General features: G+C 52.7%; 3 protein-coding genes across 6 annotated transcripts in view; 1 reads left to right on the top strand and 2 right to left on the bottom strand.

The window, feature by feature from the left end:
• The first annotated feature begins 24,993 nt into the window (after positions 1–24,993).
• Positions 24,994–41,027, top strand: csnk2a1 (casein kinase 2, alpha 1 polypeptide). 4 transcript variants are annotated; one of them, XM_031894828.1, is made up of 13 exons: positions 24,994–25,116; positions 31,489–31,667; positions 33,555–33,666; positions 34,977–35,078; positions 35,163–35,213; positions 36,207–36,263; positions 36,346–36,429; positions 36,509–36,619; positions 36,732–36,833; positions 37,502–37,602; positions 37,690–37,838; positions 38,561–38,680; positions 39,885–41,027. In XM_031894828.1, the coding sequence occupies exons 2-13, from the start codon at positions 31,567–31,569 to the stop codon at positions 39,998–40,000; spliced, it is 1,206 nt and encodes a 401-aa protein (XP_031750688.1). In that variant the 5' UTR covers positions 24,994–25,116; positions 31,489–31,566; the 3' UTR covers positions 40,001–41,027. The 4 variants fall into 4 exon arrangements, with proteins under 4 accessions (XP_031750688.1, XP_031750689.1, XP_031750686.1 ...); XM_031894829.1 differs by having other exon boundaries at positions 24,995–25,116; positions 36,204–36,263; positions 38,561–38,647; XM_031894826.1 differs by having other exon boundaries at positions 24,995–25,116; positions 36,204–36,263.
• On the bottom strand, positions 40,460–53,458 carry ccm2l (CCM2 like scaffold protein). The gene is made up of 9 exons (XM_031894825.1): positions 53,121–53,458; positions 52,925–53,008; positions 52,092–52,275; positions 47,901–48,499; positions 45,372–45,504; positions 44,891–44,954; positions 43,251–43,398; positions 42,966–43,104; positions 40,460–41,633 (listed from the first exon to the last, which is right to left on the bottom strand). Exons 1-9 carry the CDS (start codon positions 53,316–53,318, stop codon positions 41,377–41,379), a joined length of 1,806 nt encoding a protein of 601 aa, XP_031750685.1. The 5' UTR covers positions 53,319–53,458; the 3' UTR covers positions 40,460–41,376.
• A 7,286-nt stretch (positions 53,459–60,744) lies between these two features.
• Positions 60,745–69,585, bottom strand: part of LOC116408026 (XK related 7) — a 9,004-nt gene continuing 163 nt past the window's right edge. Inside the window, exons 1-3 of the mRNA XM_031894745.1 lie at positions 69,288–69,585; positions 63,187–63,380; positions 60,745–61,819 (exon numbers count right to left, since the gene is read on the bottom strand). The exon at positions 69,288–69,585 is cut by the window's right edge and continues 163 nt beyond it. Coding sequence (XP_031750605.1) covers positions 60,864–61,819; positions 63,187–63,380; positions 69,288–69,585 — 1,448 coding nt within the window. The 3' untranslated portion in view covers positions 60,745–60,863. The remainder of the gene's footprint in view (positions 61,820–63,186; positions 63,381–69,287) is intronic.

The raw sequence follows: 69,585 nt of genomic DNA, 5'->3' as shown, positions 1-69,585 counted from the left end.
CTGTATAATACTAGAGAGTATCTATATCCTGCTACTCCCCACTCCGTATAACACTGAGTATCTATATCCTGCTACTCCCTGCTCTGTATAATACTAGAGAGTATCTATACCCTGCTACTCCCTGCTCTGTATAATACTAGAGAGTATCTATATCCTGCTACTCCCCGCTCCGTATAACACTGAGTATCTATACCCTGCTACTCCCTGCTCTGTATAATACTAGAGAGTATCTATATCCTGCTACTCCCCACTCCGTATAACACTGAGTATCTATACCCTGCTACTCCCTGCTCTGTATAATACTAGAGAGTATCTATATCCTGCTATTCCCCACTCCGTATAACACTGAGTATCTATATCCTGCTACTCCCTGCTCTGTATAATACTAGAGAGTATCTATATCCTGCTACTCCCTGCTCTGTATAATACTAGAGAGTATCTATATCCTGCTACTCCCCGCTCCGTATAACACTGAGTATCTATACCCTGCTACTCCCTGCTCTGTATAATACTAGAGAGTATCTATACCCTGCTACTCCCTGCTCTGTATAATACTAGAGAGTATCTATATCCTGCTACTCCCCGCTCCGTATAACACTGAGTATCTATATCCTGCTACTCCCTGCTCTGTATAATACTAGAGAGTATCTATATCCTGCTACTCCCCGCTCCGTATAACACTGAGTATCTATATCCTGCTACTCCCCACTCCGTATAACACTGAGTATCTATATCCTGCTACTCCCCACTCCGTATAACACTGAGTATCTATATCCTGCTACTCCCCACTCCGTATAACACTGAGTATCTATATCCTGCTACTCCCCACTCCGTATAACACTGAGTATCTATATCCTGCTACTCCCTGCTCTGTATAATACTAGAGAGTATCTATACCCTGCTACTCCCTGCTCTGTATAATACTAGAGAGTATCTATATCCTGCTACTCCCCACTCCGTATAACACTGAGTATCTATACCCTGCTACTCCCTGCTCTGTATAATACTAGAGAGTATCTATATCCTGCTACTCCCCGCTCCGTATAACACTGAGTATCTATATCCTGCTACTCCCTGCTCTGTATAATACTAGAGAGTAACTATATCCTGCTACTCCCCACTCCGTATAACATTACAGAGTATCTATATCCCGTTTGCCAACTCCCCACTCTGTATAAGTGACCTATCAAGGGGTAAGTAGGAAAGGGGAGCAGCGCCTCCCTGTGGGAAGCTGGGGGAGTGCACTTGACACGGTGGTTGCCACACTGATTCTCAGTAGTCCGTACAGAGCAGTGCAGGTGGATACTACAGGTTCTATTATTGTGTACAGGCCGGGGGTACAGAGAGCACCCCCATACAGAGTGGCAGGCCTGCAATACCCCCTGGCTGAGATGGGGCAGAAGGAGCAGGGGTACCTTCATTGCGGTCACATTTACACAATATTTCGGTATATGAGGGTCATGTTGTGAGTCTCATTGGGATTGGGGCAGTGGGACCACACTCCTGGGGTAACAGAGGTACAAATTAGGGGTGGATTCTCAGCACCCTAATGTACATAGATCTGCACCGAATCCTCCAAAACTGTTCCACTGGGGCAAGTACTGGGGGGTGATATAATCTCTGTACATGTCGGTGTTATATACTCTATATACAACACTGAAAATGGAAGCCCCCCAAAGCCCCCTCTGGGCCTGGGTGCCGGGTTGTTGCTTCCTGAATACAAAAAGCACCAATAACTCGGCACCCACAGGGCTTCATGGAAAAACTCAATTGCATTTGATAAATGGTGCTCACCTTCTGATGTTGGCAGTATGGCAGCACCGACCGTGCGAGTTCCCCCCCCCCGGCACACCCAGGGGCCCACCCTGTAACCCAGGTAGGGAAAGACTTGGGGAGAATTCCTGTTGGCTCATGTGGACACTCTTGGAATGTTAATATTTATCAGGTGAGATTAGGGTTAAAAACATATGTTCTGCCCCAGACTAGGGCTAAAACAACTTACCCCTTAGCCCACGGGCCACTTGGATACTTTGCACTTAATTACCTTTCTCCAGACGTGCCCTGCGGTTGCCACCGTGATGATAGAAATGCTGCCGACATTAATAGGGAACAAACACAAAATATACGTATTTTTTTCTAGAACAGTTGGCCAAGTTGAACCCTATTGGCCCAGCTGAACCCTATTTCTACTGGCCCAGCTGAACCCTATTTCTATTGGCCCAGCTGAACCCTATATCTACTGGCCCAGCTGAACCCTATTTTATTGGCCCAGTTGAACCCTATTGGCCCAGCTGAACCCTATTTCTACTGGCCCAGCTGAACCCTATTTCTACTGGCCCAGCTGAACCCTATTGGCCCAGCTGAACCCTATTTCTATTGGCCCAGTTGAACCCTATTGGCCCAGCTGAACCCTATTTCTATTGGCCCAGTTGAACCCTATTGGCCCAGCTGAACCCTATTTCTACTGCCCCAGCTGAACCCTATTGGCCCAGCTGAACCCTATTTCTATTGGCCCAGTTGAACCCTATTGGCCCAGCTGAACCCTATTTCTATTGGCCCAGTTGAACCCTATTGGCCCAGTTGAACCCTAATTCTACTGGCCCAGCTGAACCCTATTGGCCCAGCTGAACCCTATTTCTATTGGCCCAGTTGAACCCTATTGGCCCAGCTGAACCCTATTTCTACTGGTCCAGCTGAACCCTATTGGCCCTGTTGAACCCTATTTCTATTGGCCCAGCTGAACCCTATTGGCCCTGTTGAACCCTATTTCTATTGGCCCAGCTGAACCCTATTGGCCCAGCTGAACCCTATTTCTACTGGCCCAGCTGAACCCTATTTCTATTGGCCCAGCTGAACCCTATATCTACTGGCCCAGCTGAACCCTATTTTATTGGCCCAGTTGAACCCTATTGGCCCAGCTGAACCCTATTTCTACTGGCCCAGCTGAACCCTATTTCTACTGGCCCAGCTGAACCCTATTGGCCCAGCTGAACCCTATTTCTATTGGCCCAGTTGAACCCTATTGGCCCAGCTGAACCCTATTTCTATTGGCCCAGTTGAACCCTATTGGCCCAGCTGAACCCTATTTCTACTGCCCCAGCTGAACCCTATTGGCCCAGCTGAACCCTATTTCTATTGGCCCAGTTGAACCCTATTGGCCCAGCTGAACCCTATTTCTATTGGCCCAGTTGAACCCTATTGGCCCAGTTGAACCCTAATTCTACTGGCCCAGCTGAACCCTATTGGCCCAGCTGAACCCTATTTCTATTGGCCCAGTTGAACCCTATTGGCCCAGCTGAACCCTATTTCTACTGGTCCAGCTGAACCCTATTGGCCCTGTTGAACCCTATTTCTATTGGCCCAGCTGAACCCTATTGGCCCTGTTGAACCCTATTTCTATTGGCCCAGCTGAACCCTATTGGCCCATCTGAACCCTATTTCTATTGGCCCAGTTGAACCCTATTTCTATTGGCCCAGTTAAACCCTATTTCTACTGGCCCAGCTGAACCCTATTGGCCCATCTGAACCCTATTTCTATTGGCCCAGTTGAACCCTATTGGCCCAGTTGACCCCTATTTCTATTGGCCCAGTTGACCCCTATTTCTATTGGCCCAGTTGACCCCTATTTCTATTGGCCCAGTTGAACCCTATTTCTATTGGCCCAGTTGAACCCTATTTCTACTGGCCCAGCTGAACCCTATTTCTATTGGCCCAGCTGAACCCTATTTCTACTGGCCCAGCTGAACCCTATTGGCCCATCTGAACCCTATTTCTATTGGCCCAGTTGACCCCTATTTCTATTGGCCCAGTTGAACCCTATTTCTATTGGCCCAGCTGAACCCTATTTCTATTGGCCCAGTTGAACCCTATTGGCCCATCTGAACCCTATTTCTATTGGCCCAGTTGACCCCTATTTCTATTGGCCCAGTTGAACCCTATTTCTATTGGCCCAGTTGAACCCTATTTCTATTGGCCCAGCTGAACCCTATTTCTACTGGCCCAGGTGAACCCTATTGGCCCATCTGAACCCTATTTCTATTGGCCCAGTTGAACCCTATTGGCCCAGTTGAACCCTATTTCTATTGGCCCAGTTGAACCCTATTTCTATTGGCCCAGCTGAACCCTATTTCTACTGGCCCAGCTGAACCCTATTTCTATTGGCCCAGTTGAACCCTATTGGCCCAGCTGAACCCTATTTCTACTGGCCCAGCTGAACCCTATTGGCCCAGCTGAACCCTATTTCTATTGGCCCAGTTGAACCCTATTGGCCCAGCTGAACCCTATTTCTATTGGCCCAGTTGAACCCTATTTCTATTGGCCCAGTTGAACCCTATTGGCCCAGCTGAACCCTAATTCTACTGGCCCAGCTGAATCCTATTGGCCCATCTGTATAATACTAGAGAGTATCTATACCCTGCTACTCCCTGCTCTGTATAATACTAGAGAGTATCTATATCCTGCTACTCCCCGCTCCGTATAACACTGAGTATCTATACCCTGCTACTCCCTGCTCTGTATAATACTAGAGAGTATCTATATCCTGCTACTCCCCACTCCGTATAACATTACAGAGTATCTATATCCTGCTACTCCCCGCTCCGTATAACACTGAGTATCTATACCCTGCTACTCCCTGCTCTGTATAATACTAGAGAGTAACTATATCCTGCTACTCCCCACTCCGTATAACATTACAGAGTATCTATATCCCGTTTGCCAACTCCCCACTCTGTATAAGTGACCTATCAAGGGGTAAGTAGGAAAGGGGAGCAGCGCCTCCCTGTGGGAAGCTGGGGGAGTGCACTTGACACGGTGGTTGCCACACTGATTCTCAGTAGTCCGTACAGAGCAGTGCAGGTGGATACTACAGGTTCTATTATTGTGTACAGGCCGGGGGTACAGAGAGCACCCCCATACAGAGTGGCAGGCCTGCAATACCCCCTGGCTGAGATGGGGCAGAAGGAGCAGGGGTACCTTCATTGCGGTCACATTTACACAATATTTCGGTATATGAGGGTCATGTTGTGAGTCTCATTGGGATTGGGGCAGTGGGACCACACTCCTGGGGTAACAGAGGTACAAATTAGGGGTGGATTCTCAGCACCCTAATATACATAGATCTGCACCGAATCCTCCAAAACTGTTCCACTGGGGCAAGTACTGGGGGGTGATATAATCTCTGTACATGTCGGTGTTATATACTCTATATACAACACTGAAAATGGAAGCCCCCCCAAAGCCCCCTCTGGGCCTGGGTGCCGGGTTGTTGCTTCCTGAATACAAAAAGCACCAATAACTCGGCACCCACAGGGCTTCATGGAAAAACTCAATTGCATTTGATAAATGGTGCTCACCTTCTGATGTTGGCAGTATGGCAGCACCGACCGTGCGAGTTCCCCCCCCCCGGCACACCCAGGGGCCCACCCTGTAACCCAGGTAGGGAAAGACTTGGGGAGAATTCCTGTTGGCTCATGTGGACACTCTTGGAATGTTAATATTTATCAGGTGAGATTAGGGTTAAAAACATATGTTCTGCCCCAGACTAGGGCTAAAACAACTTACCCCTTAGCCCACGGGCCACTTGGATACTTTGCACTTAATTACCTTTCTCCAGACGTGCCCTGCGGTTGCCACCGTGATGATAGAAATGCTGCCGACATTAATAGGGAACAAACACAAAATATACGTATTTTTTTCTAGAACAGTTGGCCAAGTTGAACCCTATTGGCCCAGCTGAACCCTATTTCTACTGGCCCAGCTGAACCCTATTTCTATTGGCCCAGCTGAACCCTATATCTACTGGCCCAGCTGAACCCTATTTTATTGGCCCAGTTGAACCCTATTGGCCCAGCTGAACCCTATTTCTACTGGCCCAGCTGAACCCTATTTCTACTGGCCCAGCTGAACCCTATTGGCCCAGCTGAACCCTATTTCTATTGGCCCAGTTGAACCCTATTGGCCCAGCTGAACCCTATTTCTATTGGCCCAGTTGAACCCTATTGGCCCAGCTGAACCCTATTTCTACTGCCCCAGCTGAACCCTATTGGCCCAGCTGAACCCTATTTCTATTGGCCCAGTTGAACCCTATTGGCCCAGCTGAACCCTATTTCTATTGGCCCAGTTGAACCCTATTGGCCCAGTTGAACCCTAATTCTACTGGCCCAGCTGAACCCTATTGGCCCAGCTGAACCCTATTTCTATTGGCCCAGTTGAACCCTATTGGCCAGCTGAACCCTATTTCTACTGGTCCAGCTGAACCCTATTGGCCCTGTTGAACCCTATTTCTATTGGCCCAGCTGAACCCTATTGGCCCTGTTGAACCCTATTTCTATTGGCCCAGCTGAACCCTATTGGCCCATCTGAACCCTATTTCTATTGGCCCAGTTGAACCCTATTTCTATTGGCCCAGTTAAACCCTATTTCTACTGGCCCAGCTGAACCCTATTGGCCCATCTGAACCCTATTTCTATTGGCCCAGTTGAACCCTATTGGCCCAGTTGACCCCTATTTCTATTGGCCCAGTTGACCCCTATTTCTATTGGCCCAGTTGACCCCTATTTCTATTGGCCCAGTTGAACCCTATTTCTATTGGCCCAGTTGAACCCTATTTCTACTGGCCCAGCTGAACCCTATTTCTATTGGCCCAGCTGAACCCTATTTCTACTGGCCCAGCTGAACCCTATTGGCCCATCTGAACCCTATTTCTATTGGCCCAGTTGACCCCTATTTCTATTGGCCCAGTTGAACCCTATTTCTATTGGCCCAGCTGAACCCTATTTCTATTGGCCCAGTTGAACCCTATTGGCCCATCTGAACCCTATTTCTATTGGCCCAGTTGACCCCTATTTCTATTGGCCCAGTTGAACCCTATTTCTATTGGCCCAGTTGAACCCTATTTCTATTGGCCCAGCTGAACCCTATTTCTACTGGCCCAGGTGAACCCTATTGGCCCATCTGAACCCTATTTCTATTGGCCCAGTTGAACCCTATTGGCCCAGTTGAACCCTATTTCTATTGGCCCAGTTGAACCCTATTTCTATTGGCCCAGCTGAACCCTATTTCTACTGGCCCAGCTGAACCCTATTTCTATTGGCCCAGTTGAACCCTATTGGCCCAGCTGAACCCTATTTCTACTGGCCCAGCTGAACCCTATTGGCCCAGCTGAACCCTATTTCTATTGGCCCAGTTGAACCCTATTGGCCCAGCTGAACCCTATTTCTATTGGCCCAGTTGAACCCTATTTCTATTGGCCCAGTTGAACCCTATTGGCCCAGCTGAACCCTAATTCTACTGGCCCAGCTGAATCCTATTGGCCCATCTGAACCCTATTTCTATTGGCCCAGTTGAACCCTATTGGCCCAGCTGAACCCTATTTCTACTGGCCCAGCTGAACCCTATTGGCCCTGTTGAACCCTATTTCTATTGGCCCAGCTGAACCCTATTGGCCCTGTTGAACCCTATTTCTATTGGCCCAGCTGAACCCTATTGGCCCATCTGAACCCTATTTCTACTGGCCCAGCTGAACCCTATTGGCCCATCTGAACCCTATTTCTATTGGCCCAGTTGAACCCTATTTCTATTGGCCCAGTTAAACCCTATTTCTACTGGCCCAGCTGAACCCTATTGGCCCATCTGAACCCTATTTCTATTGGCCCAGTTGAACCCTATTGGCCCAGTTGACCCCTATTTCTATTGGCCCAGTTGAACCCTATTTCTATTGGCCCAGTTGCACCCTATTTCTATTGGCCCAGTTGAACCCTATTGGCCCATCTGAACCCTATTTCTATTGGCCCAGTTGAACCCTATTGGCCCATCTGAACCCTATTTCTATTGGCCGAGTTGACCCCTATTTCTATTGGCCCAGTTGAACCCTATTTCTATTGGCCCAGTTGAACCCTATTTCTATTGGCCCAGCTGAACCCTATTTCTACTGGCCCAGATGAACCCTATTGGCCCATCTGAACCCTATTTCTATTGGCCCAGTTGAACCCTATTGGCCCAGTTGAACCCTATTTCTATTAGCCCAGTTGAACCCTATTTCTATTGGCCCAGCTGAACGCTATTTCTACTGGCCCAGCTGAACCCTATTTCTATTGGCCCAGTTGAACCCTATTGGCCCAGCTGAACCCTATTTCTATTGGCCCAGCTGAACCCTATTGGCCCAGTTGAACCCTATTTCTATTGGCCCAACTGAACCCTATTTCTACTGGCCCAGTTGAACCCTATTGGCCCAGCTGAACCCTATTTCTACTGGCCCAGCTGAACCCTATTTCTACTGGCCCAGCTGAACCCTATTGGCCCAGCTGAACCCTATTTCTATTGGCCCAGTTGAACCCTATTGGCCCAGCTGAACCCTATTTCTACTGCCCCAGCTGAACCCTATTGGCCCAGCTGAACCCTATTTCTATTGGCCCAGTTGAACCCTATTGGCCCAGATGAACCCTATTTCTATTGGCCCAGTTGAACCCTATTGGCCCAGCTGAACCCTAATTCTACTGGCCCAGCTGAATCCTATTGGCCCATCTGAACCCTATTTCTATTGGCCCAGTTGAACCCTATTGGCCCAGCTGAACCCTATTTCTACTGGCCCAGCTGAACCCTATTGGCCCTGTTGAACCCTATTTCTATTGGCCCAGCTGAACCCTATTGGCCCTGTTGAACCCTATTTCTATTGGCCCAGCTGAACCCTATTTCTACTCGCCCAGCTGAACCCTATTGGCCCATCTGAACCCTATTTCTATTGGCCCAGTTGAACCCTATTGGCCCAGTTGACCCCTATTTCTATTGGCCCAGTTGAACCCTATTTCTATTGGCCCAGTTGAACCCTATTTCTACTGGCCCAGCTGAACCCTATTGGCCCATCTGAACCTATTTCTATTGGCCAGTTGAACCCTATTGGCCCATCTGAACCCTATTTCTATTGGCCCAGTTGACCCCTATTTCTATTGGCCCAGTTGAACCCTATTTCTATTGGCCCAGTTGACCCCTATTTCTATTGCCCAGTTGAACCCTATTTCTATTGGCCCAGTTGAACCCTATTTCTATTGGCCCAGTTGACCCCTATTTCTATTGGCCCAGTTGAACCCTATTTCTATTGGCCCAGTTGAACCCTATTTCTACTGGCCCAGCTGAACCCTATTGGCCCATCTGAACCCTATTTCTATTGGCACAGTTGAACCCTATTAGCCCAGTTGAACCCTATTTCTATTGGCCCAGTTGAACCCTATTTCTATTGGCCCAGCTGAACCCTATTTCTACTGGCCCAGCTGAACCCTATTTCTACTGGCCCAGCTGAACCCTATTGGCCCATCTGAACCCTATTTCTATTGGCCCAGTTGAACCCTATTGGCCCAGTTGAACCCTATTTCTATTGGCCCAGTTGAACCCTATTTCTATTGGCCCAGCTGAACCCTATTTCTACTGGCCCAGCTGAACCCTATTTCTATTGGCCCAGTTGAACCCTATTGGCCCAGCTGAACCCTATTTCTACTGGCCCAGCTGAACCCTATTGGCCCAGCTGAACCCTATTTCTATTGGCCCAGTTGAACCCTATTGGCCCAGCTGAACCCTATTTCTATTGGCCCAGTTGAACCCTATTTCTATTGGCCCAGTTGAACCCTATTGGCCCAGCTGAACCCTAATTCTACTGGCCCAGCTGAATCCTATTGGCCCATCTGAACCCTATTTCTATTGGCCCAGTTGAACCCTATTGGCCCAGCTGAACCCTATTTCTACTGGCCCAGCTGAACCCTATTGGCCCTGTTGAACCCTATTTCTATTGGCCCAGCTGAACCCTATTGGCCCTGTTGAACCCTATTTCTATTGGCCCAGCTGAACCCTATTGGCCCATCTGAACCCTATTTCTACTGGCCCAGCTGAACCCTATTGGCCCATCTGAACCCTATTTCTATTGGCCCAGTTGAACCCTATTTCTATTGGCTCAGTTAAACCCTATTTCTACTGGCCCAGCTGAACCCTATTGGCCCATCTGAACCCTATTTCTATTGGCCCAGTTGAACCCTATTGGCCAGTTGACCCCTATTTCTATTGGCCCAGTTGAACCCTATTTCTATTGGCCCAGTTGCACCCTATTTCTATTGGCCCAGTTGAACCCTATTGGCCATCTGAACCCTATTTCTATGGCCCAGTTGAACCTATTGGCCATCTGAACCCTATTTCTATTGGCCGAGTTGACCCCTATTTCTATTGGCCCAGTTGAACCCTATTTCTATTGGCCCAGTTGAACCCTATTTCTATTGGCCCAGCTGAACCCTATTTCTACTGGCCCAGCTGAACCCTATTGGCCCATCTGAACCCTATTTCTATTGGCCCAGTTGAACCTATTGGCCCAGTTGAACCCTATTTCTATTAGCCCAGTTGAACCCTATTTTCTATTGGCCCAGCTGAACGCTATTTCTACTGGCCCAGCTGAACCCTATTTCTATTGGCCCAGTTGAACCCTATTGGCCCAGCTGAACCCTATTTCTATTGGCCCAGCTGAACCCTATTGGCCCAGTTGAACCCTATTTCTATTGGCCCAACTGAACCCTATTTCTACTGGCCCCAGTTGAACCCTATTGGCCCAGCTGAACCCTATTTCTACTGGCCCAGCTGAACCCTATTTCTACTGGCCCAGCTGAACCCTATTGGCCCAGCTGAACCCTATTTCTATTGGCCCAGTTGAACCCTATTGGCCCAGCTGAACCCTATTTCTACTGCCCCAGCTGAACCCTATTGGCCCAGCTGAACCCTATTTCTATTGGCCCAGTTGAACCCTATTGGCCCAGCTGAACCCTATTTCTATTGGCCCAGTTGAACCCTATTGGCCCAGCTGAACCCTAATTCTACTGGCCCAGCTGAATCCTATTGGCCCATCTGAACCCTATTTCTATTGGCCCAGTTGAACCCTATTGGCCCAGCTGAACCCTATTTCTACTGGCCCAGCTGAACCCTATTGGCCCTGTTGAACCCTATTTCTATTGGCCCAGCTGAATCCTATTGGCCCTGTTGAACCCTATTTCTATTGGCCCAGCTGAACCCTATTTCTACTCGCCCAGCTGAACCCTATTGGCCCATCTGAACCCTATTTCTATTGGCCCAGTTGAACCCTATTGGCCCAGTTGACCCCTATTTCTATTGGCCCAGTTGAACCCTATTTCTATTGGCCCAGTTGAACCCTATTTCTACTGGCCCAGCTGAACCCTATTGGCCCATCTGAACCCTATTTCTATTGGCCCAGTTGAACCCTATTGGCCCATCTGAACCCTATTTCTATTGGCCCAGTTGACCCCTATTTCTATTGGCCCAGTTGAACCCTATTTCTATTGGCCCAGTTGAACCCTATTTCTATTGGCCCAGTTGAACCCTATTTCTACTGGCCAGCTGAACCCTATTGGCCCATCTGAACCCTATTTCTATTGGCCCAGTTGAACCCTATTGGCCCATCTGAACCCTATTTCTATTGGCCCAGTTGACCCCTATTTCTATTGGCCCAGTTGAACCCTATTTCTATTGGCCCAGTTGACCCCTATTTCTATTGGCCCAGTTGAACCTATTCTATTGGCCCAGTTGAACCCTATTTCTATTGGCCAGCTGAACCCTATTTCTACTGGCCCAGCTGAACCCTATTGGCCCATCTGAACCCTATTTCTATTGGCACAGTTGAACCCTATTAGCCCAGTTGAACCCTATTTCTATTGGCCCAGTTGAACCCTATTTCTATTGGCCCAGCTGAACCCTATTTCTACTGGCCCAGCTGAACCCTATTGGCCCATCTGAACCCTATTTCTATTGGCCCAGTTGAACCCTATTGGCCCATCTGAACCCTATTTCTATTGGCCCAGTTGACCCCTATTTCTATTGGCCCAGTTGAACCCTATTGGCCCAGCTGAACCCTAATTCTACTGGCCCAGCTGAATCCTATTGGCCCATCTGAACCCTATTTCTATTGGCCCAGCTGAACCCTATTTCTACTCGCCCAGCTGAACCCTATTGGCCCATCTGAACCCTATTTCTATTGGCCCAGTTGAACCCTATTGGCCCAGTTGACCCCTATTTCTTATTGGCCCAGTTGAACCCTATTTCTATTGGCCCAGTTGAACCCTATTTCTACTGGCCCAGCTGAACCCTATTGGCCCATCTGAACCCTATTTCTATTGGCCCAGTTGAACCCTATTGGCCCATCTGAACCCTATTTCTATTGGCCCAGTTGACCCCTATTTCTATTGGCCCAGTTGAACCCTATTTCTACTGGCCCAGCTGAACCCTATTGGCCCATCTGAACCCTATTTCTATTGGCCCAGTTGAACCCTATTGGCCCATCTGAACCCTATTTCTATTGGCCCAGTTGACCCCTATTTCTATTGGCCCAGTTGAACCCTATTTCTATTGGCCCAGTTGACCCCTATTTCTATTGGCCCAGTTGAACCCTATTTCTATGGCCCAGTTGAACCCTATTTCTATTGGCCCAGCTGAACCCTATTTCTACTGGCCCAGCTGAACCCTATTGGCCCATCTGAACCCTATTTCTATTGGCCCAGTTGAACCCTATTAGCCCCAGTTGAACCCTATTTCTATTGGCCCAAGTTGAACCCTATTTCTATTGGCCCAGCTGAACCCTATTTCTACTGGCCCAGCTGAACCCTATTGGCCCATCTGAACCCTATTTCTATTGGCCCAGTTGAACCCTATTGGCCCATCTGAACCCTATTTCTATTGGCCCAGTTGACCCCTATTTCTATTGGCCCAGTTGACCCCTATTTATTGGCCAGTTGAACCCTATTTCTATTGTTCCAGTTGACCCCTATTTCTATTGGCCCAGTTGACCCCTATTTCTATTGGCCCAGTTGACCCCTATTTCTATTGGCCCAGTTGAACCCTATTTCTATTGGCCCAGTTGAAACCCTATTTCTATTGGCCCAGTTGATCCCTATTTCTATTGGCCCAGTTGACCCCTATTTCTATTGGCCCAGTTGAACCCTATTTCTATTGGCCCATCTGAACCCTATTTCTATTGGCCCAGTTGAACCCTATTGGCCCATCTGAACCCTATTTCTATTGGCCCAGTTGACCCCTATTTCTATTGGCCCAGTTGAACCCTATTTCTACTGGCCCAGCTGAACCCTATTGGCCCATCTGAACCCTATTTCTATTGGCCCAGTTGAACCCTATTGGGCCCATCTGGAACCCTATTTCTATTGGCCCAGTTGACCCCTATTTCTATTGGCCCAGTTGAACCCTATTTCTATTGGCCCAGTTGACCCTATTTCTATTGGCCCAGTTGAACCCTATTTCTATTGGCCCAGTTGAACCCTATTTCTATTGGCCCCAGCTGAACCCTATTTCTTACTGGCCCAGCTGAACCCTATTGGCCCATCTGAACCCTATTTCTATTGGCCCAGTTGAACCCTATTAGCCCAGTTGAACCCTATTTCTATTGGCCCAGTTGAACCCTATTTCTATTGGCCCAGCTGAACCCTATTTCTACTGGCCCAGCTGAACCCTATTGGCCCATCTGAACCCTATTTCTATTGGCCCAGTTGAACCCTATTGGCCCATCTGAACCCTATTTTTATTGGCCCAGTTGACCCCTATTTCTATTGGCCCAGTTGACCCCTATTTCTATTGGCCCAGTTGAACCCTATTTCTATTGTTCCAGTTGACCCCTATTTCTATTGGCCCAGTTGACCCCTATTTCTATTGGCCCAGTTGACCCCTATTTCTATTGGCCCAGTTGAACCCTATTTCTATTGGCCCAGTTGAACCCTATTTCTATTGGCCCAGTTGATCCCTATTTCTATTGCCCAGTTGACCCCTATTTCTATTGGCCCAGTTGAACCCTATTTCTATTGGCCCAGTTGAACCCTATTTCTATTGGCCAGTTGAACCCTATTTCTATTGGCCAGTTGAACCCTATTTCTATTGGCCCAGTTGACCCCTATTTCTATTGGCCCAGTTGACCCCTATTTCTATTGGCCCAGTTGAAACCCTATTTCTATTGGCCCAGTTGACCCCTATTTCTATTGGCCCAGTGACCCCTATTTCTATTGGCCCAGTTGAACCCTATTTCTATTGGCCCAGTTGACGCCTATTTCTATTGGCCCAGTTGACGCCTATTTCTATTGGCCCAGTTGACGCCTATTTCTATTGGCCCAGTTGACCCCTATTTCTATTGGCCCAGTTGACCCCTATTTCTATTGGCCCAGTTGAACCCTATTTCTATTGGCCCAGTTGACCCCTATTTCTATTGGCCCAGTTGAACTCTATTTCTATTGGCCCAGTTGAACCCTATTTCTATTGGCCCAGTTGACCCCTATTTCTATTGGCCCCAGTTGACCCCTATTTCTATTGGCCCAGTTGAACCCTATTTCTATTGTTCCAGTTGACCCCTATTTCTATTGGCCCAGTTGACCCCTATTTCTATTGGCCCAGTTGACCCCTATTTCTATTGGCCCAGTTGAACCCTATTTCTATTGGCCCAGTTGAACCCTATTTCTATTGTTCCAGTTGACCCCTATTTCTATTGGCCCAGTTGACCCCTATTTCTATTGGCCCAGTTGACCCCTATTTCTATTGGCCCAGTTGAACCCTATTTCTATTGGCCCAGTTGAACCCTATTTCTATTGGCCCAGTTGACCCCTATTTCTATTGGCCCAGTTGAACCCTATTTCTATTGGCCCATCTGAACCCTATTTCTATTGGCCCAGTTGAACCCTATTGGCCCAGCTGAACCCTATTTCTACTGGCCCAGCTGAACCCTATTGGCCCTGTTGAACCCTATTTCTATTGGCCCAGCTGAACCCTATTGGCCCTGTTGAACCCTATTTCTATTGGCCCAGCTGAACCCTATTGGCCCATCTGAACCCTATTTCTACTGGCCCAGCTGAACCCTATTGGCCATCTGAACCCTATTTCTATTGGCCCAGTTGAACCCTATTTCTATTGGCTCAGTTAAACCCTATTTCTACTGGCCCAGCTGAACCCTATTGGCCCATCTGAACCCTATTTCTATTGGCCCAGTTGAACCCTATTGGCCCAGTTGACCCCTATTTCTATTGGCCCAGTTGAACCCTATTTCTATTGGCCCAGTTGCACCCTATTTCTATTGGCCCAGTTGAACCCTATTGGCCCATCTGAACCCTATTTCTATTGGCCCAGTTGAACCCTATTGGCCCATCTGAACCCTATTTCTATTGGCCGAGTTGACCCCTATTTCTATTGGCCCAGTTGAACCCTATTTCTATTGGCCCAGTTGAACCCTATTTCTATTGGCCCAGCTGAACCCTATTTCTACTGGCCCAGCTGAACCCTATTGGCCCATCTGAAACCCTATTTCTATTGGCCCAGTTGAACCCTATTGGCCCAGTTGAACCCTATTTCTATTAGCCCAGTTGAACCCTATTTCTATTGGCCCAGCTGAACGCTATTTCTACTGGCCCAGCTGAACCCTATTTCTATTGGCCCAGTTGAACCCTATTGGCCCAGCTGAACCCTATTTCTATTGGCCCAGCTGAACCCTATTGGCCCAGTTGAACCCTATTTCTATTGGCCCAACTGAACCCTATTTCTACTGGCCCAGTTGAACCCTATTGGCCCAGCTGAACCCTATTTCTACTGGCCCAGCTGAACCCTATTTCTACTGGCCCAGCTGAACCCTATTGGCCCAGCTGAACCCTATTTCTATTGGCCCAGTTGAACCCTATTGGCCCAGCTGACCCTATTTCTACTGCCCCAGCTGAACCCTATTGGCCCAGCTGAACCCTATTTCTATTGGCCCAGTTGAACCCTATTGGCCCAGCTGAACCCTATTTCTATTGGCCCAGTTGAACCCTATTGGCCCAGCTGAACCCTAATTCTACTGGCCCAGCTGAATCCTATTGGCCCATCTGAACCCTATTTCTATTGGCCCAGTTGAACCCTATTGGCCCAGCTGAACCCTATTTCTACTGGCCCAGCTGAACCCTATTGGCCCTGTTGAACCCTATTTCTATTGGCCCAGCTGAACCCTATTGGCCCTGTTGAACCCTATTTCTATTGGCCCAGCTGAAACCCTATTTCTACTCGCCCAGCTGAACCCTATTGGCCCATCTGAACCCTATTTCTATTGGCCCAGTTGAACCCTATTGGCCCAGTTGACCCCTATTTCTATTGGCCCAGTTGAACCCTATTTCTATTGGCCCAGTTGAACCCTATTTCTACTGGCCCAGCTGAACCCTATTGGCCCATCTGAACCCTATTTCTATTGGCCCAGTTGAACCCCTATTGGCCCATCTGAACCCTATTTCTATTGGCCCAGTTGACCCCTATTTCTATTGGCCCAGTTGAACCCTATTTCTATTGGCCCAGTTGAACCCTATTTCTATTGGCCCAGTTGACCCCTATTTCTATTGGCCCAGTTGAACCCTATTTCTATTGGCCCAGTTGACCCCTATTTCTATTGGCCCAGTTGAACCCTATTTCTATTGGCCCAGTTGAACCCTATTTCTATTGGCCCAGCTGAACCCTATTTCTACTGGCCCAGCTGAACCCTATTGGCCCATCTGAACCCTATTTCTATTGGCCCAGTTGAACCCTATTAGCCCAGTTGAACCCTATTTCTATTGGCCCAGTTGAACCCTATTTCTATTGGCCCAGCTGAACCCTATTTCTACTGGCCCAGCTGAACCCTATTGGCCCATCTGAACCCTATTTCTATTGGCCCAGTTGAACCCTATTGGCCCATCTGAACCCTATTTCTATTGGCCCAGTTGACCCCTATTTCTATTGGCCCAGTTGACCCCTATTTCTATTGGCCCAGTTGAACCCTATTTCTATTGTTCCAGTTGACCCCTATTTCTATTGGCCCAGTTGACCCTATTTCTATTGGCCCAGTTGACCCCTATTTCTATTGGCCCAGTTGAACCCTATTTCTATTGGCCCAGTTGAACCCTATTTCTATTGGCCCAGTTGATCCCTATTTCTATTGGCCCAGTTGACCCCTATTTCTATTGGCCCAGTTGAACCCTATTTCTATTGGCCCATCTGAACCCTATTTCTATTGGCCCAGTTGAACCCTATTGGCCCATCTGAACCCTATTTCTATTGGCCCAGTTGACCCCTATTTCTATTGGCCCAGTTGAACCCTATTTCTACTGGCCCAGCTGAACCCTATTGGCCCATCTGAACCCTATTTCTATTGGCCCAGTTGAACCCTATTGGCCCATCTGAACCCTATTTCTATTGGCCCAGTTGACCCCTATTTCTATTGGCCCAGTTGAACCCTATTTCTATTGGCCCAGTTGACCCCTATTTCTATTGGCCCAGTTGAACCCTATTTCTATTGGCCCAGTTGAACCCTATTTCTATTGGCCCAGCTGAACCCTATTTCTACTGGCCCAGCTGAACCCTATTGGCCCATCTGAACCCTATTTCTATTGGCCCAGTTGAACCCTATTAGCCCAGTTGAACCCTATTTCTATTGGCCCCGTTGAACCCTATTTCTATTGGCCCAGCTGAACCCTATTTCTACTGGCCCAGCTGAACCCTATTGGCCCATCTGAACCCTATTTCTATTGGCCCAGTTGAACCCTATTGGCCCATCTGAACCCTATTTCTATTGGCCCAGTTGACCCCTATTTCTATTGGCCCAGTTGACCCCTATTTCTATTGGCCCAGTTGAACCCTATTTCTATTGTTCCAGTTGACCCCTATTTCTATTGGCCAGTTGACCCCTATTTCTATTGGCCCAGTTGACCCCTATTTCTATTGGCCCAGTTGAACCCTATTTCTATTGGCCCAGTTGAACCCTATTTCTATTGGCCCAGTTGATCCCTATTTCTATTGGCCCAGTTGACCCCTATTTCTATTGGCCCAGTTGAACCCTATTTCTATTGGCCCAGTTGAACCCTATTTCTATTGGCCCAGTTGAACCCTATTTCTATTGGCCCAGTTGACCCCTATTTCTATTGGCCCAGTTGACCCCTATTTCTATTGGCCCAGTTGAACCCTATTTCTATTGGCCCAGTTGACCCCTATTTCTATTGGCCCAGTTGACCCCTATTTCTATTGGCCCAGTTGAACCCTATTTCTATTGGCCCAGTTGACGCCTATTTCTATTGGCCCAGTTGACGCCTATTTCTATTGGCCCAGTTGACGCCTATTTCTATTGGCCCAGTTGACGCCTATTTCTATTGGCCCAGTTGACGCCTATTTCTATTGGCCCAGTTGACCCCTATTTCTATTGGCCCAGTTGAACCCTATTTCTATTGGCCCAGTTGACCCCTATTTCTATTGGCCCAGTTGAACTCTATTTCTATTGGCCCAGTTGAACCCTATTTCTATTGGCCCAGTTGACCCCTATTTCTATTGGCCCAGTTGACCCCTATTTCTATTGGCCCAGTTGAACCCTATTTCTATTGTTCCAGTTGACCCTATTTCTATTGGCCCAGTTGACCCCTATTTCTATTGGCCCAGTTGACCCCTATTTCTATTGGCCCAGTTGAACCCTATTTCTATTGGCCCAGTTGAACCCTATTTCTATTGTCCCAGTTGACCCCTATTTCTATTGGCCCAGTTGACCCCTATTTCTATTGGCCCAGTTGACCCCTATTTCTATTGGCCCAGTTGAACCCTATTTCTATTGGCCCAGTTGAACCCTATTTCTATTGGCCCAGTTGACCCCTATTTCTATTGGCCCAGTTGAACCCTATTTCTATTGGCCCATCTGAACCCTATTTCTATTGGCCCAGTTGAACCCTATTGACCCAGCTGAACCCTATTTCTACTGGCCCAGCTGAACCCTATTGGCCCTGTTGAACCCTATTTCTATTGGCCCAGCTGAACCCTATTGGCCCTGTTGAACCCTATTTCTATTGGCCCAGCTGAACCCTATTGGCCCATCTGAACCCTATTTCTACTGGCCCAGCTGAACCCTATTGGCCCATCTGAACCCTATTTCTATTGGCCCAGTTGAACCCTATTTCTATTGGCTCAGTTAAACCCTATTTCTACTGGCCCAGCTGAACCCTATTGGCCCATCTGAACCCTATTTCTATTGGCCCAGTTGAACCCTATTGGCCCAGTTGACCCCTATTTCTATTGGCCCAGTTGAACCCTATTTCTATTGGCCCAGTTGCACCCTATTTCTATTGGCCCAGTTGAACCCTATTGGCCCATCTGAACCCTATTTCTATTGGCCCAGTTGAACCCTATTGGCCCATCTGAACCCTATTTCTATTGGCCGAGTTGACCCCTATTTCTATTGGCCCAGTTGAACCCTATTTCTATTGGCCCAGTTGAACCCTATTTCTATTGGCCCAGCTGAACCCTATTTCTACTGGCCCAGCTGAACCCTATTGGCCCATCTGAACCCTATTTCTATTGGCCCAGTTGAACCCTATTGGCCCAGTTGAACCCTATTTCTATTAGCCCAGTTGAACCCTATTTCTATTGGCCCAGCTGAACGCTATTTCTACTGGCCCAGCTGAACCCTATTTCTATTGGCCCAGTTGAACCCTATTGGCCCAGCTGAACCCTATTTCTATTGGCCCAGCTGAACCCTATTGGCCCAGTTGAACCCTATTTCTATTGGCCCAACTGAACCCTATTTCTACTGGCCCAGTTGAACCCTATTGGCCCAGCTGAACCCTATTTCTACTGGCCCAGCTGAACCCTATTTCTACTGGCCCAGCTGAACCCTATTGGCCCAGCTGAACCCTATTTCTATTGGCCCAGTTGAACCCTATTGGCCCAGCTGAACCCTATTTCTACTGCCCCAGCTGAACCCTATTGGCCCAGCTGAACCCTATTTCTATTGGCCCAGTTGAACCCTATTGGCCCAGCTGAACCCTATTTCTATTGGCCCAGTTGAACCCTATTGGCCCAGCTGAACCCTAATTCTACTGGCCCAGCTGAATCCTATTGGCCCATCTGAACCCTATTTCTATTGGCCCAGTTGAACCCTATTGGCCCAGCTGAACCCTATTTCTACTGGCCCAGCTGAACCCTATTGGCCCTGTTGAACCCTATTTCTATTGGCCCAGCTGAACCCTATTGGCCCTGTTGAACCCTATTTCTATTGGCCCAGCTGAACCCTATTTCTACTCGCCCAGCTGAACCCTATTGGCCCATCTGAACCCTATTTCTATTGGCCCAGTTGAACCCTATTGGCCCAGTTGACCCCTATTTCTATTGGCCCAGTTGAACCCTATTTCTATTGGCCCAGTTGAACCCTATTTCTACTGGCCCAGCTGAACCCTATTGGCCCATCTGAACCCTATTTCTATTGGCCCAGTTGAACCCTATTGGCCCATCTGAACCCTATTTCTATTGGCCCAGTTGACCCCTATTTCTATTGGCCCAGTTGAACCCTATTTCTATTGGCCCAGTTGAACCCTATTTCTATTGGCCCAGTTGAACCCTATTTCTACTGGCCCAGCTGAACCCTATTGGCCCATCTGAACCCTATTTCTATTGGCCCAGTTGAACCCTATTGGCCCATCTGAACCCTATTTCTATTGGCCCAGTTGACCCCTATTTCTATTGGCCCAGTTGAACCCTATTTCTATTGGCCCAGTTGACCCCTATTTCTATTGGCCCAGTTGAACCCTATTTCTATTGGCCCAGTTGAACCCTATTTCTATTGGCCCAGCTGAACCCTATTTCTACTGGCCCAGCTGAACCCTATTGGCCCATCTGAACCCTATTTCTATTGGCACAGTTGAACCCTATTAGCCCAGTTGAACCCTATTTCTATTGGCCCAGTTGAACCCTATTTCTATTGGCCCAGCTGAACCCTATTTCTACTGGCCCAGCTGAACCCTATTGGCCCATCTGAACCCTATTTCTATTGGCCCAGTTGAACCCTATTGGCCCATCTGAACCCTATTTCTATTGGCCCAGTTGACCCCTATTTCTATTGGCCCAGTTGAACCCTATTGGCCCAGCTGAACCCTAATTCTACTGGCCCAGCTGAATCCTATTGGCCCATCTGAACCCTATTTCTATTGGCCCAGCTGAACCCTATTTCTACTCGCCCAGCTGAACCCTATTGGCCCATCTGAACCCTATTTCTATTGGCCCAGTTGAACCCTATTGGCCCAGTTGACCCCTATTTCTATTGGCCCAGTTGAACCCTATTTCTATTGGCCCAGTTGAACCCTATTTCTACTGGCCCAGCTGAACCCTATTGGCCCATCTGAACCCTATTTCTATTGGCCCAGTTGAACCCTATTGGCCCATCTGAACCCTATTTCTATTGGCCCAGTTGACCCCTATTTCTATTGGCCCAGTTGAACCCTATTTCTACTGGCCCAGCTGAACCCTATTGGCCCATCTGAACCCTATTTCTATTGGCCCAGTTGAACCCTATTGGCCCATCTGAACCCTATTTCTATTGGCCCAGTTGACCCCTATTTCTATTGGCCCAGTTGAACCCTATTTCTATTGGCCCAGTTGACCCCTATTTCTATTGGCCCAGTTGAACCCTATTTCTATTGGCCCAGTTGAACCCTATTTCTATTGGCCCAGCTGAACCCTATTTCTACTGGCCCAGCTGAACCCTATTGGCCCATCTGAACCCTATTTCTATTGGCCCAGTTGAACCCTATTAGCCCAGTTGAACCCTATTTCTATTGGCCCAGTTGAACCCTATTTCTATTGGCCCAGCTGAACCCTATTTCTACTGGCCCAGCTGAACCCTATTGGCCCATCTGAACCCTATTTCTATTGGCCCAGTTGAACCCTATTGGCCCATCTGAACCCTATTTCTATTGGCCCAGTTGACCCCTATTTCTATTGGCCCAGTTGACCCCTATTTCTATTGGCCCAGTTGAACCCTATTTCTATTGTTCCAGTTGACCCCTATTTCTATTGGCCCAGTTGACCCCTATTTCTATTGGCCCAGTTGACCCCTATTTCTATTGGCCCAGTTGAACCCTATTTCTATTGGCCCAGTTGAACCCTATTTCTATTGGCCCAGTTGATCCCTATTTCTATTGGCCCAGTTGACCCCCTATTTCTATTGGCCCAGTTGAACCCTATTTCTATTGGCCCAGTTGAACCCTATTTCTATTGGCCCAGTTGAACCCTATTTCTATTGGCCCAGTTGAACCCTATTTCTATTGGCCCAGTTGACCCCTATTTCTATTGGCCCAGTTGACCCCTATTTCTATTGGCCCAGTTGAACCCTATTTCTATTGGCCCAGTTGACCCCTATTTCTATTGGCCCAGTTGACCCCTATTTCTATTGCCCAGTTGAACCCTATTTCTATTGGCCCAGTTGGACGCCTATTTCTATTGGCCCAGTTGACGCCTATTTCTATTGGCCCAGTTGACGCCTATTTCTATTGGCCCAGTTGACCCCTATTTCTATTGGCCCAGTTGACCCCTATTCTATTGGCCCAGTTGAACCCTATTTCTATTGGCCCAGTTGACCCCTATTTCTATTGGCCCAGTTGAACTCTATTTCTATTGGCCCAGTTGAACCCTATTTCTATTGGCCCAGTTGACCCCTATTTCTATTGGCCCAGTTGACCCCTATTTCTATTGGCCCAGTTGAAACCCTATTTCTATTGTTCCAGTTGACCCCTATTTCTATTGGCCCAGTTGACCCCTATTTCTATTGGCCCAGTTGACCCCTATTTCTATTGGCCAGTTGAACCCTATTTCTATTGGCCCAGTTGAACCCTATTTCTATTGGCCCAGTTGATCCCTATTTCTATTGGCCCAGTTGACCCCTATTTCTATTGGCCCAGTTGAACCCTATTTCTATTGGCCCAGTTGAACCCTATTTCTATTGCCCAGTTGAACCCTATTTCTATTGGCCCAGTTGACCCCTATTTCCTATTGGCCCAGTTGACCACTATTTCTATTGGCCCAGTTGAACCCTATTTCTATTGGCCCAGTTGACCCCTATTTCTATTGGCCCAGTTGACCCCTATTTCTATTGGCCCAGTTGAACCCTATTTCTATTGGCCCAGTTGACGCCTATTTCTATTGGCCCAGTTGACGCCTATTTCTATTGGCCCAGTTGACGCCTATTTCTATTGGCCCCAGTTGACCCCTATTTCTATTGGCCCAGTCTTGCCAACCCTATTTCTATTGGCCCAGTTGACCCCTATTTCTATTGGCCCAGTTGAACCCTATTTCTATTGGCCCAGTTGAACCCTATTTCTATTGGCCCAGTTGAACCCCTATTTCTATTGGCCCAGTTGAACCCCTATTTCTATTGGCCCAGTTGAACCCTATTTCTATTGCCCAGTTGAACCCTATTTCTATTGGCCCAGTTGACCCCTATTTCTATTGGCCCAGTTGACCCCTATTTCTATTGGCCCAGTTGAACCCTATTTCTATTGGCCCAGTTGACGCCTATTTCTATTGGCCCAGTTGACGGCCTATTTCTATTGGCCCAGTTGACGCCTATTTCTATTGGCCCAGTTGACCCCTATTTCTATTGGCCCAGTTGACCCCTATTTCTATTGGCCCAGTTGAACCCTATTTCTATTGGCCCAGTTGACCCCTATTTCTATTGGCCCAGTTGAACTCTATTTCTATTGGCCCAGTTGAACCCTATTTCTATTGGCCCAGTTGACCCCTATTTCTATTGGCCCAGTTGACCCCTATTTCTATTGGCCCAGTTGAACCCTATTTCTATTGTTCCAGTTGACCCCTATTTCTATTGGCCCAGTTGACCCCTATTTCTATTGGCCCAGTTGACCCCTATTTCTATTGGCCCAGTTGAACCCTATTTCTATTGGCCCAGTTGAACCCTATTTCTATTGGCCCAGTTGATCCCTATTTCTATTGGCCCAGTTGACCCCTATTTCTATTGGCCCAGTTGAACCCTATTTCTATTGGCCCAGTTGAACCCTATTTCTATTGGCCCAGTTGAACCCTATTTCTATTGGCCCAGTTGAACCCTATTTCTATTGGCCCAGTTGACCCCTATTTCTATTGGCCCAGTTGACCCCTATTTCTATTGGCCCAGTTGAACCCTATTTCTATTGGCCCAGTTGACCCCTATTTCTATTGGCCCAGTTGACCCCTATTTCTATTGGCCCAGTTGAACCCTATTTCTATTGGCCCAGTTGACGCCTATTTCTATTGGCCCAGTTGACGCCTATTTCTATTGGCCCAGTTGACGCCTATTTCTATTGGCCCAGTTGACCCCTATTTCTATTGGCCCAGTTGACCCCTATTTCTATTGGCCCAGTTGAACCCTATTTCTATTGGCCCAGTTGACCCCTATTTCTATTGGCCCAGTTGACCCCTATTTCTATTGGCCCAGTTGAACCCTATTTCTATTGGCCCAGTTGAACCCTATTTCTATTGGCCCAGTTGAACCCTATTTCTATTGGCCCAGTTGAACCCTATTTCTATTGGCCCAGTTGAACCCTATTTCTATTGGCCCAGTTGAACCCTATTTCTATTGGCCCAGTTGAACCCCTACCCCCGGGCACTACAGGAGCCAGCCAATGGGCAGTGAGGCCAAGCAGAGACACACACGGTACTGCCGCCATGTTCCTTTGGTTGATATAACAGTAGAAGTGAGGAGGGACCGTGGAGTCCATGGACCTGTCAGAACAATAATTCCCTGCCAGCGGGACAAACGGACCGGTACCGGGTACCACACAGAGACTGACCATGAATCACCAGCCCCGCCCACACAAGCCCCGGCCCCGCCCACACAGACCCCTCACTAATTCCCGCTCTATCGCATCAGTGTTACTAACAAACTACGTTTCCCAGAAACCCCTGCGCAAACTGGATCCCAGACGCACTCTTCCGGGTCCCGCCATGTTGGGATGGGCAGGCGCTTTCTGCTTAGTCAGGCATAGCCAGTAATTATCAGGCCTTTATCCTGACACTGGGAATGCCGAACACTTAGGGTTCTACCCTCCAGCCTCCACCGCTTCCCATACGGCAGTGTTTTCTACCGGTCCTCTTTCTGCTCGCCTGTTTTCTGCCACACACAACATGGCGCTTAAGGCACCGCCCAGTTAGCCCCTCTGCAGCGGGGAGAGTGTATTTCCGCTTCCGGTGAGCCTCGCTGTGGTCCCTGCGGTTGGCGGCCGTGTGTCTCCGCCATATTGTCTCTGTGATCCCGGCGGGAGCGGCGGCCGCGGGGAGCAGGAAGAGCAGGTGCGGGGGGAGAGCGGGCCCGGGGGGGGGGGGCCTTACACCGTCACGGCGGGAATTTCCCCACGGGTGGGGGCAGAGCTGGGGGAGGGGCTGGGGTGCCGCTCTGTACCGGGGGGGGGGGAAATACTGAGGGGCGCCCTCCGTGGGAAATAGGGGGGGGCGTGTGTTTGGGGCGCTGAGAGGAGTGACAGAGGGGTAGTGGGGTAAATATGTGGGGCACTAACAATAGCAATGGGGGGGGGGTAGTTACTGGGGCGCGAAGGGTTTGCCGGGAAACTGTGGGGAAAAGAATGGGGCCAGAGTTTTGGGGTGGCACTGGGGCAAAATATTGGGGGGGGGGGGCTGGGGCCCTGGGGAAATGGGGGGGGCAATAAGGATGGAAAGTATGGGGGGGCACAGAGGGATTAGGTTGGGAGGTTTGGGGGGCACAGGGATTAGGTTGGGGGGCACAGAGGGATTAGGTTGGGGGGCACAGGGGGATTAGGTTGGGGGGCACAGGGGGATTAGGTTGGGGGGCACAGAGGGATTAGGTTGGGGGGCACAGGGGGATTAGGTTGGGGGGCACAGGGGGATTAGGTTGGGGGGCACAGAGGGATTAGGTTGGGGGCACAGGGGGATTAGGTTGGGGGGCACAGAGGGATTAGGTTGGGGGGCACAGAGGGATTAGGTTGGGGGGCACAGGGATTAGGTTGGGGGGCACAGAGGGATTAGGTTGGGGGGCACAGAGGGATTAGGTTGGGGGGCACAGAGGGATTAGGTTGGGGGGCACAGAGGGATTAGGTTGGGGGCACAGAGGGATTAGGTTGGGGGGCACAGAGGGATTAGGTTGGGGGGCACAGAGGGATTAAGGTTGGGGGGCACAGAGGGATTAGGTTGGGGGGCACAGAGGGATTAGGTTGGGAGGTTTGGGGGGCACAGGGGGATTAGGTTGGGGGGCACAGGGGGATTAGGTTGGGGGGGCACAGGGGGATTAGGTTGGGGGCACAGGGGGATAGGTTGGGGGGCACAGGTGGATTAGGTTGGGGGGCACAGGGGGGATTAGGTTGGGGGGCACAGGGGGATTAGGGTTGGGGGGCACAGGGGGATTAGGTTGGGGGGCACAGGGATTAGGTTGGGGGGCACAGGGATTAGGTTGGGGGGCACAGGGGGATTAGGTTGGGGGGCACAGGGGGATTAGGATGGAAGGTTTGGGCGGGCACAGAGGGATTAGGATGGAAGCTTTGGGGGTGCACACATGGATAAGGACGGAAGGTTTGGGGGGAAGGATGAGGGATTAGGATAGAAGGTTTGGAGTTCACGGATTAGGTTGGAAGGTTTGGGGGGGACACAGGGATTGGGATGGAAGGTTTGGGGGGGGCACAGAGGGATTAGGATGGAAGGTTTGGGCGGGCACAGAGGGATTAGGATGGAAGGTTTGGGGGGCACAGAGGGATTAGGATGGAAGGTTGGGGGGGCACAGAGGGATTAGGATGGAAGGTTTGGGCGGGCACAGAGGGATTAGGATGGAAGGTTGGGGGGGCACAGAGGGATTAGGATGGAAGGTTTGGGGGGGCACAGAGGGATTAGGATGGAAGGTTTGGGGGGGCACAGAGGGATTAGGATGGAAGGTTTGGGGGGACACAGAGGGATTAGGATGGAAGGTTTGGGGGGGGGCACAGAGGGATTAGGATGGAAGGTTTGGGGGGGCACAGAGGGATTAGGATGGAAGGTTTGGGGGGGCACAGAGGGATTAGGATGGAAGGTTTGGGGGGGCACAGAGGGATTAGGATGGAAGGTTTGGGGGGGCACAGAGGGATAAGGACGGAAGGTTTGGGGGGAAGGATGAGGGATTAGGATAGAAGGTTTGGAGTTCACGGATTAGGTTGGAAGGTTTGGGGGGGGGGGAGACAGGGATTGGGATGGAAAGTTTTGGGGGGGCACAGAGGGATTAGGATGGAAGCTTTGGGGGTGCACACATGGATAAGGACGGAAGGTTTGGGGGGAAGGATGAGGGATTAGGATAGAAGGTTTGGAGTTCACGGATTAGGTTGGAAGGTTTGGGGGGGACACAGGGATTGGGATGGAAGGTTTGGGGGGGGGGGCACAGAGGGATTAGGATGGAAGCTTTGGGGGGGGGTGCACACATGGATAAGGACGGAAGGTTTGGGGGGAAGGATGAGGGATTGGGATAGAAGGTTTGGAGTTCACGGATTAGGTTGGAAGGTTTGGGGGGGACACAGGGATTAGGATGGAAGGTTTGGGGGGGCACACAAGGATGATGGATTAGGATGGAAGGTTTGGGGGGGGGGCACAGGGATTAGGATGGAACGTTTGGGGGGGGGGACACAGGGATTAGGATGGAAGGTTTGGGGGGGCACACAAGGATGATGGATTAGGATAGAAGGTTTGGGGGTCATACAGGAAAGTTGGATTAGGAAGGGAGGTTTGTTGGGGGGCAGAGGGACTGGGGGAGTATTTGTTTGTAATCTGGGGAAAAGGAATGTTGTGGGGGGCAGAGAGGGACATGGAAGTGGGCGCTGCCATATTGCCTGGCAGGCCCAGTAGCTGCCACTACATAATAATGAAGGTTATAGGCGTGTCTCTGGGGGGGCGGAGTTATTTGTATGAGGGAGCCGCTGGCCAATGATGCTGCTTGGCTATAGAATGCCTCGGGCAGCTTTGTTTCCCTTGCAGGCAGCAGCAGGTACCACTTGTTCCAGGATCTGACTGGGCAGCGCCGGGGCTCATTGTGGCTCCTCTGCCTAAAGCTGCAACTCCCAGCACCCTCTAGCAGCCCCGTAATGCTGGGAATAGGCCGGCCCTCGCTGGTTTAACCCTCTGTAGGAACATAATAACCCTAAAGCTGCAACTCCCAGCACCCTCTAGCAGCCCCGTAATGCTGGGAATAGGCCGGCCCTCGCTGGTTTAACCCTCTGCAGGAACATAATAACCCTAAAGCTGCAACTCCCAGCACCCTCTAGCAGCCCCGTAATGCTGGGAATAGGCCGGCCCTCGCTGGTTTAACCCTCTGCAGGAACATAATAACCCTAAGCTGCAACTCCCAGCACCCTCTAGCAGCCCCGTAATGCTGGGAATAGGCCGGCCCTCGCTGGTTTAACCCTCTGCAGGAACATAATAACCCTAAAGCTGCAACTCCCAGCACCCTCTAGCAGCCCCGTAATGCTGGGAATAGGCCGGCCCTCGCTGGTTTAACCCTCTGCAGGAACATAATAACCCTAAAGCTGCAACTCCCAGCACCCTCTAGCAGCCCCGTAATGCTGGGAATAGGCCGGCCCTCGCTGGTTTAACCCTCTTCTGCAGGAACATAATAACCCTAAAGCTGCAACTCCCAGCACCCTCTAGCAGCCCCGTAATGCTGGGAATAGGCCGGCCCTCGCTGGTTTAACCCTCTGCAGGAACATAATAACCCTAAAGCTGCAACTCCCAGCACCCTCTAGCAGCCCCGTAATGCTGGGAATAGGCCGGCCCTCGCTGGTTTAACCCTCTGCAGGAACATAATAACCCTAAAGCTGCAACTCCCAGCACCCTCTAGCAGCCCCGTAATGCTGGGAATAGGCCGGCCCTCGCTGGTTTAACCCTCTGCAGGAACATAATAACCCTAAAGCTGCAACTCCCAGCACCCTCTAGCAGCCCCGTAATGCTGGGAATAGGCCGGCCCTCGCTGGTTTAACCCTCTTCTGCAGGAACATAATAACCCTAAAGCTGCAACTCCCAGCACCCTCTAGCAGCCCCGTAATGCTGGGAATAGGCCGGCCCTCGCTGGTTTAACCCTCTTCTGCAGGAACATAATAACCCTAAAGCTGCAACTCCCAGCACCCTCTAGCAGCCCCGTAATGCTGGGAATAGGCCGGCCCTCGCTGGTTTAACCCTCTTCTGCAGGAACATAATAACCCTAAAGCTGCAACTCCCAGCACCCTCTAGCAGCCCCGTAATGCTGGGAATAGGCCGGCCCTCGCTGGTTTAACCCTCTTCTGCAGGAACATAATAACCCTAAAGCTGCAACTCCCAGCACCCTCTAGCAGCCCCGTAATGCTGGGAATAGGCCGGCCCTCGTTGGTTTAACCCTCCTCTGCAGGAACATAATAACCCTAAAGCTGCAACTCCCAGCACCCTCTAGCAGCCCCGTAATGCTGGGAATAGGCCGGCCCTCGCTGATTTAACCCTCTGCAGGAACATAATAACCCTAAAGCTGCAACTCCCAGCACCCTCTAGCAGCCCCGTAATGCTGGGAATAGGCCGGCCCTCGCTGGTTTAACCCTCTTCTGCAGGAACATAATAACCCTAAAGCTGCAACTCCCAGCACCCTCTAGCAGCCCCGTAATGCTGGGAATAGGCCGGCCCTCGCTGATTTAACCCTCTGCAGGAACATAATAACCCTAAAGCTGCAACTCCCAGCACCCTCTAGCAGCCCCGTAATGCTGGGAATAGGCCGGCCCTCGCTGATTTAACCCTCTGCAGGAACATAATAACCCTAAAGCTGCAACTCCCAGCACCCTCTAGCAGCCCCGTAATGCTGGGAATAGGCCGGCCCTCGCTGGTTTAACCCTCTTCTGCAGGAACATAATAACCCTAAAGCTGCAACTCCCAGCACCCTCTAGCAGCCCCGTAATGCTGGGAATAGGCCGGCCCTCGCTGGTTTAACCCTCCTCTGCAGGAACATAATAAGCCTAAAGCTGCAACTCCCAGCACCCTCTAGCAGCCCCGTAATGCTGGGAATAGGCCGGCCCTCGCTGGTTTAACCCAATGATGTTCAGGGGAAACCCCTGTCCTCTCATGGCGCTTGCCTTGGGGGAAGCTATTTCCCATCGTCCCCTAATGAGTACACAAGGGCCCCCCACTTTCCCAGTGGCCCCCCCAATGGGCCAAATGTAGGGATAAGCTGCCGAACTTGTCTCGCCCCGAGGGGTTCCATGCTGGGTGGGGGGGAGTGAGGATGGAGCGAGTATGGAACCAATGCTGATCAGCTGATCTCCTTGCCCAGTGGATTCATGTGTGCCAGCTTAGCTAAAGGGCTAGTTATAGGGCACAGCTGGCAACTCATTTGCTGTGGGGTTTATACTGCGAGGGGGGAATGACTTCTCATCCTGCCCCTGTAACTGCTTGGTCCCCTAGACTCCTCCTTTCCCCTTGCAGTGAGACTCCTCCTTTCCCCTGGCAGTGTGACGCCTCCTTTCCCCTGGCAGTGTGACGCCTCCTTTCCCCTGGCAGTGTGACGCCTCCTTTCCCCTGGCAGTGTGACGCCTCCTTTCCCCTTGCAGTGAGACGCCTCCTTTCCCCTGGCAGTGTGACGCCTCCTTTCCCCTGGCAGTGTGACGCCTCCTTTCCCCTGGCAGTGTGACGCCTCCTTTCCCCTGGCAGTGTGACGCCTCCTTTCCCCTGGCAGTGAGACGCCTCCTTTCCCCTGGCAGTGTGACGCCTCCTTTCCCCTGGCAGTGTGACGCCTCCTTTCCCCTGGCAGTGTGACGCCTCCTTTCCCCTCGCAGTGAGACGCCTCCTTTCCCCTCGCAGTGAGACGCCTCCTTTTCCCCTCGCAGTGAGACGCCTCCTTTTCCCCTCGCAGTGAGACGCCTCCTTTTCCCCTCGCAGTGAGACGCCTCCTTTTCCCCTTGCAGTGAGACGCCTCCTTTTCCCCTTGCAGTGAGACGCCTCCTTTCCCCTTGCAGTGTGACGCCTCCTTTCCCCTGGCAGTGAGACGCCTCCTTTTCCCCTGGCAGTGAGACGCCTCCTTTCCCCTGGCAGTGAGACGCCTCCTTTCCCCTGGCAGTGGTGACGCCTCCTTTTCCCCTGGCAGTGTGACGCCTCCTTTCCCCTGGCAGTGTGACGCCTCCTTTCCCCCTCGCAGTGAGACGCCTCCTTTCCCCTCGCAGTGAGACGCCTCCTTTCCCCCTCGCAGTGAGACGCCTCCTTTCCCCCTCGCAGTGAGACGCCTCCTTTCCCCCTTGCAGTGAGACGCCTCCTTTTCCCCTTGCAGTGAGACGCCTCCTTTCCCCTTGCAGTGAGACGCCTCCTTTCCCCTTGCAGTGAGACGCCTCCTTTCCCCTTGCAGTGAGACGCCTCCTTTCCCCTTGCAGTGAGACGCCTCCTTTCCCCCTTGCAGTGAGACGCCTCCTTTCCCCTTGCAGTGAGACGCCTCCTTTCCCCTTGCAGTGAGACGCCTCCTTTCCCCTTGCAGTGAGACGCCTCCTTTCCCCTTGCAGTGAGACGCCTCCTTTCCCCTTGCAGTGAGACGCCTCCTTTCCCCTTGCAGTGAGACGCCTCCTTTCCCCTTGCAGTGAGACGCCTCCTTTCCCCTTGCAGTGAGACGCCTCCTTTCCCCTTGCAGTGAGACGCCTCCTTTCCCCTTGCAGTGAGACGCCTCCTTTCCCCTTGCAGTGAGACGCCTCCTTTTGCCACCCACCGGTTTTGGGTCTACAAACGCTCTGCCTGTCTCTGGCCGCCAAGCTATCTGCCATGTCAGGACCTGTGCCAAGCCGGGCCCGTGTCTACACGGATGTGAACACGCACAGACCCCGGGAGTATTGGGACTACGAGTCGCACGTGGTGGAGTGGGGGTAAGTGGCAATAACATGGGGCAGTTGGCCGGGCAGTCTCCTGCTGCTGATGTTTTGGGTGAAAAATGAGTTGTAGGGGGGCAGTTACACAGCTCTCTACTGGTAGCGCTAAGGGACATTCCCCTGCTGGCTCCCATGATTCTCAGTTACTGCCTCCTTATTCAGGTCATGCCTACCCCCACACCCCTGGCCCCCCAAGGTAACCCGCGCACCCCTGGCCCCCCAAGGTAACCCGCGCACCCCTGGCCCCCCCCCCAAGGTAACCCGCGCACCCCTGGCCCCCCCCCAAGGTAACCCGCGCACCCCTGGCCCCCCCCCCAAGGTAACCCGCGCACCCCTGGCCCCCCAAGGTAACTCGTGCACCCCTGGCCCCCCCCTCAAGGTAACTCGTGCACCCCTGGCCCCCCCCCCCAAGGTAACCCGCGCACCCCTGACCCCCCCCCAAGGTAACCCGCGCACCCCTGACCCACAAAACTTTAACCTGCACACTCTTAGAACCCACCCAAACCCACAAAACTTGAACCCACAAAATATTGCCATTGTAGAACTCCCGCCCAACCTGGGCCTGCACCTTCCTTCCCCATACACTAGTGCTGCATGCAGTCTGATTCCTGTGGGGGGGCACTTCCCCAGTCCGATCCACACTCGGTCCCTCACTGGTTGCCCAGACCTGTTGGTTTCAGGAACCCACACATTGCTACTGGGGGGGCTTAGGGTTCAGCAGCCGCCGTATGTGAGCTGTAACATTGGTCTGTGCCTGGGGCATTGCCTGTTCCATATTAGTCTTGTGAGGTGCAGCACACACCCTGTGGACCCCCTAAGCACTTGGTTATGTTGTGTAACAGTGGGCTGGGCCAGGGCCCCCCATATGCAGTGCAGACAAGGGGGCTTCACAGCGTTTCTAGAAGCAGGACAGGGGTATATTTGTGCCGCTCAGATAATTCCATTCCCTGTTGCACCTGTATGTGTGGGGGGGATTATTATTTATCATTTAGGCTTCCCTAAAGGCAGGGACACATGGTTCAGCCCAGAAAGACCCTCAGTATATTGTGTAGAGCAGCCCATATGGAAATATGTAGTACTATGTATTACTATGTGGGTACTAAGGGCCTCCCCGGGAGCATACGATCCCCACTGCGCACATACATGTTAGGCCACATCAGCCAATGAATGGCCAGAGCGCTGCTTCCTGTTACACTTAGAGCTGCATTACTTCCTGTCAGGTGATCTCTCGAGGGGGCACACAGACTTATAAAATGGTGGCTCAAGGTTAAAGGGACCCTGCCATTATATTTATGGGGCAGTTTATCTCTAAATGACCGTTACACAGCAAATAATTCCCTCTGCCATTTAACCTTTTATTCTTCAACCAACAAATGTATTTGTAGCTGTAATATTGGTGTGTAGGCGCCATCTCAGTGCCTTGTGCTTTCAGCCAGCGCTACACATTAGAACTGCTTTCAGCTAACCTATTGTTTCTCCTACTCCCATGTAACTGGAGGAGTCCCAAGCCGGACTTGGATTTCTTACTATTGAGTGCTATTCTGATACCTACTGGGAGCTGCTATCTTGCTCCCTTCCCATTGTTCTGCTGATCGGCTGCTGGCGGTTAGGGGGGGATATCACTCCAACTTGACTCACACTTTACTGCTGCGCTGCAAGTTGATCAGAACACAGGTCACATGGCTGTGGCACCCTGAGAAATGAAGAATATGGCTAGCCCCATGGGAAAAAAATTACAATGCAGGATTCCTTTACAGGGCAATAATAACTAATATATATTACAGTGTGTATGATCCTAAGGGGCCAATGACAGTCGTGCCAGGCTGCTGGTTTGTGTACAGTCTGGGGTTAAAGTTTTATTTTTTTCCATTTTGCCTTTGACAGGAACCAGGATGATTATCAGTTGGTGAGGAAACTCGGTCGGGGCAAATACAGTGAAGTCTTTGAAGCCATTAACATCACCAACAATGAAAAAGTTGTGGTCAAAATTCTCAAGGTGAGAGTGCGGGCCCCAGGGCTGTGTGAGAGTGCGGGCCCCAGGGCCGTGTGTGAGAGTGCGGGCCCCCGGGCCGTGTGTGAGAGTGCGGGCCCCCGGGCCGTGTGTGAGAGTGCGGGCCCCAGGGCCGTGTGTGAGAGTGCGGGCCCCCGGGCCGTGTGTGAGAGTGCGGGCCCCCGGGCCGTGTGTGAGAGTGCGGGCCCCCGGGCCGTGTGTGAGAGTGCGGGCCCCCGGGCCGTGTGTGAGAGTGCGGGCCCCCGGGCCGTGTGTGAGAGTGCGGGCCCCCGGGCCGTGTGTGAGAGTGCGGGCCCCCGGGCCGTGTGTGAGAGTGCGGGCCCCGGGCCGTGTGTGAGAGTGCGGGCCCCCGGGCCGTGTGTGAGAGTGCGGGCCCCCGGGCCGTGTGTGAGAGTGCGGGCCCCCGGGCCGTGTGTGAGAGTGCGGGCCCCCGGGCCGTGTGTGAGAGTGCGGGCCCCCGGCCGTGTGTGAGAGTGCGGGCCCCCGGGCCGTGTGTGAGAGTGCGGGCCCCCGGGCCGTGTGTGAGAGTGCGGGCCCCGGGCCGTGTGTGTGAGAGTGCGGGCCCCCGGGCCGTGTGTGAGAGTGCGGGCCCCCGGGCCGTGTGTGAGAGTGGGCCCCGGCCGTGGTGAGTGCGGGCCCCCGGGCCGTGTGTGAGAGTGCGGGCCCCCGGGCCGTGTGTGTGTGTGAGTGCGGGCCCCCGGGCCGTGTGTGTGTGTGAGTGCGGGCCCCCGGGCCGTGTGTGTGTGTGAGTGCGGGCCCCCGGGCCGTGTGTGTGTGTGAGTGCGGGCCCCGGGCCGTGTGTGTGTGTGTGAGTGCGGGCCCCCGGGCCGTGTGTGTGTGTGTGAGTGCGGGCCCCCGGGCCGTGTGTGTGTGTGTGAGTGCGGGCCCCCGGGCCGTGTGTGTGTGTGTGAGTGCGGGCCCCCGGGCCGTGTGTGTGTGTGCGGGCCCCCGGGCCGTGTGTGTGTGTGCGGGCCCCCGGGCCGTGTGTGTGTGTGTGTGCGGGCCCCCGGGCCGTGTGTGTGTGTGCGGGCCCCTGGGCCGTGTGTGTGTGTGTGCGGGCCCCCGGGCCGTGTGTGTGTGTGTGCGGGCCCCCGGGCCGTGTGTGTGTGTGTGCGGGCCCCCGGGCCGTGTGTGTGCGGGCCCCCGGGCCGTGTGTGTGCGGGCCCCCGGGCCGTGTGCGGGGCCCCTGGCTCCCCAGGGAAGCTTTCCCCGTAGCTTGTGCCCCGTACATGGTGGGCGGCCATATTAGGGCATTTTGCTCTGGGCTCAGCCCGTTCTTCCCGCTTCTGTTGCAGCCTGTGAAGAAGAAGAAAATTAAGCGTGAAATAAAGATCCTGGAGAACCTGCGGGGCGGCCCCAACATCATCACCCTGGCAGATATAGTGAAAGACCCCGTGGTAAGTGCACTATTGCCCTGCGCGTGAGCAGTTTGTCTCGTGCCACGTTCCGCCCAGTAACACCCCCCCCCTCTCTCCCTGCAGTCCAGAACGCCAGCACTCGTCTTCGAACACGTCAACAATACAGATTTTAAGGTGAGCAAAATGTAAATTGCCTGCGTGTTTAACCCCTTAAGTTCCTTTTGCTCCATACTGGGCTGGTTTTATCGTATGTATGTTGGGTAAGCGTGCCCAGGGACCCGGGGCAAGACTCACTAGCTAACTTCTGCCCCAGCCCCTGAGTGGGTGCTGCCTGCTGTAACCCTAATAAGTTAACACTTTCAGGTATTTCCCTAGCCCCTTGTGCTGCTCTTTCCTGTCGGGCCGTGTGGCACTTAGAGGGCTGGTGAGTTTAGGTGCCAGGGCATGATTGTGCCACTGAGCTCTCCTGTCGGGCCACGTGGTACCTCCCCACTCACTAGGTGGCACTTAGGGGGCTGGTGAGTTAAGGTGCCAGGGCATGATTGTGCCACTGAGCTCTCCTGTCGGGCCACGTGGTACCTCCCCACTCACTAGGTGGCACTTAGGGGGCTGGTGAGTTAAGGTGCCAGGGCATGATTGTGCCACTGAGCTCTCCTGTCGGGCCACGTGGTACCTCCCCACTCACTAGGTGGCACTTAGGGGGCTGGTGAGTTAAGGTGCCAGGGCATGATTGTGCCACTGAGCTCTCCTGTCGGGCCACGTGGTACCTCCCCACTCACTAGGTGGCACTTAGGGGGCTGGCAAGTTAAGGTGCCAGGGCATGATTGTGCCACTGAGCTCTCCTGTGGGGCCACGTTGTACCTACTCACTAGGTGGCACTTAGGGGGCTGGTGAGTTAAGGTGCCAGGGCATGATTGTGCCGCTGCTCTTTCCTGTAGGGCCACATGGGACCTTATCACTCAGTAGGTGGCACTTAGGGGGCTGGTGAGTTAAGGTGCCAGGGCTTGATTGTGCCACTGAGCGTTCTCTAGCGGCCCTCCTGTCAGTGCAGACGTATGGGTTTTGTCTTCCACACAGAATGCCACTGTTGTGCCAGTATAAGGAGCTGGCGTATGCCCTGCTAACTGGATTCCGGTACTGACCCCTATGTGTTTCCCCCCACAGCAGTTATATCAGACTCTGACGGACTACGACATTAGATTCTACATGTATGAAATTCTTAAGGTAAGTCTCTTGTTGCCATGGTGCCCGCCCCACTGCCAATGCTTAGGCTGCACTGTGCTCATTCTGCCTTCTTGCCCCCCAGGCACTGGATTATTGCCACAGTATGGGTATAATGCACAGGGACGTGAAGCCTCATAATGTAATGATTGACCATGAGCACAGAAAGGTAAGTGCCCCCCCCCCCCCAAATGTTCCTCTGCTTCCCCTTAACCTGCCATGTACCCTAACATGTGTGCCCCCCACAGCTGCGTCTCATAGACTGGGGCCTGGCCGAATTCTACCACCCCGGGCAGGAGTACAACGTCCGCGTCGCTTCCCGATACTTCAAGGGGCCGGAGCTGCTTGTGGATTACCAAGTACGTGGGTGGATTTATAGCCTCCTGTGGGGGCCTGGGGTGCTACAGGGGTTTAGGGGACCCCCTATAGTTGGTGATACGAAACTAACAGCCGCTGGCGTGTCCCTTACAGATGTACGACTACAGCCTGGACATGTGGAGCCTGGGGTGCATGCTGGCCAGTATGATCTTCAGAAAAGAGCCATTCTTCCATGGGCACGATAACTACGACCAGGTGAGAGGGGCAAGGCTTGCACCCCCTCCTAGCAACTCTGCCATGGTGCCTGTGCCCAAGGTGGCAGAGTAGTGGGCCGATTATTTCTTAACACGTTGCCAGGTTCCATTCAGGGGCTTTGCTGCAGATAGTGGCAGTGCCAGTGCTACATTACAGGGGCGTTGCTGCAGATAGTGGCAGTGCCACATTACAGGGTCGTTGCTGCAGATAGTGGCAGTGCCAGTGCTACATTACAGGGGCGTTGCTGCAGATAGTGGCAGTGCCAGTGCCACATTACAGGGGCGTTGCTGCAGATAGTGGCAGTGCCAGTGCTACATTACAGGGGCGTTGCTGCAGATAGTGGCAGTGCCAGTGCTACATTACAGGGGCGTTGCTGCAGATAGTGGCAGTGCCAGTGCCACATTACAGGGGCATTGCTGCAGATAGTGGCAGTGCCAGTGCCACATTACAGGGGCTTTGCTGCAGATAGTGGCAGTGCCAGTGCTACATTACAGGGGCGTTGCTGCAGATAGTGGCAGTGCCACATTACAGGGGCGTTGCTGCAGATAGTGGCAGTGCCAGTGCTACATTACAGGGGCTTTGCTGCAGATAGTGCCAGTGCCACATTACAGGGGGGCTATGGGCGTAGTGCCAGGGTCTCGGTACCAATGCCCTCTTGTTTCCTACAGCTGGTGAGAATAGCCAAGGTGCTGGGCACAGAAGACCTATATGACTACATTGACAAGTACAACATAGAACTGGATCCACGTTTCAATGATATCCTGGGCAGGTAAGTGCTTCCGACATCGTGGCTCCTCCCCCCTGTGGGTACCCCCCTGGCCCTTGGGTTTTTATTTAACCCCCTCTGCCCCCCCAGGCACTCACGCAAAAGGTGGGAGAGATTTGTACACAGTGAGAACCAACATCTGGTCAGTCCTGAGGCCCTGGACTTCCTGGACAAGCTGCTGCGATACGACCACCAGACCCGACTGACTGCCCGCGAAGCCATGGACCACCCATACTTCTGTAAGTGTCTGCGCTACAGAGGCGGGACTTCCACGTGTGCCCCCCTCCATAGCAGAACCTCTGCCCAACCCCTACTGATACCTTGTCTGTGTCTGCGCTACAGAGGCGGGACTTCCACGTGTGGGGCCCCCCCCTCCATAGCAGAACCTCTGCCCAACCCCTACTGATACCTTGTCTGTGTCTGCGCTACAGGGGCGGGACTTCCACGTGTGGGCCCCCCTCCATAACAGAACCTCTGCCCAACCCCTACTGATACCTTGTCTGTGTCTGCGCTACAGGGGCGGGACTTACTGATACCTTGTCTGTGTCTGCGCTACAGGGGCGGGACTTACGTATGTGGCCCCCCCCTCTCCATAGCATAACCTCCGCCCAACCCCTACTGATACCTTGTCTGTGTCTGCGCTATAGGGGCGGGACTTACATGTGTGGGCCCCCCCCTCTCCATAGCAGAACCTCCGCCCAACCCCTACTGATACCTTGTCTGTGTCTGCGCTACAGGGGCGGGACTTCCACGTGTGGGGGGCCCCCCCCCTCTCCATAGCAGAACCTCTGCCCAACCCGCTGCATCCCTTACTGATACCTTGTTTGCGCTGCCCCTCTCCTTCCCTCACACCTGTAGTGCTGACAGCGCCCCCCTGTGGATATATAGTAAGTGATGTGCTTACCCTGCTGTACATGGATGTTACAGTCCGGTGGATCAGTATCTGCTCTTTTCCTTCCAGACCCCATCGTAAAGGACCAGTCCCGGATGGGCGGCTCTAACATGCCCAGCGGCAGCACCCCCGTCAGTAGCGCCAGTATGATGTCAGGTCAGTCCCGGTCCAGTGTCCGTGACAAGTCAGGTCAGTCTTTGGCAGGGCTCACTGGGTTCCTGTGGTGGCGGGAGTGTGCTGTACCTGGTGTATCATGCAGGGAGGTGCTGTGTCCCCCCCCCCCTTCCCCCCCCAACAAGATTGAAGTTTTGACAGATTAGTGCAGCCAATGGCGTCTGTGCTTTCTCAAAGTGCTCAGTCCTATTGGCTTCCGGCGGTGCCCAAGGTGAGGCCAGAGCGCAGGTACTGGGGGTGTGCCCAGCAAAAAGAACACAAAGGGGGTTATAGTATGTTATACAATGGCCATTTCTAAGCAACTTTTCAATTGGTCTCCATTATTTGTTATATTTGCCGCCTCCACCGCTCACACAGGGGTCGCTGACCCCGCAGCCAAAAAACTGTTCCTTTGTGCAACTACAGTGTAATTGGACTTCTTTTCCTTATAAAAGTCCTGTCCTATTCATACATTGGTCTTTCACTCACACCACACCCTGGTTGCTAAGGTAGTTTGGATCCTAGCAACCACATAGCTGCTGAATCTCCAAATGAGAGAGCTGGAGAACAAAAACTGAAATAATGAAACTATAAATAATAAGAAAGAATGAAGACCAATTGCAATTACCTGTAGGTGGAAGGTTAATGTAATCGTGTTAAGGGGTTAAGGGGGGGTCATTGCTTTATTTGCACCATGTTTGATCATGTGATCCACGTGTTGCACTAGTAGTTGTGACCCCAGACCACTACACTGACCCAGGGATGGTTGGTAGGAAGCGGGCACAGCGGCCATGCCAGCAGTTAATGGGCTCGGGCACTGGGAATCATGTTGGTACCACACTGGTGCTGAGTGGGATCAAGATCCAATAATATGTCCTGACTTACGGCGGCCGAGAGAGCACTAATAGTGGATACTAAGTGACACTCACTAAGGAACCCTGGGCACATGTCTCTAGGCAGCAGCCCATAGCAACCAATCGGTGCTTAGCATTTTTCAAGCAGCTGCACTTTGATGACCCCCCCAGTGTGTAGCAAGGTTTAAGCTCCAGTACAAATGCCCCCCCTGCCCTGTGTGCCCTGCAGCTCTGTGTATCAAGGCTGAGTTGGGGGGCAGCACAGCTGCTCATTGGCCTATAATGTGCCCCTGATACCCAGCCAATCCCTGTGCCCTATCTTTCCCTTGGGGTGGGCTTCCTTGCCCTTGGGGTATTTGTTAATGCATTTCTCTTTTGCCCGTTAGGGATCTCTGCGGTGCCAACCCCTTCTGCCCTGGGCTCTCTCGCCGGATCTCCCGTTATCTCTGCTACCAACACCCTGGGGACCCCCGTCGCTGCTGCAGCTGGAGCCACCCAGTAGGAGGCATCACAGTTGACCCCTTGGCCCATCTCCCTAATTTACCTCCCACCTGATGTGTGGAAGGAGGGGGCCCCCCAGAGATTGGAAGCCCCCTGGACGCGCCGTGTCTGAGCAGTTGCTTGTGGATTTATAGTAGTTCTGTCATATATATATATACATACATATATATATATAAAAATATTATTATAGGCTGAATCATTTTTTTTTTTTACTTTGTTACTTAGCTCCTGGTCACATGATCACAAGCGGCTCTTGTGTCTGGGATGGGGTTTCTGGCCCCGGGCTGTCCCCGTATGCCGGGGACGTGCCGCCGGCCAGATGTACCTACAGATGATTTGTTTGTTTTTGGTTTTTTTTTTTTATTATTATTGCAGGTTCTCACGAGCCTGATTGCCCCCCCCCCCCAGAGTCTCATTGTTCCAAGTGCTGCAGAAGCCATGATCTTTCTTTGCCCCCCCCCCCCCCCCCCCCCCGTCACTCATGGAAGGCACAATTAATTGGGTGCATTGATGGAATTAGTGTTGCCCTTATTACCCCAACCAAAGCCAGGCCTGTCTGTGTGGGATGAGCCATACACGGGCTGCAATGAGATCTGCATGATGGGGCAAGCTGAGGTTCTTTTCTACCCCCCCCCCCCCCGCCCCAATGTGCCATTCTGGGAGGGACTAGACACCCGATTCTTGTTACTGTCCCAGAAATGCCACCCCAACTACTTCTTGCCCTTACAGCTAGGCGCTGCCTCCATGTGTCCCTGTGACATTCCCACCCCTTTCCCTGCTGGGAGGCGGCTTGCTGAGGTACCGCCCCTCACTCACCTTCATGGACAAGACCTGATGTTTCCTGTCTCTCCGCCCCTCTAACTGCACCCCCCCCCCCCCGTCTCTCTCCCCCTCTTTTTAATTTTCCACGCCTGCCCCCCCCCCAGCAAGGAGCTGTCTCAGTAACACAGAAATGCTTTTCTCCTTCACATGTGACAGATCTAATGTTGGAACTATTTGGTGTAAATAAACATGGTTTTATTTATCAAGGTTAGGTTCTTGCCTGTGTCAGACGCTTTATGGGTGTGCTTGGGGAACTGGTTGCTACATGCACATACCATAGCAAATAGAACATGTAACATGTGGGAGCTGTGGCCCCGGATGTACGTGGAACTATTAGGTGTTTCTGTATGAGGCCGGGGTCCCACAATCCTTCGCTTTGGCATAGCTTGCTGAACTACACTCTGCCCTTGGGGAATGCTGGGAGATGTAGTTCAGTACAAGCTGCAGAGTCCGACCTGAGCGGTGGGAACAGCAGGGGGGGGGGGTGTAATGTTGTTCCTGAACCCCCAGTAACTGTCTCGGGGTTCAGCCCCTTTTGCTCCTAAAGCCCCCGGGTCATAGGTAATCGCTGCCGTCTTGCGCCAGAGCCTCGATGTTCTGCGTAATGTCGCTAATAATGCGGTGAAACGACTCGCACTGGGAGCCCGGCGAGCAGCCGTCATAGTTACGCACCGCGCAGGCCGAAGTGCTGCTCATACTGCGCTTAATTCTGCCAAAACTGTCCGTCAGGATTCCGCCCTCTCTGATCCCAATGTTCTCCAGGAAACTCTCAAAGTATCCGATGTCTAAATCTGGGATAAAGGGGCGCAAACCTGTGCAAAGGGGGACAAACGGTACGGCTTATGGTGTGCCCAGAACATTCCTTCTCTGTATATTTGTATTTATACATATGGGTAGGGGGTGCCATAGTGTTTCCCTTAGACAGTACAGTATGGGGGTACAGCTTATTGTGTGCCCAGAACATTCCTTCTCTGTATATTTGTATTTATACATATGGGTAGGGGGTGCCATAGTGTTTCCCTTAGACAGTACAGTATGGGGGTACAGCTTATTGTGTGCCCAGAACATTCCTTCTCTGTATATTTGTATTTATGCATATGGGTAGGGGGTGCCATAGTGTTTCCCTTAGACAGTACAGTATGGGGGTACAGCTTATTGTGTGCCCAGAACATTCCTTCTCTGTATATTTGTATTTATACATATGGGTAGGGGGTGCCATAGTGTTTCCCTTAGACAGTACAGTATGGGGGTACAGCTTATTGTGTGCCCAGAACATTCCTTCTCTGTATATTTGTATTTATACATATGGGTAGGGGGTGCCATAGTGTTTCCCTTAGACAGTACAGTATGGGGGTACAGCTTATTGTGTGCCCAGAACATTCCCTCTGTATATTTGTATTTATACATATGGGTAGGGGGTGCCATAGTGTTTCCCTTAGACAGTACAGTATGGGGGTACAGCTAATTGTGTGCCCAGAACATTCCTTCTCTGTATATTTGTATTTATACATATGGGTAGGGGGTGCCATAGTGTTTCCCTTAGACAGTACAGTATGGGGGTACAGCTTATTGTGTGCCCAGAACATTCCTTCTCTGTATATTTGTATTTATACATATGGGTAGGGGGTGCCATAGTGTTTCCCTTAGACAGTACAGTATGGGGGTACAGCTTATTGTGTGCCCAGAACATTCCTTCTCTGTATATTTGTATTTATACATATGGGTAGGGGGTGCCATAGTGTTTCCCTTAGACAGTACAGTATGGGGGTACAGCTTATTGTGTGCCCAGAACATTCCTTCTCTGTATATTTGTATTTATACATATGGGTAGGGGGTGCCATAGTGTTTCCCTTAGACAGTACAGTATGGGGGTACAGCTTATTGTGTGCCCAGAACATTCCTTCTCTGTATATTTGTATTTATACATATGGGTAGGGGGTGCCATAGTGTTTCCCTTAGACAGTACAGTATGGGGGTACAGCTTATTGTGTGCCCAGAACATTCCCTCTCTGTATATTTGTATTTATACATATGGGTAGGGGGTGCCATAGTGTTTCCCTTAGGCAGTACAGTACTGCTGAGCCCCCCGGTGGCCCCAGAAGCGGCCGGGCCAGTCTATCATGGTTTGGGCCACTAACACTCACCAAGAAGCAGGAATTTGCGGCTCTCCCCATAGAGATGTAACAAGTCGGTGCAATATTCTGCCACCTCCATTCCGAGCCGGTACTGGCGCAGGAGGGCTGCAAACCTCTGTATCTCCATGGGAGTCAATTTGTTCCTCAGCTAAAAAAAAGGAAGAGGTTCTGGTTAGAACCCAAAGGACCCGCTCGGGGGGACAAGGCCACATACCCAGGGGCATTTGTAACAGACAGGGCATTGGCTGCCCCTTTTGCCTGGGCAGGGGCCCTTCTGTACTGACTGGGACTCACCGTGGCCAAGTATTCCTGTAGCTGCTCCAGCGCCACGTTGCCCTCCTCTGCGCCACTGCACCCCGACGCCAGGCTCTGCTGCGACATGGCATAGGGGGGCGACGATTCCCCACTGTAGTTCACTTCAAAGGTGTCATGGGAGCCATTACTGTGGCACAGGGAATCGTGGGATGTGTTAGGGAGGGGCAGGGAATCGTGGGATGTGTTAGGGAGGGGCAGGGAATCGTGGGATGTGTTAGGGAGGGGCAGGGAATCGTGGGATGTGTTAGGGAGGGGCAGGGAATCGTGGGATGTGTTAGGGAGGGGCAGGGAATCGTGGGATATATTAGGGAGGGGCAGGGAATCGTGGGATGTGTTAGGGAGGGGCAGGGAATAGTGGGATGTGTTAGGGAGGGGCAGGGAATCGTGGGATGTGTTAGGGAGGGGCAGGGAATCGTGGGATGTGTTAGGGAGGGGCAGGGAATCGTGGGATGTGTTAGGGAGGGGTAGGGAATCGTGGGATATGTTAGGGAGGGGCAGGGAATCGTGGGATGTGTTAGGGAGGGGCAGGGAATCGTGGGATGTGTTAGGGAGGGGCAGGGAATCGTGGGATATGTTAGGGAGGGGCAGGGAATCGTGGGATATGTTAGGGAGGGGCAGGGAATCGTGGGATATGTTAGGGAGGGGCAGGGAATCGTGGGATGTGTTAGGGAGGGGCAGGGAATCGTGGGATATGTTAGGGAGGGGCAGGGAATCGTGGGATATGTTAGGGAGGGGCAGGGAATCGTGGGATGTGTTAGGGAGGGGCAGGGAATCGTGGGATGTGTTAGGGAGGGGCAGGGAATCGTGGGATATGTTAGGGAGGGGCAGGGAATCGTGGGATATGTTAGGGAGGGGCAGGGAATCGTGGGATATGTTAGGGAGGGGCAGGGAATCGTGGGATGTGTTAGGGAGGGGCAGGGAATCGTGGGATGTGTTAGGGAGGGGTAGGGAATCGTGGGATGTGTTAGGGAGGGGTAGGGAATCGTGGGATGTGTTTAGGGAGGGGCAGGGAATCGTGGGATGTGTTAGGGAGGGGCAGGGAATCGTGGGATGTGTTAGGGAGGGGCAGGGAATCGTGGGATGTGTTAGGGAGGGGCAGGGAATCGTGGGATATGTTAGGGAGGGGCAGGGAATCGTGGGATGTGTTAGGGAGGGGCAGGGAATCGTGGGATGTGTTAGGGAGGGGCAGGGAATCGTGGGATGTGTTAGGGAGGGGCAGGGAATCGTGGGATGTGTTAGGGAGGGGCAGGGAATCGTGGGATATGTTAGGGAGGGGCAGGGAATCGTGGGATATGTTAGGGAGGGGCAGGGAATCGTGGGATATGTTAGGGAGGGGCAGGGAATCGTGGGATGTGTTAGGGAGGGGCAGGGAATCGTGGGATATGTTAGGGAGGGGCAGGGAATCGTGGGATATGTTAGGGAGGGGTAGGGAATCGTGGGATGTGTTAGGGAGGGGTAGGGAATCGTGGGATATGTTAGGGAGGGGCAGGATATCAGGGAGTACAAATGCCCCACCAAACCCTTGGGGGGATGGGGGAATCACCCATTGGGGGGGTTAGAAGATAAAGGAACATATATAGAAATATGGGGGTTCAGAGGGGGGTAGTTGGGGGACTCACAAGGAGCTGCAGCAGCTGAAGTCGCCATCGTATGCGAATGTCCCGTCGGTGTGGGAGCTCTCACCTGTAACGGAGCAACACGTCAGGAACCCCCACACACCCCTGGGGAGCTAAGGGTTAATCCCTATCAGCTGATCTGAGTGCAAGCCTTTGGGCCTAGTACTGAGACTGCATTAATGGAATTCCCATCTTGCCCTACATGGGGGGATCTAATTAAGGGAAAAGCAATAGCTGCCCCCAAGGGCCCCCTGGGGGGAGTCACAGAGTAGCCAGTGGGGGTGGGGCTTGAACCCCCCTTCCCCCCCAATGACTCTCTGAAAAGAATTGGGGGTCCCATATTTTTAAAAAGAGGGCCCTGTGAATGTCGGGCCCAACGTGAGGGGGAACCAGAGGGGTTTGAAGCTGTAGTTGAACTACACCCATAGCTGGGGGGCAGTTAGTGGCCCCCAACACTGCATTAGAGGGGCCCCCCACATCTCACAGCGGCACAGCCACGGCCTCTCGGGGGGGGAAGTGTAATGGTATCCGGCGCGGTCGACACACTCGATACTTTGATCTCCGTAGATGATCTGGAAAACCTGACAAATGAGAGCGCAGGATTCCTCAGCAGCGTCCTGTAAGGGAAGAGACTGGTGTAATAATAATATAATCCCCCCGCTCACTAGGGTTCCGCACAGTAAGTGTATATATACGGGAATACACTGAGCAGCAAATCAATGGGTCGTTACAATGAAAGGGTTAATTAACACAAAACAATATATTTACATTATTTACAGTTACAGATTAATAACGAGCCTACATTAATTACAGCTACCGACAGGCACGGAACATGGGGGTCTGGTCTCCTCTCTAACCGTGGCCCCCCCTGGTCTCACATCCTGCCCGGCCACTTCTGATGCTCCCCCCAGGTTGTCCCCCAGGTTCATCCTCCCCCCAGGTTCATCCTCCCCCCAGGTTCATCCTCCCCCCAGGTTGTCCCCCAGGTTCATCCTCCCCCCAGGTTGTCCCCCAGGTTCGTCCTCCCCCCAGGTTGTCCCCCAGGTTTGTCCTCCCCCCAGGTTCATCCTCCCCCCAGGTTGTCCCCCAGGTTCATCCTCCCCCCAGGTTGTCCCCCAGGTTCATCCTCCCCCCAGGTTGTCCCCCAGGTTCATCCTCCCCCCAGGTTGTCCCCCAGGTTCATCCTCCCCCCAGGTTGTCCCCCAGGTTCATCCTCCCCCCAGGTTGTCCCCCAGGTTGTCCCCCAGGTTCGTCCTCCCCCCAGGTTCGTCCTCCCCCCAGGTTCATCCTCCCACCAGGTTGTCCCCCAGGTACGTCCTCCCCCCAGGTTGTCCCCCAGGTTCGTCCTCCCCCCAGGTTTTCCCCAGGTTCATCCTCCCCCCAGGTTGTCCCCCAGGTTCATCCTCCCCCCAGGTTCGTCCTCCCCCCAGGCTCGTCCTCCCCCCAGGTTCATCCTCCCCCCAGGTTGTCCCCCAGGTTCATCCTCCCCCAGGTTGTCCCCCAGGTTCGTCCTCCCCCCAGGTTCGTCCTCCCCCCAGGTTCATCCTCCCACCAGGTTGTCCCCCAGGTACGTCCTCCCCCCAGGTTGTCCCCCAGGTTCGTCCTCCCCCCAGGTTTTCCCCAGGTTCATCCTCCCCCCAGGTTGTCCCCCAGGTTCATCCTCCCCCCAGGTTGTCCCCCAGGTTCATCCTCCCCCCAGGTTGTCCCCCAGGTTCATCCTCCCCCCAGGTTGTCCCCCAGGTTCATCCTCCCCCCTGGTTCGTCCTCCCCCCAGGTTCGTCCTCCCCCCAGGTTCGTCCTCCCCCCAGGTTCATCCTCCCCCCAGGTTGTCCCCCAGGTTCGTCCTCCCCCCAGGTTGTCCCCCAGGTACGTCCTCCCCCCAGGTTGTCCCCCAGGTTGTCCCCCAGGTACGTCCTCCCCCCAGGTTGTCCCCCAGGTTGTCTCCCAGGTTTGTCCTCCCCCCAGGTTGTCTCCCAGGTACGTCCTCCCCCCAGGTTGTCCCCCAGGTACGTCCTCCCCCCAGGTTGTCCCCCAGGTACGTCCTCCCCCCAGGTTGTCTCCCAGGTTGTCCCCAGGTTTGTCCTCCCCCCAGGTTGTCTCCCAGGTTTGTCCTCCCCCCAGGTTGTCTCCCAGGTTTGTCCTCCCCCCAGGTTGTCTCCCAGGTACGTCCTCCCCCCAGGTTGTCCCCCAGGTACGTCCTCCCCCCAGGTTGTCCCCCAGGTACGTCCTCCCCCCAGGTTGTCTCCCAGGTTGTCCCCCAGGTTTGTCCTCCCCCCAGGTTGTCTCCCAGGTTTGTCCTCCCCCCAGGTTGTCTCCCAGGTTTGTCCTCCCCCCAGGTTGTCCCCCAGGTTTGTCCTCCCCCAGGTTGTCTCCCAGGTTGTCCCCCAGGTTTGTCCTCCCCCCAGGTTGTCTCCCAGGTTGTCCCCCAGGTTTGTCCTCCCCCCAGGTTGTCCCCCAGGTTCGTCCTCCCCCCAGGTTGTCCCCCAGGTTCGTCCTCCCCCCAGGTTGTCCCCCAGGTTCGTCCTCCCCCCAGGTTGTCCCCCAGGTTCGTCCTCCCCCCAGGTTGTCCCCCAGGTTCCTCTCTGGACCACTGCCCAGCCCACATTTATACACCTTTCAGCCGCTGCCCCACATACCAACTGATCAGATGGGGGTTGATAAGAGCCACTCCTTGCCCATTGGTCAGTAACTGTTGAGTTTTATGGCTCCTGTAGCAGCCGCACTGTCCCCCCCCCCCCCACACAGAAATACCCTGTGATATGGGATTTGGCTTCGGGTGTGACTTGGGCAACTGGTTTATATTAATCAGTACAACTCCCCCCCCCACTCAGTGTGTAACACATAAATATGTATAGAGACACACACATATATATATATATAATATCACAAATAATGGCACCCAAGATGAGCAATTTCTTACACTGGTGATTGGCTCTGCCTCCTTCCTCCCAACAATACCCCCACCAAAACAATAGCCCCCCGGGTTCCTTTTATTTACCCGCTCGACGCTTACCCTGTTCTCAACAGCCAGAATGATCAGGTTGCAATAAGCCCCTGGGTCGGGCTCCTTTGGATCCAGTGGATTCTGCCCCACGTTTCTCCTTTCCCAGCTGCCTCCACAGGGCTGCCTCCTCTCCCAACTGCCCCCACAGGGCTGCCTCCTCTCCCAACTGCCCCCACAGGGCTGCCTCCTCTCCCAGCTTCCACTGAAGGTCATTCTTCTCTCCCAACTGCCCCCACAGGCTGGACCTCCATGTCTCTTCTCCCAACTGCCCCCACAGGCTGGACCTCCTTGTCTCTTCTCCCAACTGCCCCCACAGGCTGGACCTCCATGTCTCTTCTCCCAACTGCCCCCACAGGCTGGACCTCCATGTCTCTTCTCCCAACTGCCGGTCACTGGTTTTCTCTCTAAGCTGCCGCCACCTTTCTGCCGCCCATCCACTGATCCACGAGACATCTTCCAGTCTAAGCTGCAGATGGTGTGTCTCCGCTCCATGGCTCCCCCTGCTGGCCGGTGTCCAGAGTTGCCCCCTCCTTGGCTTCTCTCACTTGGCCCTGCCGGTGGCTTTCTCTCCAGACTCCCTGCAGCCGGAACGGCGTCCAGCCCAAGCCCTAAGGGGTGCAAACAGCAGAGCATAGCCATGGAAACAAGTCTGTGGGGTATAAGGGGGGCAGGCCGGGGCAGGGGTAGAAGGGGGGCAGGCCGGGGCAGCGGTGACATGGGACACAGGAGACTGGGATCTATTCCCTCCTAGTGTTGTACTGAGTGTATTAGGGTTAGGGTAGGGTTATTAGGGCTAGGGTAGGGTTATTAGGGCTAGGGTAGGGTTATTAGGGCTAGGGTAGGGTTATTAGGGTTAGGGTAGGGTTATTAGGGTTAGGGTAGGGTTATTAGGGTTAGGGTAGGGTTATTAGGGTTAGGGTAGGGTTATTAGGGTTAGGGATAGGGTTATTAGGGTTAGGGTAGGGTTATTAGGGTTAGGGTAGGGTTATTAGGGTTAGGGTTAGGGTTATTAGGGTTAGGGTAGGGTTATTAGGGTTAGGGTAGGGTTATTAGGGCTAGGGTAGGGTTATTAGGGCTAGGGTAGGGTTATTAGGGTTAGGGTAGGGTTATTAGGGTTAGGGTAGGGTTATTAGGGTTAGGGTAGGGTTATTAGGGTTAGGGTTAGGGTTATTAGGGTTAGGGTAGGGTTATTAGGGTTAGGGTAGGGTTATTAGGGCTAGGGTAGGGTTATTAGGGCTAGGGTAGGGTTATTAGGGTTAGGGTAGGGTTATTAGGGCTAGGGTAGGGTTATTAGGGTTAGGGTAGGGTTATTAGGGTTAGGGTAGGGTTATTAGGGTTAGGGTAGGGTTATTAGGGCTAGGGTAGGGTTATTAGGGTTAGGGTAGGGTTATTAGGGTTAGGGTAGGGTTATTAGGGTTAGGGTAGGGTTATTAGGGCTAGGGTAGGGTTATTAGGGTTAGGGTAGGGTTATTAGGGCTAGGGTTATTAGGGTTAGGGTAGGGTTATTAGGGTTAGGGTTATTAGGGTTAGGGTAGGGTTATTAGGGTAGGGTTTTAGGGCTAGGGTAGGGTTATTAGGGTTAGGGTTATTAGGGTTAGGGTAGGGTTATTAGGGCTAGGGTTATTAGGGTTAGGGTTATTAGGGTTAGGGTAGGGTTATTAGGGCTAGGGTTATTAGGGCTAGGGTTATTAGGGTTAGGGTAGGGTTATTAGGGTTAGGGTAGGGTTATTAGGGTTAGGGTTATTAGGGTTAGGGTAGGGTTATTAGGGTAGGGTTATTAGGGCTAGGGTTATTAGGGTTAGGGTAGGGTTATTAGGGTTAGGGTTATTAGGGTTAGGGGAGGGTTATTAGGGTTAGGGTAGGGTTATTAGGGTAGGGTTATTAGGGTTAGGGTAGGGTTATTAGGGTTAGGGTAGGGTTATTAGGGTTAGGGTAGGGTTATTAGGGTTAGGGTAGGGTTAGGGTTAGGGTAGGGTTATTAGGGTTAGGGTAGGGTTAGGGCTAGGGTAGGGTTATTAGGGTTAGGGCAGGGTTATTAGGGTTAGGGTAGGGTTAGGGTAGGGTTATTAGGGTTAGGGTAGGGTTATTAGGGCTAGGGTAGGGTTACGGCAGGGTTATTAGGGTTAGGGTAGGGTTAGGGCAGGGTTATTAGGGTTAGGGTTAGGGTTAGGGCAGGGTTATTAGGGTTAGGGTAGGGTTAGGGCAGGGTTATTAGGGTTAGGGTTAGGGTTAGGGCAGGGTTATTAGGGCTAGGGTAGGGTTATTAGGGTTAGGGTAGTGTTATTAGGGTTAGGGTAGGGTTACGGCAGGGTTATTAGGGTTAGGGTAGGGTTAGGGCAGGGTTATTAGGGTTAGGGTTAGGGTTATTAGGGCTAGGGTAGGGTTACGGCAGGGTTATTAGGGTTAGGGTAGGGTTAGGGCAGGGTTATTAGGGTTAGGGTTAGGGATAGGGTTAGGGATAGGGTTAGGGCAGGGTTATTAGGGTTAGGGTTAGGGTTAGGGCAGGGTTATTAGGGCTAGGGTAGGGTTATTAGGGTTAGGGTAGTGTTATTAGGGTTAGGGTAGGGTTACGGCAGGGTTATTAGGGTTAGGGTAGGGTTATTAGGGTTAGGGTAGGGTTACGGCAGGGTTATTAGGGTTAGGGTAGGGTTATTAGGGTTAGGGTAGGGTTACGGCAGGGTTATTAGGGTTAGGGTAGGGTTAGGGCAGGGTTATTAGGGTTAGGGTAGGGTTATTAAGGTTATTAGGTATTTATATCTGTACTATGGGGCTGGTAGAGTTATGTTCCAAGTAATGAATTTATCTTTGGGGGCGGAGCTATCATATGGGGACTTTGATGGTTTTTGTATTGTTCAGAGAATGTTGGGGCAATCTGTAACCCGGGGGCAGTTATTTGGTTTGGGGGGGTGTCATGTTGGGCCCAGCAGTAAAAGGTTAAGTTTTTAATTTAGAAGTCTGCTTGGAATTCACTAATACCCCTTAAATGACACTGAAGTCGGGCTGGCGAGGGGGGAGGAGCCAGAATAAACCAACAAGGGAAACCAAATTTCCCTCCCGGTGCTACAGGGGGGGGGTCTGTCTCAGGGCAGATTCTTAGCTAATATTCCTCTGGGCCCATAGAATAAATACCTTTTACTAAAGATAAAAATCATGGCGCCCAGTCATTAGCTTGTAGCTAGGGCCCCCCCCAGACTCCAAACCCCCCCGTGATAGGATGATCCCTCGCGGGATCCTCCAATGTTCTGATAAACCCAGAATAATATGGGTTGGGCCTGGGGGGTTTGTTGCCTATGAACAGAGAATCCCATTTCCCATAATGCTCAGGGGTCTATAATTCTGGGGAACACCCATGAGTATTTGGGGCTGGGAAATAAAAAGGTCAACAGAACAGCCAGTTAGCAAATGGTGACCCGCCCTCATTGGATGGGGGGCGTGAACTTTGTAATATGGGGGGGTCATGTGACAAGTTCCTGGGCACTCCCCCCTCATGAATACGGTAATGGGGGAGGGGCCCAGCAGGAAGGATAAAAAGGGTGCACACCCGGGTACTGACAGCTCATTCTGAGGTCCCAATATGTTGGGGGGGGGGGCTCAGGATTTCAAACTCTTGCCTCAGATCACTCGGTAATGTACTCTGGGATTTCTCTGTGTTTTTATTCCCTTTTATTTTATTTACTGTTTGTATTTGTCTCTCTTGTAACATCTGTTTAATGCACTGTTACCCTTTAATATTAAATATAAAATGTAATAAGTTCTGCCCTTTGGCTCTATATCCCCAGGTACCTGGTATGGCTGCTCAGGCCTGGGGTACTAACTGCTTGGTGTGTGTATTGGGTAGGGGGCACATTCTGTGGGCTGCTGGCAGGGGGGTGGGTTTGACTGTCATTTTAACCCTGTGGCTGCTAGTGTGCTGTTAAATGAGTGGAACTAACCCTCACTGCAGTAGGAACGTTTGTGTATCATACATTTGTGTAACTAGGTTTCTATCGCCTGTTACTGATAGATGGGGGCAGCGAATAGTTGTATTTGGGGCGGTGGTTGGTTTGGGGGGGCTTGATGTTAGTCTAACCTGGGTGAAAGGTGACTGCGTGTAACCCCTTGTTCCCCGTCCCGGTGTCAGGCGCATCTGTGAGTGGCGTTTCCCTGACAGGGGGGCAGTTATTTGGTTTGGGGGGGCAGTTATATTTCAGTTTTACTCACCGGTTTTCAGGACCAGCAGGTGCAGAGCGTCGTCCCGGACGTAGGAGGCGGCGGAGATTTCGTGGGTCGGGATTCGCAGGATCAGCTCCTCGTTGTCCCTCCAGGTGAGCAGGAGGCTGCGGGCCGACATGCTGAGGATACTGTCCTGCTCTGGAGTGCAATGCAATGGCAGCTCCTTCAGGGTCTGCACAACATACACAGGGAAATGCAGGGGGGCTCCAGCTCGCTGGGGGGGTTACACTAACCACTAGGACATGGTAACTGGTTGGGCTATTGGACTGAGTCAGAGGCTCCCACTCCCCCCACTCCCCCCACTCCTCCCACTCCTCCCACTCCCCCCACTCCCCCCACTTCTCCCACTCCCCCCACTCCTCCAACTCCCCCCACTCCTCCCCACTCCTCCAACTCCCCCCACTCCTCCCCACTCCTCCCACTCCCCCCACTCTTCCCACTCCCCCACTCCCCCCACTCCTCCAACTCCCCCCACTCCTCCCCACTCCCCCCACTCCCCCAACTCCCCCCACTCCCCCAACTCCCCCCACTCCTCCCCACTCCTCCCCACTCCTCCCACTCCCCCCACTCCCCCATGGTTACTATATGTGCAGAATGAGCCCAGAGATGGGGCAAGTGGCTTGAGAATAGTCTGATGTTTCAAGCACAAGACAAAATGGCGGAGTGGAGCCCATGGGCCAGTGATTCCCTCCCATGGCTGAGACACTCCCATTAGTACTACCCATAGTAACGCACAGGCTTGGCATGTTGCTATGGCCACAGGGGTCCCACTGATTAGGGTCCTAGGCTTGCCCGGGGGGGGTATAGATGGAGCTACTGACCCTCGCTGTGTCCAGAAGCTGCAGAATCTCATCCCGGCTGGAAGGGTTCAGGGAGGAGACGACCCACGTCAGATGCCCCAAGAACTACTCAGAACAAACAGACATTTCCTATTACAATTCCGTTACTATGGGCCGTTACTATGGGTTTATGAGGAATCAGAAGGTTTATAATACAAACAATACACAAACATTGTACCTTCACTTCCCTCTCAACGTAATCGTGCAGGAGGATTTGGGGGTCGATGAGAAAGTCTGGGGGCATCACAGGCACAGAATGAAGGGGCCGCCGGTAGCTATTGGGTCTGACTGCCGAACGGCGCGCAGATTTGGGAAAAACCAGGCGTTTAATGGGAGAGACCAGAGCCTGAAATAGGGAGAAAGTGAGAGGGAACATGATGGGCGGGGCTTACAGAGGGGGAGGAGCCACGGGAATAAAGATAAAACATCTACACATGTATGGCCACTTATCTAATGTTCTCACAGCTACTTGATAGCAACCCACCAACCATGTGACTCTATAATAACCAGTCATTCCCCTGCTGGAAAGTTCATGTAGGAGCCGCTCATATCAGTCAGTAAATAGATCCCAATACAAACAGCTGATGTGACTCTATAATAACCAGTCATTCCCCTGCTGGAAAGTTCATGTAGGAGCCGCTCATATCAGTCAGTAAATAGATCCCAATACAAACAGCTGATGTGACTATATAATAACCAGTCATTCCCCTGCTGGAAAGTTCATGTAGGAGCCGCTCATATCAGTCAGTAAATAGATCCCAATACAAACAGCTGATGTGACTCTATAATAACCAGTCATTCCCCTGCTGGAAAGTTCATGTAGGAGCCGCTCATATCAGTCAGTAAATAGATCCCAATACAAACAGCCGATGTGACTCTATAATAACCAGTCATTCCCCTGCTGGAAAGTTCATGTAGGGGCCGCTCATATCAGTCAGTAAATAGATCCCAATACAAACAGCCCATGTGACTCTATAATAACCAGTCATTCCCCTGCTGGAAAGTTCATGTAGGAGCCGCTCATATCAGTCAGTAAATAGATCCCAATACAAACAGCTGATGTGACTCTATAATAACCAGTCATTCCCCTGCTGGAAAGTTCATGTAGGAACCGCTCATATCATTCAGTAAATAGATCCCAATACAAACAGCTGATGTGACTCTATAATAACCAGTCATTCCCCTGCTGGAAAGTTCATGTAGGAGCCGCTCATATCAGTCAGTAAATAGATCCCAATACAAACAGCTGATGTGACTCTATAATAACCAGTCATTCCCCTGCTGGAAAGTTCATGTAGGAGCCGCTCATATCAGTCAGTAAATAGATCCCAATACAAACAGCTGATGTGACTCTATAATAACCAGTCATTCCCCTGCTGGAAAGTTCATGTAGGAGCCGCTCATATCAGTCAGTAAATAGATCCCAATACAAACAGCCGATGTGACTCTATAATAACCAGTCATTCCCCTGCTGGAAAGTTCATGTAGGAGCCACAGATATCAGTCAGTAAATAGATCCCAATACAAACAGCCGATGTGACTCTATAATAACCAGTCATTCCCCTGCTGGAAAGTTCATGTAGGAGCCGCTCATATCAGTCAGTAAATAGATCCCAATACAAACAGCTGATGTGACTCTATAATAACCAGTCATTCCCCTGCTGGAAAGTTCATGTAGGAGCCGCTCATATCAGTCAGTAAATAGATCCCAATACAAACAGCTGATGTGACTCTATAATAACCAGTCATTCCCCTGCTGGAAAGTTCATGTAGGAGCCGCTCATATCAGTCAGTAAATAGATCCCAATACAAACAGCTGATGTGACTCTATAATAACCAGTCATTCCCCTGCTGGAAAGTTCATGTAGGAGCCGCTCATATCATTCAGTAAATAGATCCCAATACAAACAGCCGATGTGACTCTATAATAACCAGTCATTCCCCTGCTGGAAAGTTCATGTAGGAGCCACAGATATCAGTCAGTAAATAGATCCCAATACAAACAGCTGATGTGACTCTATAATAACCAGTCATTCCCCTGCTGGAAAGTTCATGTAGGAGCCGCTCATATCAGTCAGTAAATAGATCCCAATACAAACAGCTGATGTGACTCTATAATAACCAGTCATTCCCCTGCTGGAAAGTTCATGTAGGAGCCACAGATATCAGTCAGTAAATAGATCCCAATACAAACAGCTGATGTGACTCTATAATAACCAGTCATTCCCCTGCTGGAAAGTTCATGTAGGAGCCGCTCATATCAGTCAGTAAATAGATCCCAATACAAACAGCTGATGTGACTCTATAATAACCAGTCATTCCCCTGCTGGAAAGTTCATGTAGGAGCCGCTCATATCAGTCAGTAAATAGATCCCAATACAAACAGCTGATGTGACTCTATAATAACCAGTCATTCCCCTGCTGGAAAGTTCATGTAGGAGCCGCTCATATCAGTCAGTAAATAGATCCCAATACAAACAGCTGATGTGACTCTATAATAACCAGTCATTCCCCTGCTGGAAAGTTCATGTAGGAGCCGCTCATATCAGTCAGTAAATAGATCCCAATACAAACAGCCGATGTGACTCTATAATAACCAGTCATTCCCCTGCTGGAAAGTTCATGTAGGAGCCGCTCATATCGGTCAGTAAATAGATCCCAATACAAACAGCCGATGTGACTCTATAATAACCAGTCATTCCCCTGCTGGAAAGTTCATGTAGGAGCCGCTCATATCATTCAGTAAATAGATCCCAATACAAACAGCTGATGTGACTCTATAATAACCAGTCATTCCCCTGCTGGAAAGTTCATGTAGGAGCCGCTCATATCATTCAGTAAATAGATCCCAATACAAACAGCTGATGTGACTCTATAATAACCAGTCATTCCCCTGCTGGAAAGTTCATGTAGGAGCCGCTCATATCAGTCAGTAAATAGATCCCAATACAAACAGCTGATGTGACTATATAATAACCAGTCATTCCCCTGCTGGAAAGTTCATGTAGGAGCCGCTCATATCAGTCAGTAAATAGATCCCAATACAAACAGCTGATGTGACTCTATAATAACCAGTCATTCCCCTGCTGGAAAGTTCATGTAGGAGCCGCTCATATCAGTCAGTAAATAGATCCCATACAAACAGCTGATGTGACTCTATAATAACCAGTCATTCCCCTGCTGGAAAGTTCATGTAGGAGCCGCTCATATCAGTCAGTAAATAGATCCCAATACAAACAGCTGATGTGACTCTATAATAACCAGTCATTCCCCTGCTGGAAAGTTCATGTAGGAGCCGCTCATATCATTCAGTAAATAGATCCCAATACAAACAGGCGATGTTACTGGGTGATTAGCAGTTCATATAAAAAGTTCCATTAATGAATATAATAATCAGAAGATGGGATGGGGACAATATAGAGGGGAGAAGTTGATGGGAATATAGAGGGGAAAAGTTGGGGGAATATAGAGGGAAGAAGATGGGGGGAATATAGAGGGGAGAAGTTGGGGGAATATAGAGGGGAGAAGTTGGGGGGAATATAGAGGGAAGAAGTTGGGGGGGATATAGAGGGGAGAAGTTGGGGGAATATAGAGGAAAGAAGATGGGGGAATATAGAGGGGAGAAGTTGGGGGGAATATAGAGGGGAGAAGTTGGGGGGAATATAGAGGGGAGAAGTTGGGGGAATATAGAGGTAAGAAGATGGGGGAATATAGAGGGGAGAAGTTGGGGGAATATAGAGGGGAGAAGTTGGGGGGAAATTAGAGGGGAGAAGTTGGGGGAATATAGAGAGGAGACGTTGGGGGAATATAGAGGGGAGACGTTGGGGGAATATAGAGGGGAGAAGTTGGGGGAATATAGAGGGGAGAAGTTGGAGGAAATATAGAGGGAAGAAGATGGGGGGAATATAGAGGGGAGAAGTTGGGGGAATATAGAGGGGAGAAGTTGGGGGGAATATAGGGGGGGAATATAGAGGGGAGAAGATGGGGGAATATAGAGGGGAGAAGATGGGGACAATATAGAGGGGAGAAGATGGGGGAATATAGAGGGGAGAAGATGGGGGAATATAGAGGGGAGAAGATGGGGGAATATAGAGGGAAGAAGATGGGGGAATATAGAGGGGAGAAGTTGGGGGAATATAGAGGGAGAAGTTGGGGGAATATAGAGGTAAGAAGATGGGGGAATATAGAGGGGAGAAGTTGGGGGAATATAGAGGGGAGAAGTTGGGGGGAAATTAGAGGGCAGAAGTTGGGGGAATATAGAGAGGAGACGTTGGGGGAATATAGAGGGGAGACGTTGGGGGAATATAGAGGGAAGAAGTTGGAGGAAATATAGAGGGGAGAAGTTGGGGGAATATAGAGTGAGGAAGATGGGGGAATATAGAGCGAAGAAGATGGGGGAATATAGAGGGGAGAAGATGGGGGAATATAGAGGGGAGAAGATGGGGGGAATATAGAGGGGAGAAGATGGGGGAATATAAAGGGAAGAAGATGGGGGAATATAGAGGGGAGACATTGGGGGGAATATAGAGGGGAGACATTGGGGGGAATTTAGAGGGGAGAAGTTGGGGAAATATAGAGGGGAGAAGTTGGGGGGATATAGAGGGGAGACGTTGGGGGAATATAGAGGGGAGAAGTTGGGGGAATATAGAGGGGAGAAGATGGGGGAATATGGAGGGGAGAAGTTGGGGGAATATAGAGGGGAGACGTTGGGGAAATATAGAGGGGAAAAGTTGGAGGAAATATAGAGGGAAGAAGATGGGGGGAATATAGAGGGGAGAAGTTGGGGGGAATATAGGGGGGAATAGAGAGGGGAGAAGATGGGGGAATATAGGGGGGAGAAGATGGAGGAAATATAGAGGGAAGAAGATGGGGGGAATATAGAGGGGAGAAGATGGGGGAATATAGAGGGGAGAAGATGGGGGAATATGGAGGGGAGAAGTTGGGGAATATAGAGGGGAGAAGATGGGGGAATATGGAGGGGAGAAGTTGGGGAATATAGAGGGGAGACGTTGGGGAAATATAGAGGGGAAAAGTTGGAGGAAATATAGAGGGAAGAAGATGGGGGGAATATAGAGGGGAGAAGTTGGGGGAATATAGGGGGAATAGAGAGGGGAGAAGATGGGGGAATATAGGGGGGAGAAGATGGAGGAAATATAGAGGGAAGAAGATGGGGGGAATATAGAGTGGAGTCAGGAAGGAATTTTTTCCCCTCTGAGGCAAATTAGAGAGGCTTCAGATGGGGTTTTTTGCCTTCCTCTGGATCAACTTGTAGTTAGGCAGGTTATATATAGGCATTATGGTTGAACTTGATGGACATATGTCTTTTTTCAACCCAACTTACTATGTTACTATGTTACTTACTATGGGGACAATATAGAGGGGAAAAGATGGGGGAATATAGAGGGGAGAAGATGGGGAAATATAGAGGGGAGACGTTGGGGGAATATAGAGGGGAGACGTTGGGGGATAGAGGGGAGAAGTTGAGGACAATTTAGAGGGGAGAAGATGGGGGAATATAGAGGGGAGAAGTTGGGGACAATATAGAGGGGAGAAGATGGGGGAATATAGAGGGGAGAAGATGGGGGAATATAGAGGGGAGAAGATGGGGGAATATAGAGGAGAGAAGATGGGGGAATATAGAGGGGAGAAGTTGGGGAATATAGAGGGGAGAAGTTGGTGGAATATAGAGGGGAGAAGTTGGGGGAATATAAAGGGGAGAAGTTGGGGGGAATATAGAGGGGAGAAGTTGGGGGAATATAAAGGGGAGAAGTTGGGGAATATAAAGGGGAGAAATTGGGGGAATATAGAGGGGAGAAGTTGGGGTGGAATATAGAGGGGAGAAGTTGGGGGAATATAAAGGGGAGAAGTTGGGGGGAATATAAAGGGGAGAAATTGGGGGGAATATAGAGGGGAGAAGTTGGGGGGAATATAGAGGGGAGAAGTTGATGGGAATATAGAGGGAAGACGATGGGGGGGGAATATAGAGGGGAGAAGTTGGGGGAAATATCGAGGGGAGAAGTTGGGGGAAATATCGAGGGGAGAAGTTGGGGGGAATATAAAGGGGAGAAATTGGGGGGAATATAGAGGGGAGAAATTGGGGGGAATATAGAGGGGAGAAGTTGGGGGGAATATAAAGGGGAGAAGTTGGGGGGAATATAGAGGGGAGAAGTTGGGGGGAATATAGAGGGAGAAGTTGGGGACAATATAGAGGGGAGAAGTTGATGGGAATATAGAGGGAAGACGATGGGGGGGAATATAGAGGGGAGAAGTTGGGGGGAATACAGAGGGGAGAAGTTGGGGGGAATACAGAGGGGAGAAGTTGGGGGAATACAGAGGGGAGAAGTTGGGGGGAATATAGAGGGGAAAAGATGGGGGAATATAGATGGGAGAAGTTGGGGGAATATAGAGGGGAAAAGTTGGGGGGAATATAGAGGGAGAAGTTGGGGGGGGATATAGAGGTGAGAAGTTGGGGGGGATATAAGAGGTGAGAAGTTGGTGGGGAATTATAGAGGGGAGAAGTTGGGGGGGAATATAGAGGGGAGAAGTTGGGGGGATATAGAGGTGAGAAGTGGGGACAATATAGAGGGGAAAAGTTGGGGGAATATAGAGGGAAGAAGATGGGGGGAATTTAGAGGGGGAATATAGAGGGGAGAAGATGGGGGGATATAGAGGGGAGAAGTTGGGGGCAATATAGAAGGGAGAAGTTGGGGACAATATAGAGGGTAGAAGTTGGGGACAATATAGAGGGTAGAAGTTGGGGACAATATAGAGGGAAGACGATGGGGGGGAATATAGAGGGGAGAAGTTGGGGGGGATTACAGAGGGGAGAAGTTGGGGGGAATACAGAGGGGAGAAGTTGGGGGGAATATAGAGGGGAAAAGATGGGGGAATATAGAGGGGAGAAGTTGGGGAATATAGAGGGGAGAAATTGGGGGGAATATAGAGGGAGAAGTTGGGGGAATATCGAGGAGAGAAGTTGGGGGAATATAAAGGGGGAGAAATTGTGGGAATATAGAGGGGAGAAGTTGGGGGGAATATAGAGGGGAGAAGTTGATGGGAATATAGAGGGAAGACGATGGGGGAAATATAGAGGGGAGAAGTTGGGGGGAATACAGAGGGGAGAAGTTGGGGGGAATACAGAGGGGAGAAGTTGGGGGGAATATAGAGGGGAAAAGATGGGGGGGGGATATAGAGGGAGAAGTTGGGGGAATATAGAGGGGAGAAGTTGGGGGGGAATATAGAGGGGAGAAGTTGGGGGGATATAGAGGTTGAGAAGTTGGGGGAATACAGAGGGGAGAAGTTGGGGGAATATAGAGGGAAAGATGGGGATATATAGAGGGGAAGAGAGTGTTGGGGAATATAGAGGGGAGAAGTTGGGGAATATAGAGGGGAGAAGTTGGGGGGAATATAGAGGGGAGAAGTTGGGGGATATAGAGTGAGATTGGGAATATAGAGGGGAGATGTGGGGACAATATAGAGGGGAGAAGTTGGGGGAATATAGAGGGAAGAAGATGGGGGAATATAGAGGGGAGAAGTTGATGGGAATATAGAGGGAAGACGATGGGGGGAAATATAGAGGGGAGAAGTTGGGGGGAATACAGAGGGGAGAAGTTGGGGGGAATTACAGAGGGGAGAAGTTGGGGGGAATATAGAGGGGAAAAGATGGGGAATATAGAGGGGAGAAGTTGGGGGAATATAGAGGGGAGAAGATGGGGGTATATAGAGGGGAGAAGTTGGAGGGAATATAGAAGGGAGAGTTGGGGACAATTATAGAGGGTATCTCGTCTAGTCATTCCTGCCTCTTCCAGCACCCGCATGGAGTTGTCTGCCCTATTCAGGCTCACAGGTGTCTCTCAGGTGCCATTCAGGGTGCAAAGAGTCTCTCATGCGTCAATAGAAGTCCACCCAACAGATTGTGGCGTCACACCGTGGTCTCGTACTCAGTAAACTCCTTAGGGGGGCTTACACTGCGATACTGGACTCGGGGAGTGGCGGGGGAGGAGTACTCCAGTGCCAGAATGGTTTTCCGCAGTCTCCGATCAATGAAGTGGGCATCCCAAGCTGGATATTTCTTTCGCTGAAGATCGATACGTATAACAGGTCCCGCCGCCCGCGGGAGCCGAGTAGCAGGGGTTGGCGGAACACTCGGCCGAACCTGGAAGACTGGAGGACAGTTGTCTCGGTCCCCGAGCGCGCAGTCCCTCTCCTGCCCTGTAGTCCGAGGCAGAGTGGAAGGGAGACCCTCCGAGCCCTGTATGGGGAGACCCCGCGGAACTTCTGTGCCCAGAACCTCACTAATGACGCAGCTGCTGGTCGAGGGCCCAAACATAGGGCCATTGGGGTGCAAAAGGCTGTAATAAATAAGCATGAAGAATACTCCAAGAGCAAAGCTACAGACCACTGAGCACACAATCAGCAGAGCATAGAAGTCACTTAGCAGAGCTCCGCGGTGCACGTACCAGAGGGCAGTGAGAACGGCGTTCTCGGACAGCGCAATGATGTAATATGTGGCCATCCGACAGCGGGTCCGGCCCTCTCGCACATTGAACCAGCAAAATATATAGATGATGCCCAGCACCATGTTGTAGATAATCTCCTCCCAGCGGGACATGCAGAAATCTGTCTCTCCTTGGATGATCCAGAAGGTCATGAGACACCAGTGAGTCACAATGAAAATGCCAAAATAGAGGTGGAAGACTGAGGCGAAGAGCGAGAAGGCCAACGCACGGGCTGCAATGGTGAAGAGGTGCCACAGGACCTGAACCACAGCCCCCTTGTAGGACATGGGCATCTTGTCATCGCGAGAATCTCTCAGTACCTTCTGGTAGGAACCAATCATCCAAGCCAAGGAGAGGAGGGAGGCGGAGGCTGAAATACCTGAAACACAGACAAAGGGTCAAAGGGAGAAGAAATAGGAAGAGGGAGCCTAATGGACAGAATGTAGAGAGGAACAAAGGTGGGATATGGAAGGAGCACAAGGGATGTCCCCCTTACTGAGAAAAGAGAAGAAGAACGGGTGGCGATAGATAGGCACAAGGAATGATCCCCCTTACTGAGAAATAGAAGAAGAATGTTGTGACAGTATATAGGCAACAAGGGATGTCCCCCTTACTGAGAAATAGAGAGAAGACACGGGGTGGGGAGTAGATAGGGCACAAGGGATGTCCCCCTTACTGAGAAATAGAGAGAAGATACGGGGTGGGGAGTAGATAGGGCACAAGGGATGTCCTCCTTACTGAGAAATAGAGGAATCATACAGGGTTGAGTAGCATTAGACACCATGGATGCCCCCTTACTGATAAAATAGAGAGAAGATATGGGGTGATGGGAGTAGATAGGGCACCAAGGGGATGTCCCCCTTACTGCAGAAATAAGAGAATATGGGCTGCGGAGTAGATAGGGCACAAGGATGCCCCCTTACGAGAAATAGAGAGAAGAATACGGGGTCGGGGTGGGAGTAATTAGAGCACAAGGGATGTCCCCCTACTGAGAAATAGAGAGAGAGATATGGCTGGGAGTAATAGGCCACCAAGGATGTCCCCCTTACTGAGAAAGAGAGAGAAGATACGGGTGGGAGTAATATAGGCACAATGATGTCCCCCTTACTGAGAAATTAGAGAGAAACACGTTGTGATAGATAGAGGCACAAGAGATCCCCTTACTGAAATAGAGAGAAGACACGGGGTGGGCGAGTAGCATAGGCACAAGGGATTCCCCCTACTGAGAAATAAGAGAACATATGAGTGGGGGATAGAGAGAAAGAGAAGGGGCAGGAGCTAGAGAGAAGGGTAGGGTAACCTGGGCAGTTAGGAGAGGGGCAGGGAGTAGAGAGAAGGGGCAGGGGAAGCTGGGGCAGTTAGGAGAGGGGCAGGGAGTAGAGAGAAGGTAAGACTGGCATTAGAGAGCAGGAGTAAGAGAAGCGGTAGGGAAGCTGGCAGTGGGAGGCAGGAGTAGAGAGAAGGCAGGGGAAAGCTGGGCGCATTAGGAAGAGGGGCAGGAGTAGAGAGAAGGGCAGGAAGCTAGGGCAGTTAGGAGAGGGTGCAGATAGAGAGAAGGGCAGGAGAAGCTGGGCAGTTAGGAGGGCAGGGAGCTAGAGAGAAGGGAGCGGAAGCTAGCAGTAGTGAGAGCGGCAGGGAGTAGAGAGAAGCCGGCAGGGGAAGCTTGGGCATTTAGAGAGGGCAGCAGTAGAGAGAAGGGGCAGGGAAGCCTAGGGGCAGTTAGGAGAGGGGCAGAGTAGGACCCACCCTGTAGGGGCTCCACGTGGCCCTGCTGTACCATGATGCACAGCTGCAGTACCAGCTGGGGGGCGCTCTTCAGGAAGGTCTCCAGGAGGCGGAGCATACAGATATCCGCATTCTCAAACATGACGCGCCAGTAGAAGTGGCGGCTCTGGCTCTGCCAGCGACTCTGTAGGCCGAGGTACAAAGCGCGCAGGTACCTGCAGGGAGAGCAGCAGTGCAGTAAAGCGACACCAATCTCTTTCCTACCCTGCTGCCTCCCCCCAGGTCTAATTACCCTCAACACTTGCCCTTCACCTTCAGAGTTGCCCCTTCTTTTTTAGCCATAATCCTGCCCCTGGCACCTTCCATCTGCAAACTTGCCCCTAGCCTTGCCCTCATGCCCCCAGTCTTGCCCTCATGCCCCTAGCCTTCCCTCATGCCCCCAGTCTTGCCCTCATGCCCCTAGCCTTGCCCTCATCCCCCAGTTCTGCCCTCATGCCCCAGCCTTCCCTCATCCCCCAGTCTTGCCCTCATCCCCTAGCCTTGCCCTCATGCCCCCAGTCTTCCCTCGTGCCCCTAGCTGCCCTCATGCCCCCAGTCTTGCCCTCTTGCCCCTAGCCTTGCCCTCATGCCCCTAGCCTTGCCCTCATGCCCCCAGTCTTCCCTAATGCCCCTAGCCTGCCCTCATGCCCCTACCCTTGCCCTCATGCCCCTAGCCTGCCCTCATGCCCCTACCCTTGCCCTCATGCCCCTAGCCTGCCCTCATGCCCCCAGTCTTGCCCTCATGCCCCCAGCCTTGCCCTCATGCCCACAGTCTTTCCCTCATGCCCTTAGCCTGCCCTCATGCCCCTAGCCTTGCCCTCATGCCCCCAGCCTTGCCCTCATGCCCACAGTCTTTCCCTCATGCCCTTTAGCCTGCCCTCATTGCCCCAGCCTTGCCCTAATGCCCCTAGCCTTGCCCTCATGCCCCCAGTCTTGCCCTCTTGCCCCCAGTTTTGCCCTAATTGCCCCTAGCCTTGCCTTTATGCCCCTAGCCTTGCCCTCATGCCCCCAGTCTTGCCCTCTTGCCCCTAGTTTCCCTCATGCCCCCAGTCTTGCCCTCATGCCCCCAGTCTTGCCCTCATGCCCCTAGCCTTGCCCTCATGCCCCCAGTCTTGCCCTCATGCCCCCAGTCTTGCCCTCATGCCCCCAGTCTTGCCCTCATGCCCCCAGCCTTGCCCTCTTGCCCCCAGTCTTGCCCTAATGCCCCTAGCCTTGCCTTTATGCTCCTAGCCTTGCCCTCATTCCCCCAGTCTTGCCCTCTTGCCCCTAGTTTTTCCCTCATGCCCCCAGTCTTGCCCTCATGCCCCCAGTCTTGCCCTCATGCCCCCAGTCTTGCCCTCATGCCCAGTTCTTGCCCTCATGCCCCCAGTCTTGCCCTCATGCCCCTAGCCTTGCCCTCATGCACCCTAGCCTTCCCCTCTTGCCCCTAGCCTTGCCCTCATGCCCCCAGTCTTGCCCTCTTGCCCCCAGCCTTGCCCTCATGCCCCCAGTCTTGCCCTCATGCCCCCAGTCTTGCCCTCTTGCCCCTAGCCCTTGCCCTCATGCCCCCAGTCTTGCCCTCATGCCCCCAGTCTTGCCCTCATGCCCCCAGTCTTGCCCTCTTGCCCCCAGTCTTGCCCTCTTGCCCCCAGCCTTGCCCTCATGCCCCTAGCCTTGCCCTCATGCCCCCAGTCTTGCCCTCTTGCCCCTAGCCTTGCCCTCTTGCCCCCAGTCTTGCCCTCTTGCCCCTAGCCTTGCCCTCATGCCCCCAGTCTTGCCCCTTTGCCCCTAGCCTTGCCCTCATGCCCCCAGTCTTGCCCTCATGCCCCCTAGCCTTCCCCTCTTGCCCCCAGCCTTGCCCTCATGCCCCCAGTCTTGCCCTCTTGCCCCCAGTCTTGCCCTCTTGCCCCCAGTCTTGCCCTCATGCCCCTAGCCTTGCCCACATGCCCCCAGTCTTGCCCTCTTGCCCCTAGTCTTGTCCTCTTGCCCCCAGTCTTGCCCTCATGCCCCCAGCCTTGCCCTCATGCCCCCAGTCTTGCCCTCATGCCCCCTAGCCTTCCCTCTTGCCCCCAGCCTTGCCCTCATGCCCCCAGTCTTGCCCTCATGCCCCCAGTCTTGCCCTCTTGCCCCTAACCTTGCCCTCATGCCCCCAGTCTTGCCCTCATGCCCCCAGTCTTGCCCTCATGCCCCCCATCTTGCCCTCTTGCCCCCAGTCTTGCCCTCTTGCCCAGTCTTGCCCTCATGCCCCAGTCTTGCCCTCTGCCCCTAGCCTTGCCCTCAATGCCCCCAGTCTTGCCCTCATGCCCCCAGTCTTGCCCTCATGCCCCCAGTCTTGCCCTCTTGCCCCCAGTCTTGCCCTCTTGCCCCCAGCCTTGCCCTCTTGCCCCCAGCCTTGCCCTCATGCCCCTAGCCTTGCCCTCATGCCCCCAGTCTTGCCCTCTCTGCCCCTAGCCTTGCCCTCTTGCCCCCAGTCTTGCCCTCTTGCCCCTAGCCTTGCCCTCATGCCCCCAGTCTTGCCCTCTTGCCCCTAGCCTTTGCCCTCTTGCCCCCAAGTCTTGCCCTCTTGCCCCTAGCCTTGCCCGCTTGCCCCAGTCTTTGCCCTCTTGCCCCTAGCCTTGCCCTCATGCCCCCAGTCTTGCCCTCTTGCCCCTAGCCTTGCCCTCATGCCCCATCTTGCCCTCTTGCCCCTAGCCTTGCCCTCTTGCCCCCAGTCTTGCCCTCTTGCCCCCAGCCTTGCCCTCTTGCCCCCAGCCTTGCCCTCATGCCCCTAGCCTTGCCCTCATGCCCCCAGTCTTGCCCTCTTCCCCTAGCCTTGCCCTCTTGCCCCCAGTCTTGCCCTCTTGCCCCTAGCCTTGCCCTCATGCCCCCAGTCTTGCCCTCATGCCCCCTAGCCTTCCCCTCTTGCCCCAGCCTTGCCCTCATGCCCCCAGTCTTGCCCTCTTGCCCCCAGTCTTGCCCTCTTGCCCCCAGCCTTGCCCTCATGCCCTAGCCTTGCCCACATGCCCCCAGTCTTGCCCTCTTGCCCCTGGTCTTGTCCTCTTGCCCCCAGTCTTGCCCTCATGCCCCCAGCCTTGCCCTCATGCCCCCAGTCTTGCCTCCATGCCCCCTAGGCTTCCCCTCTTGCCCCCAGCCTTGCCCTCATGCCCCAGCTCTTGCCCTCATGCCCCCAGTCTTGCCCTCTTGCCCCTAGCCTTGCCCTCATGCCCCCAGTCTTGCCCTCATGCCCCAGTCTTGCCCTCATGCCCCCAGTCTTGCCCTCTTGCCCCCAGTCTTGCCCTCTTGCCCCCAGCCTTGCCCTCATGCCCCTAGCCTTGCCCTCATGCCCCAGTCTTGCCCTCTTCCCCTAGCCTTGCCCTCTTGCCCCAGTCTTGCCCTAGCCTTGCCCTCATGCCCCCAGTCTTGCCCTCTTGCCCCTAGCCTTGCCCTCATGCCCCCCCAGTCTTGCCCTCATGCCCCTAGCCTTCCCCTCTTGCCCCCAGCCTTGCCCTCATGCCCCCAGTCTTGCCCTCTTGCCCCCAGCCTTGCCCTCATGCCCCTAGCCTTGCCCTCATGCCCCCAGTCTTGCCCTCATGCCCCCAGTCTTGCCCTCTTGCCCCTAGCCTTGCCCTCTTTCCCCCAGTCTTGCCCTCTTGCCCCTAGTCTTGTCCTCTTGCCCCCTCTTGCCCCCAGTCTTGGGCCCTCATGCCCGCCAGCCTTGCCGCTCATGCCCCCAGTCTTGCCCTTCATGCCCCCAGTCTTTGCCCCTAGCCTTGCCCTCAATCCGCCCAGTCTTGCCGCTCAATGCCCCATCTTGCCCTCCATGCCCCCAGTCTTGCCCTCATGCCCCTAGCCTTCCCTCTTGCCCCCAGCCTTGCCCTCATGCCCCCAGTCTTGCCCTCTTGCCCCCAGTCTTGCCCTCTTGCCCCCAGCCTTGCCTCATGCCCCTAGCCTTGCCCTCATGGCCCCCAGTCTTGCCCTCTTGCTCCTAGTCTTGTCCTCTTGCCCCCAGTCTTGCCCTCATGCCCCCAGCCTTGCCCTCTTGCCCCTAGCCTTGCCCTCATGCCCCCAGTCTTGCCCTCTTGCCCTTAGCCTTGCCCTCTTGCCCCCAGTCTTGCCCTCTTGTCCCTAGCCTTGCCCTCAGTCTTGCCCTCTTGCCCCTAGCCTTGCCCTCATGCCCCCAGTCTTGCCCTCATGCCCCCTAGCCTTCCCCTCTTGCCCCCAGCCTTGCCCTCATGCCCCAGTCTTGCCCTCTTGCCCCAGTCTTGCCCTCTTGCCCCCAGCCTTGCCCTCATGCCCCTACCCTTGCCCTCATACCCCCAGTCTTGCCCTCTTGCCCTAGCCTTGCCCTCTTGCCCCCAGTCTTGTCCTCTTGCCCCCAGCCTTGCCCTCATGCCCCTAGCCTTGCCCTCATGCCCCCAGTCTTGCCCTCTTGCCCCTAGCCTTGCCCTCATGCCCCCAGCCTTGCCCTCTTGCCCCCAGTCTTGCCCTCTTACCCCTAGCCTTGCCCTCATGCCCCTAGCCTTGCCCTTATGCCCCATATTTACATTTCTTCCTTAGGGGCAGAGCAGCCATTGTTACCCTCAGTTTTGCCCCTAGCCTTGCCCTTTTGCCCCTAGCCTTGCCCTCATGCCCCCAGTCTTGCCCCTCTTGCCCCAGCCTTGCCCTCATGCCCCCAGTCTTGCCCTCATGCCCCTAGCCTTGCCCTCATGCCCCAGTCTTGTCCTCATGCCCCTAGCCTTGCCCTCATGCCCTAGTCTTGCCCTCATGCCCCTAGCCTTGCCTCATGCCCCCAGTCTTGCCCTCATGCCCCTAGCCTTGCCCTCATGCCCCCAGTCTTGTCCTCATGCCCCTAGCCTTGCCCTCATGCCCCTAGCCTTGCCCTCATGCCCCTAGCCTTGCCCTCTTGCCCCTAGCCTTGCCCTTATGCCCCATATTTACATTTCTCCCTTAGGGGCAGAGCAGCCATTGTTACCCTCAGTTTTGCCCCTAGCCTTGCCCTCATGCCCCCAGCCTTGCCCTCCTGCCCCCAGTCTTGCCCTCTTGCCCCCAGCCTTGCCCTCATGCCCCCAGCCTTGCCCTCCTGCCCCCAGTCTTGCCCTCTTGCCCCCAGCCTTGCCCTCATGCCCCTAGCCTTGCCCTCTTGCCCCCAGTCTTGCCCTCATGCCCCTAGCCTTGCCCTCATGCCCCCAGTCTTGCCCTCATGCCCCTAGCCTTGCCCTCATGCCCCCAGTCTTGTCCTCATGCCCCTAGCCTTGCCCTCATGCCCCTAGTCTTGCCCTCATGCCCCTAGCCTTGCCCTCATGCCCCTAGCCTTGCCCTCTTGCCCCTAGCCTTGCCCTTATGCCCCATATTTACATTTCTCCCTTAGGGGCAGAGCAGCCATTGCTACCCCTCAGTTTTGCCCCTAGCCTTGCCCTCATGCCCCCAGCCTTGCCCTCCTGCCCCCAGTCTTGCCCTCTTGCCCCCAGCCTTGCCCTCATGCCCCCAGCCTTGCCCTCCTGCCCCCAGTCTTGCCCTCTTGCCCCCAGCCTTGCCCTCATGCCCCTAGCCTTGCCCTCTTGCCCCCAGTCTTGCCCTCTTGCCCCCAGCCTTGCCCTCATGCCCCCAGCCTTGCCCTCCTGCCCCCAGCCTTGCCCTCATGCCCCCAGCCTTGCCCTCCTGCCCCCAGTCTTGCCCTCTTGCCCCAGCCTTGCCCTCATGCCCCTAGCCTTGCCCTCTTGCCCCCAGTCTTGCCCTCTTGCCCCCAGCCTTGCCCTCATGCCCCCAGCCTTGCCTTCCTGCCCCCAGCCTTGCCCTCATGCCCCCAGCCTTGCCCTCCTGCCCCCAGTCTTGCCCTCTGCCCCCAGCCTTGCCCTCATGCCCCCAGTCTTGCCCTCTTGCCCCCAGTCTTGCCCTCATGCCCCCATGCGCCCAGTCTTGCCCTCATGCCCCTAGGCTTGCCCTCATGCCCCCAGTCTTGCCCTCATGCCCCTAGGCTTGCCCTCATGCCCCCAGTCTTGCCCTCATGCCCCCATGCGCCCAGTCTTGCCCTCATGCCCCTAGGCTTGCCCTCATGCCCCCAGTCTTGCCCTCATGCCCCTAGCCTTGCCCTCTTGCCCCCACACTTGCCCCCCTGCCCCACTCACCTCCAGACTTGCCCCAGCTGGAGCAGATGCACGGAGCCGTGTAGGAGCCAGGCGCAGAGGCGGCAGCAGGGGGTGCGGGGGGGGCCGCGGGCGGGGGGGCCCCAGCGGTCGGTGAGGGCCCAGGTGAGGCTGAGGCTCTGGGTGAGGAGGGAGGGCAGTAGGACCAGTAGGACCGTAGCCCAGAAGCAACTGACCCGCCGCCGCTGCAGGTAATCGGCCGCCAGAGCCAGGTCGGAGGCCCCGTCGGAGAGAAAGACCAGCAGCGCCGCCACAAGCCACAGCCCGTCCGGGAGAGAGT

This window comes from Xenopus tropicalis, chromosome 10 (assembly GCF_000004195.4).
Source record: "Xenopus tropicalis strain Nigerian chromosome 10, UCB_Xtro_10.0, whole genome shotgun sequence".
Classification (NCBI taxonomy): Eukaryota; Metazoa; Chordata; class Amphibia; order Anura; family Pipidae; genus Xenopus; species Xenopus tropicalis.
This window is presented reverse-complemented; position numbering and strand designations above follow the sequence as displayed.

Bases quoted from the DNA above. Each gene is read 5' to 3' on its own strand.
- csnk2a1 (XM_031894826.1), top strand. From the start codon at position 31,567: ATGTCAGGACCTGTGCCAAGCCGGGCCCGTGTCTACACGGATGTGAAC. The intron at 35,079-35,162 runs GTAAGTGCACTA...CTCTCCCTGCAG, and splicing joins ATATAGTGAAAGACCCCGTG to TCCAGAACGCCAGCACTCGT. The intron at 36,834-37,501 runs GTGAGAGGGGCA...TGTTTCCTACAG, and splicing joins GGCACGATAACTACGACCAG to CTGGTGAGAATAGCCAAGGT.
- ccm2l (XM_031894825.1), bottom strand. From the start codon at position 53,318: ATGTTCCCTCTCACTTTCTCCCTATTTCAGGCTCTGGTCTCTCCCATT. The intron at 52,276-52,924 runs GTCAGTAGCTCC...TATGTTGTGCAG, and splicing joins AGCTTCTGGACACAGCGAGG to ACCCTGAAGGAGCTGCCATT. The intron at 48,500-52,091 runs GTGAGTAAAACT...TGCACCCCTTAG, and splicing joins CCTGCTGGTCCTGAAAACCG to GGCTTGGGCTGGACGCCGTT.